Here is a 64,224-nt window from a genome sequence, read left to right on the forward strand (position 1 = left end):
TCTGGGTTTCCCAGGTGTGCCCCAGGAGCTGCTGTGGGGAGTGATGGGGCGATGGAATAGGGAGGGCCCCCCAACCTGCTGTAACTGGAACGTCTTCTCTGTTTTCCCTTTGGGGTTTATGGGGTTCCAGTTGAATAATGGGAGCCTACCTCGCCACGTCATGTCCGACTCTTTGTTGCCCCATGGACTGTAGCGCGTCAGGCTTCCCTGTCTCTCACCACCTCCCAGAGTTTGCCCAAGTTCATGGAAACCTGCAGATTTTTCTTTTTGGAGGTCTTTTTTTGGGGGGAGGGGGATAGGTTGGCCATACCATGCAGCATGAGTCCATGTAGCATGGAGGATCTTAGTTCCCCAACCAGGGATCGAACCTGTGTCCACTGCAGGGGAAGCATGGAGTCTTAACCAAATGGGCCAGAGAAGTAATGCTGGGATGTGAACGTGGCAATGGAGGGCGTCCCAGAAACAACACACAGCCAGGGACAACTCCGGCAGTGTGTCTTCCCGGGACCTCTGGGGCCTTATCTGCTGCTCCCCTGATCCCACTCGAGAGGGGCTGGGCCGTGACCGGTGTGACTGGGCCGCAGCTCACAGCTCCAGCCACCCATGCCTTCCTGACTCCTGTTCCTCCCCTTCCATACACAGACGTGCTCCCGGGTCCCCAGACCTTGCCGTGTGCACCCACGTCCAGGCCCAGGCTCCTGCCATTCTCACCACCTCAAATGTCCTTTCCTTTGGCCGCACGTGTTCAGCCCTACCCTCTCACAAGGCCCAGTCCCGCCTCCTCGGAACTTTCCTTAATGCACACCCCTCCTCCACTCCTGCCAGATCCAGGGGTCATCTCTCCTCTCGGACTCAGAATGGGGCCTGTGCTGTTCTCGTGGTCCTCATCAGGTGACACCTCGGATTCCTGTTTTTATGGAAGTGTCTTACCTCTCATACTGCTTCGTAGATTCGTATTCATTTCCCCGTCCCCTTCAGTACTCCTTGGCAAGAAAGTTATGACCAACCTAGACAGCATATTAAAAAGCAGAGACATTACTTTGCCAACAAAGGTCCATCTAGTCAAGGCTATGGTTTTTCCAGTGGTCATGTATGGATGTGAGAGTTGGACTATAAACAAAGCTGAGCACTGAAGAATTGATGCTTTTGAACTGTGGTGTTGGAGAAGACTCTTGAGAGTCCCTTGGACAGCAAGGAGATCCAAACAGTCCATCCTAAAGGAGATCAGTCCTGGGTGTTCATTGGAAGGACTGATGCTGAAGCTGAAGCTCCAATACTTTGGCCACCTGATGCAAAGAGCTGACTCATTTGAAAAGACCCTGATGCTGGGAAAGATTGAAGGCGGGAGGAGAAGGGCATGACAGAGGATGAAATGGTAGGATGGCATCACCAACTCAATGGACATGAGTTCGAGTAAACTCCAGGAGTTGGTGATGGACAGGGAGGCCTGGCGTGCTGCAGTCCATGGGGTCGCAAAGAGTCAGACACGACTGAGCGACTGAACTGAACTTCAATACCTTGACCACCGCAGAGCAGAGAGTGAGGCTCCATAGTAACTTGTTGAATGAATATGTGAATGAATGAGCCAGACGGAAGAGCCATCACGGGATAGGAAACCAAGTGGGTGGAGGAACGTTCCTTCTGCCAGGCTTCTGCCTGGGGATGCTGAAGGGGAGCTATCCTCAGATGTCCTGCTAAGGGGGAATGGCTCTTCTTGGGGAGGAAAACCGTGGCCCAAGAGATGAGGCCAGCGGAAGAGACCGCAGCCCCTGTCCCTGGGGTCCGCTCTGAGTGCCAAAGCCCCAGGTTGGGGCCTCCTCCCTCTCTGGTCTAGTCCAGCCCTGGCAGAGAGCTGCCACTCACAACACAGAGCAGCTCCTGGCAGACACCAGCCACCCTCCGGGTTCGCAGTCTGGGCAGCCGGAAGATCATCCAGACAGATGCCATCTCTAATTTAACACAGGCGGTCAGATCTTGGGCTTGGGCACAGGATGGACCTGACTGCCGGTCCCAGAGCTGCCACTTGATGACGGCTTTATAACTTGGAGAAGGTTTCTGAAAGCTTTCGGCGCCTTGATTTTCCATCTGTAAAAACAGGGGTGGGTGAGTTCTAGATTTTATACAGTGTTGGGAGAATGAAAGCTTTGCACATCTGAATAATTTAGCACAGTGCCCAATGCACACAATAAGTTGTAACTGCTGCTCTTGTGTTGCTTATTATCATTTTTACCTGGCACTCTCCTTACTGACAGCCCTGGGATGAGGAGATCAGGTCCCTGAAGCACTAAATATGCTGCTTGTTCATGCCCTGGGGTGGCATCATCTCTAAATCACTGTAGAAGATCCAGCTTCAGCTTGTCTTATTTTCATCTCCAGTTGTTCAGCCACGTGAGCGTGATTACCTTAACACTAGATTAGATCTAATATCTTATGCTTTTGCTTCTCCTTCTCCCCTGAGCACCCGGCACAATGCCAGGCGCACAGTGAGCATGTCAGAGGTCAGTGAATGAATGAATGATTAGCTGCTGCCTGCAGCAGTGTTGGCACATGGTCTTCCCAGCTAAGGTCTTCATAAAGCTGGGGTGCCAGTCCTTTGTGGTGATGGGCCATCTTCCCTCCAGCTCCTGTCTGCCCTTAGCTACGGGCTGTGGGGCAGAGGAGGGCTTCCCATGTGGCAGCTAGTGGTAAAGCAGGAGGCATAAGAGACGTGGGTTCAAACCATGGGTCAGGAAGATCCCCTGGAGGAAGGCACAGCAACCCACTCCAGTATTCTTGCCTAGAGAACCCCATGGACAGAGGAGCTTGGCGGGCTACAGTCCTCGGGGTCACAAAGAGTCGGACACGACTGAAGTGACTTCGCACGCCCACAAGCATGGAGCGGAGGAAGGTGCTGCTGGCTTAGAGACCAGTAAAGTTAGCTGAAAAGGATTGAGGGGGCTGACACATGGATCTGAGGGGTCTTGCAATCAAAACCGTTCTCTCTGTCCCTTTGTTCTACTGCCCGCCTGTCCGCAGAGCATCTATGGGCTTGGCAGCTGATTCAGGATAAAAAAGCCTCCTCATCACTCAATTTAAGAATGCGAAGGAGGTTAGGTAGGCAAGGGATGAAGGGGGCAGGTGGATCCAGACATCATAAAGGAGACTGCAGCTGGAAAGATTGGGCCAGTCCTGCTGCATGCCAGGGACAAAGGCTGAAGGACTTAAACTGTTCTAGAAAGCACAGATGGGTCTTGTTTTTGCCTGCCCGGGATTTACCCATCCCTCTTTTAAGGTACAGACTGCCTCCCCTTTCTCCCTGGCACTGAGATGTGGTTATGTGACTAAGCTGTGGCCAGTACAATAGATGAGTGCCTCTCCCGGGGCCTGGACCAAACAAAATGTAACCTTTGCTTTATTCTCCCGCCGACCTGTTGGACGTCATCAACCCAGGGTGTCCTTGGAAGCTAAGTGTTGAAGATGACAGAGCCTCCACCAGCCTGGCCCCTGGATGAGCATAAAAAGTAGAGCCCCAGCCCTGACACCAATGGGAGCAAGAAATGAAACTGTATTGTGTTAGCTGCTGACATATTGGGGTGTTTATTGCAGCATGTGGCTTACCTGGACTAACGCGCTCTTCTTGAGACCCACTGCCCTGATGCTCTTGGTAAAACCATCATTCTCTGCTTTTGGTCCCTGGGGCTTCAGGTGGAGCTTGACTTCACACACATGGGCTCCAGAAGAGGACATATGATTCAGGCCTGACCCATCAGAATTATCCCATATCCTTAGCCCTAGAGATCAGTTCTGGGATGAGCATGTGACATGGTCAGAGCCACTGGAACTTTGTCCTGGGACCTCCATTGGAAACTCTTGGGAAGAGAAACGCTCACTTTCTGCTGGAGTTGCTGAGAGGTAGGGAGAATGTCTGGTGGTGCTGGCAGCCACCTTGCCACCATGAGGAGAGAGAGAGAGCCAGAGAGCCAGCAGGGAAAAGAAGAGTGGGCCATCAGCCCCACGGCATTTGTTTGAGGCCCTGGATCTCACCAGGCCTGCCCAGGTCTGCCCCTGGAGTTTCAGTGCCTTGAGCCAATTGTTGTCGATGTTATTCAGTCACCAAGTCACGTCCGAGTCTTTGCGACCCCGTGGACTACAGCACTCCCGGTTCCCCTGTCTTTCACTCTCACTGGGAGTGTGCTCAGATTCATGTCCATTGAGTCAGTGATGCTATCCAGCCACCTCATCCTCTGTCACCCCCTTCTCCTTTTGCCTTCAGTCTTCCCCAGCATCAGGGTCTTTCCCAAACAGCCTGGAGCCAATGAGGTCTACTTTCCGCCTAAGCCAGTGTGAGCTGAGCTTTCAGCTGTTGCATCTAAGACGGCTCTGGCCCTGCCAGCTATTCCATGTTCTCATCAGCTCAGCAGCTCTGGAAACGGGGGATTGTTGAAGAGCTGCAGGGTCTGTCGTGAGGCCCGACTGTGCGACCTTCAGCCGGCTCACCGGATCCAAACGTTCCCGGCCCTCTCCCTCTCTGAGGTCACTGGATCTTCCATCCGGGCTGCCCCTCGCGCACCTTCCCAGGCCCCTCTCCCTGGAGCAGCCTCCTTCCCTGCTCACAGCACCTGCTCCTCCACGCCTCCAATCAGCATGTGTCCGACCCTGACTCCACGCGCCGCTGCACTCAGCCTCACCAGTCTCTGGCCTTCCTTCAAATGCTAGAGCTCGAGGCTGATCGGTGCAGCCCAGGATGGTCACCCCAGATCACGAACAAACCCTGGGCCGCTCTCTTGAGACTGGGGAGTCGGCTCATCAGATGTTAAGTGTGGCTGATTAAGCCAGTCTCCCAGGGGACCATCAATGGTGGAAGTTCCTTTCCTTTTTTTTTTTTTTTTGGCCACACTGCGCAGTTTGTGAGACTGTGAGATCTTAATCGCCCTACCAGAGATCGAACCTGCATTCCCTGCAGTGGAAGCTTGGAGCCTTAACCACTGGACCGCCAGAGACAGGGCATCTCTGATAATAGCACGAGGTCTCAACAGGTTGATCTTTGGAGTCAAAGGCCTGGAAATGCTTGTTACTCATTTTGGGACACAGACAAGTCACTTGACTGCTCTGTACCCCCATTTTCTCTGTAACACAGAGGCAACAATCCCAGCCATTCCTGCTGCAGAGGACTATTGTGTAAGGAGCTGTTCGAGTGGGATGGGGCGTGAGAGGGCTTTGAAAAGCATCAAACGCCCCACGAGGGGCAGGGTGCTTCCTTCCTGACGCCAGGACGAGCAAGTTGGAGGGAGGCCACCCCACAACATCCAGGCTGAAGGGCTCCTATGTGTGGAGAGAAGCCCACAGCCAAGGGGGTGAACACAGACCGCAGGGAGGGCGGTCTAAGGTAGACATCTGCAGGGGTTCCCAGAAGGAGAGAGTGACATGACCCGGAAGTGGCTTCCCAGCTCAGACAATAAGCTCACACGCACCTCCCCGCAGGGCAGCCTCGAGGGATGGCTGGTTTCAATCAGTCTGCAACCAGAGGGGTGGCAGGGGAGGCGCCGGAAGACCCTTGCAGCCCAAGCGGCCTCTGAAGCCCCAAAGCAGGGGCAGGAAGGAGCAGGAAAGAGCGGGCTGGAGCATCTGCTTCTCGTGGTGTCATCACACCTGTGGTCTCAGATCCCACAGGCCCTGGGCAGCTCCCGCACATCTCCGGGCACCAAAACCAGCCTCAGATCGTGAGCGATCGGCAGCCTTTGAAATAGAGGCCCAGATGCCAGGAGGGGAGAGGGACATCCCAAGGTCCAAGTGGATACCGCCCACACCTGCCCCTCCCTACGTCCCTCAGTCTCCAAAGGACATAAGCTCAGAGACTGGCATCACAGCGCCCCTCCGCCAGAATCTCAGTGATACACAGGTGCAGATGGTGAGCTGGGTCCTGGGAGGTGGGCTGCAGTCTTTAGGGAAAGTATGCACACACATGCGCACACACACACACTAGATAACTGATGTTACAGACTGCAGCTTATTCTCTCCCACCTCTCTCCCGACTTGTGAGCACAAACAAACCCACATATGTACATACAGAGATCTTTGTTGTTTGGTTTTCACAAAAACAGAGTCTTTCTCTAACACATCCTGCAGCTAGCTTTATCACTTACATCACGTGCCTCCCTCCAGCTCAGTGGCTCTCTGCCTAACTCATTCGTCTTTTAATAGCTGCAAATGTATCTGACCATCCCCTGCTAATGTCTGTGCAGGTTGTTTCCTGTTTTTAAAAACACCTAATACATGTCTGCTGTGTGCAGATCCTGGATGAAGGAGCAGACGTGTGCTGAGAAGATCCACATGTGGGCAGAAAACAGGATCAAGAAGAGTTAACACTAATTCCTGGAGCTGGGCTCTCTCAGCCAGAAAGGCCTTTAGAGCTTGTGGTCCAATCTCCTGGTTTAAAGATGAGAAAGGGGATTTGTCCAAGGTCATATCACTCACTACTGAAAAATCTGGGGCCACGATTTAGGTCTTTTGACTCCCAGACTAGTAATATCCTGTCTTCTATACAAAAGCCATTAAAATAAAAATTTGAAATAGGGCCAAGAAAGGTTTATTTAAGCTTGTTGTTGGACACTCTAAGTCATATCCTACTCTTTGTGACCCCCATGGACTATAGCCCACCAGGTCAACTCTCCATGGGATTTCCCAGGCGAGAATACTGAAGTGGGTTCCATTTCCTTCTCTAGGGGATCTTCCCGACCCAGGGATCAAACCCTCATATCCTGCATTGCCAGGCGGATTCTTTACCACTGAACCAAAAAGTTACAGATGCCTAAAATTTAGGGGTTGAATAAGGAGATAAGATGTACTCAAATCCCTTAGAGATAATGACAAAGGGACAGGGCCTCTTTTTATAGTCTTCCTCTTGCCCTTCTCACCAGGCAAATTTGCCCAAACACAAGCTCATATCTGCCTCAGGGCCTTTGCACTTGCCACTGCCCAGGGAGGGACCACACTTCCCTCAGATTTCTGCTTGGCTGCCGCCTTCTCACACACAGATCTCAGCTCCACCGTCCCCGCTTCAGAGAGGCCCTCCTTGTTTCCACCCTCCCCACAACTAACCAACCTGTTCAGCCCTCATGTATCCCATTATCCTGCTTGTTGTCATCATCTGTAAAGACCTCAGACATGTGTGTATCTGTCTGCTCATTAACAGTCTCTTCCATTAGAATAGAAGCCCCATGAGGCAGAGAACTTGCCTGTGGAGGACACTGCCTGGCGCGTGGTTTGTAATTAGTAATGATTTGAATTGACAGAGCCCATGTCTCCTGGTTGCTTGCCCAGGGATGCTCCCACTGCACCCAGAGGTATCTGGGTTACACTGGGGCTAGAGAGGCTACTGGCCCTGGCTCCTGGAGAGAGTGCTGGCTGCCAGCTTCCGTGAGGAAGGGGGCAGGGATCCTGCAAGGATTCAGTTCAGTCAGTTCAGTCACTCAGTCACATCCAACTCTTCGCAACCCCACGGACTGCAGCACACCAGGCCTCCCTGTCCATCACCAACTCCTGGAGTTTACCCAAACTCATGTCCATTGAGTCAGTGATGCCATACAACCATCTCATCCTCTGTCCTCCCCTTCTCCTCCCACCTTCAATCTTTCCCAGCATCAGGGTCTTTTCAAATGGGTCAGTACTTCACATCAGGTGGTCAGAGTATTGGAGTTTCAGCTTCAGCATCAGTCCTTCCAATGAATATTCAGGACTGATTTCCTTTAGGATGGACTGGTTGGATCTCCTTGCTGTCCAAGGGACTCTCAGAGTCTTACCCAACACCATAGTTCAAAAGCATCAATTCTTTGGCGCTTGGCTTTCTTTATAGTCCAACTCTCGCATCCATACATGACCACTGGAAAAACTATAGCCTTGACTAGATGGACATTTGTTGGCAAAGTAATGTCTCTGCTTTTTAATATGCTGTTTGGGTTGGTCATAAATTTTCTTCCAAGGAATAAGTGTCTTTTAATTTCATGGCTGCAGTCACCATCTGCAGTGATTTGGGAGACCCCCCAAATAAAGTCTGCCACTGTTTCCACTATTTCCCCATCTATTTGCCATGAAGTGATGGAACTGGATGCCGTGATCTTAGTTTTCTGAACGTTGAGCTTTAAGCCAACTTTTTCACTCACCTCTTTCACTTTCATCAAGAGGCTCTTTAGTTCTTCTTCACTTTCTGCCATAAGGGTGGTGTCATCTGCATATCTGAGGTTACTGATATTTCTCCCAGCAATCTTGATTCCAGCTTGTGCTTCCTCCAGCCCACCGTTTCTCATGATGTACTCTGCATATAAGTTAAACAAGCAGGGTGACAATATACAACCTTGATGTACTCCTTTTCCTATTTGAAACCAGTGTGCTGTTCCATGTCCAGTTCTAACTGTTGCTTCCTGACCTGCATACAAATTTCTCAAGAATCAGGTCAGGTGGTCTGGGTTTCCCATCTCTTTCAGAATTTTCCACAGTTTATTGTGATCCACACAGTCAAAGGCTTTGGCATAGACAATAAAGCAGAAGTAGATGTTTTTCTGGAACTCTCTTGCTTTTTCAATGATCTAGTGGATGTTGGTAATTTGATCTCTGGTTCCTCTGCCTTTTCTAAAACCAGCTTGAACATCTGGAATTTCACGGTTCACGTACTGTTGAAACCTGGCTTGGAGAATTTTGAGCATCACTTTGCTAGCATGTGAGATGAGTGCAATTGTGTGGTAATTTGAGCATTCTTTGGCATTGCCTTTCTTTGGGATTGGGATGAAAACTGACCTTTTCTAGTCCTGTGGCCACTGCTGAGTTTTCCATATTTGCTGGCAATACCTTAGGAAGCATCACTATGAACAAAGCTAGTGGAGGTGATGGAATTCCAGTTGAGCTATTTCAAATCCTAAAAGATGATGCTGTGAAAGTGCTGCACTCAATATGCCTGGAATACAGTGCGTGCTAAGTTGCTTCAGTTATGTCTGGCTCTTTGTGACCCCATGTACTGTAGCCCACCAGGCTTTTCTGTCCATGGGGATTCTCCAAGCAAGAATACTGGAGTGAATTGCCATGCCCTCCTCCAGGGGATCTTCCCAACCCAGGGATCAAAGTGGCATCTCTTAGGTCTCCTACATTGGCAGGTGGGTTCTTTACCAGTAGCACCACCTGGGAAGCCCTGGGATATAGTAGCTTCCCAATAAATCTTTGTTAAGCGAATAAGTGGATGGATGGATGAATGGGGGATTCAAAGAATAGGTTGGAGAATATGAGGAAAGAATAGAGCCACAGCTTTGAGAAGGCTTAAAAAAAAAAAAAAAAAAAGACTGAAAAGCCACTGTCTTCTCTTTGCCTGTAAGGTTTTGCAAACCACCTCCTTGGTCTCTAAGCCCTGTGGAGAAGCCCCTCATGGAAAGTCTAGCCAGGTGAGGCAAGGAGCCTGCCTCTCTTCCGGGATGCCCAGTTGTTTTGGCTCTGCCCTCCTCAGTGATCGGTGGCCTCTGCGTTCAGCTGGCAGATGGGGAAAGCAGAAACAGGGCTTGCTCAGAGCAGGAATGGTAAAGAGGCTCCCACGCCACTGGCTAGAACACAGTCACATGGCCGCACCCAGCAGCAAGGGGAGCTGGGAAAGGTGTGCCCCTTCCCTGCAGGGAGAGGTGACGGCTATGGGGAGCATCTTGCCAGTCTGCCAGGACCATTTCCAGCCCAGAGATTTTACAACCTCGGAATTTTCCACTTCACAGCACCCACTTTCCTTATACCACTCTACTTTTCCTTGACACAAATGTCTCCTTCTAACAGAGGTTTATTTATTTCCCGTGTTTCTTATTTCTTGTTGGTCTCTCCTCACTGGCACATGGAGACCACAAAGGCACAGAGCTTTGGTGTCCTGTTCACCACTGTCTCCTTGGGACCCTGGATGGGGCCAGGCATGCAGAAGGCACTTAACATTTGTCGGAAGAAGATTGGATGGTGCAGGTCCTTGGCTTGCAGCCTGATGGTGAGGGCACGGTCAGCCCTAGACCGACGGTCAGTTTCTCGTCTGCCTACTGGGAAGCCTGTACTGGGGGGTGGGGAATGGCCAGGCCTGGCTGGGAAAGGACGCTGTGTGTGAACTTTCCCAGGGCCACGGCGGTGAACTCGCCCTGTGCAGGCCAGAGGCCCTCTGCCCCGACACAGTCCACGCCCAGGATGCCCGGACCCCTGAGTCCATTCAGGCCCAGAGGCTTGTTTTACTGAAGAAGAGGCCGTGGCAGCCGAGTCCCTGGTCAGCCGTCCTATGCACAGGGAGGTCTGTACCAGTCCGTTTCCCCAGCCAGAACCTGGTTTTTAGAAAATCAATTTTATTTATTTGTTTTTGGCTGCCCTGGGTCTTGACTGCCGCGTGGGCTCTCCTCTGGTTGCTGTGAGTGGGGTCACTCTCAAGCTGCCGTGTGTGGGCTTCTCATCGTGGGGGCTTCTCTTGCCCCCTGGAGCACAGGCTCCAGGCACAGGGGCTCAGCAGTCGTGGCGTCCGGGCTTAGCTGCCCCTCGACACGTGGGATCTTCCCAGACCAAGGATCGAAGCCCTGTCTGCTGTATTTGGCAGGTGGATTCTTTACCACTGAGCCACCAGGGAAGGTTTGGGGTTTTTTTCTTAATTTAAAAAAATGTATTTTATTTTAAATTTTTTTGACCGTGCTGCATGGCTTGTGGGATGTTAGGTCCCCGACCAGGGATTGAACCTGCATCCTCTGCAGTGAAATTGCAGTGTCTTCACCACTGGACAGCCAGGGAATTCCCTAGAACCTGATTTTTAAAAATGTAAAACACAAAAGGGAGACTGGTTCTTCTTCTCCAAACATGTCCCTCAGGTGGTAACTTCAGGGCATCCGAGCGATAGAGCTGTCCAGCTTTGGGAGCCTTCCTGTGCCTCATTTTTGAGAGGAGGAGACAAAGCCCACAGAGGTGAAGAGATCTGGCCGAGGTTGCCCAGTGCTCCGGTGACTGAGGACTCCCAGAGGCCACGGCATCCAGGTCCCCCTTCTGACCTCTCCCCTTCCCTGGGCACAGCACCAGGAATGCCCATGAGCAGGAGAAGGGGGGCTGGGGCACAGGAGAAAAGGAGAGGTGGCTTGGGAAGGGGCCACTCCGAGCTCCTGCTGGAAGCACGTGGTGGGGTCAGCAACCAAGCAGAGAGGAGGGTGGAGGAAGCAGAGAGAGGGGCTCTGGTCCTGGATTGGAGGGGGAGAAGTCATCTGGATTTGTCACCTTTTAATCCTTGCAGGATTGAAGAAAGGCAATGCCAAAGAATGCTCAAACTACCGCACAATTGCACTCATCTCACACGCTAGTAAGGTAATGCTCCAAATTCTCCAATATGTGAACCGTGAACTTCCAGATGTTCAAGCTGGTTTTAGAAAAGGCACAGGAATGGGACATCAAATTGCCAACATCTGCTGGATCATCGAAAAAGCAAGAGAGTTCCAGAAAAACATCTACTTCTGCTTTATTGACTATGCCAAAGCCTTTGACTGTGTGGATCACAATAAACTGTGGAAAATTCTGAAAGAGATGGGAAAACCAGACCACCTGATCTGCCTCTTGAGAAATCTGTATGCAGGTCAGGAAGCAACAATTAGAACTGGACATGGAACAGCACACTGGTTCCAAATAGGAAAAGGAGTACGTCAAGGCTGTATATTGTTACCCTGCTTATTTAACTTATATGCAGAGTACATCATGAGAAATGCTGGACTGGATGAAGCACAAGCTGGAATCAAGATTGCTGGGAGAAGTATCAATAACCTCAGATATGCAGATGACACCACCCTTATGGCAGAAAGTGAAGAAGAACTAAAGAGCCTCTTGATTAAAGTGAAAGAGGTGAGTGAAAAAGTTGGCTTAAAGCTCAACATTCAGAAAACTAAGATCATAGCATCTGGTACCATAACTTCATGGCAAATAGATGGGGAAACAGTGGCAGACTTTATTTGGGGGGGGCTCCCAAATCACTGTAGATGGTGACTGCAGCCATGAAATTAAAAGACACTTATTCCTTGGAAGAAAAGTTATGACCAACCCAAACAGCATATTAAAAAGCAGAAACATTACTTTGCCAACAAATGTCCATCTAGTCAAGGCTATGGTTTTTCCAGTGGTCATGTATGGATGTGAGAGTTGGACTGTGAAGAAAGCTGAGCACTGAAGAATTGATGCTTTTGAACTGTAGTGTTGGAGAAGACTCTTGAGAGTCCCTTGGACAGCAAGGAGATCCAACCAGTCCATCCTAAAGGAAATCAGTCCTGAATATTCATTGGAAGGACTGATGCTGAAGCTGAAATTCCAATATTTTGGCCACCTGATGTGAAGAACTGACTCATCTGAAAAGACCCTGATGCTAGGAGAGATTGAAGGTGGGAGAAGGGGATGACAGAAGATGAGATGGTTAGAAGGCATCTCCGACTCATTGTACATGAGTTTGAGTAAGTTCCAGGAGTTGGTTATGGACAGGGAGGCCTGGCATGCTGCAGTCCATGGGGTCACAAAGAGTTGGACATGACTGAGCGACTGAAATGAACTGAACTGAACTGAATATTCCAGGCACTGTTCTAGGCGCTGGGGCTAGAGCAGTGAACACAGACAAAAATCCCACCCCTCTGGCCTCTCTCGCTTTCTGAGATGGCCAAACTGTGAAATGTGTTTCTTTCTAAATAAATCCACTTCTTACCTATCAAACAACAACAACAACAACCCCACCCCTCAAGGGGCTTACATTCTAGCATGGCCAAAACAGACAATAAACAAAACAGTAAGAAAAGGGAGTTCTGTTACTAGACCCGTTTTACACCTGAGCAGCCTGAAGTTAAATAACTTAAGCTGGTTTGATTCTGACTGACGATAATAAAAAGAGTATATCTGGGAGCCTGGTGAAGAGGAACTTGACATCATTTTCCTTTGTGGGGACTTGGTTCCTCACGGTGGGGACTTAATTGGCTTTGCAAAAAAACTCTGAGACGTAAGAGCCAAGGATTCGTGTTCCACTCTGCCTTTTTGTATCTGTGTGATCTGGAGCATGTTTCTTATCCTTTCTGATTCTTGGTCTCCTCACCTGAAAAACATGGATAAGAACAGAGTAACCTGTCTGACGGATGATTCAGTAACGGCCTCTGATGAGTCCTCTCTCCCGTGTAAGTCCCCTCTCACCCTGACTCTGGGCTTGGCTGTGACTTCCTCTGGCAATGGCAAACGTGACTCAAACAAAGGCCCGAAACATGCTGCACTCTGGGGCTTGGTGTCCTGGAACTCCGCCAGCCCCCGAAAGAAGCCCAAGCTGGGCTGCCGGAGACACGTGGCCCGGCCGACCGTTCAGCCTTTAGACATGTGAGCGAGGCCACTGTGATCCTCTTGAACCCATCTGTTCCCTTGGATGAGTGCACGTGAGTGACCCCAGGCAAGACCAGCAAGTCCAGTTCAACTTGCTGGCCTGCAGAATTGTGAGCAAATAGAATGGTTGTTCCCTTAAACCACTCCGTGTTAAGGTGGATTGTTACACGGCAATAGATAACTACTGATGCAACGGCCTCAAACTGTGTCTCTGAGGATTGAATGAGAAAATGTCTGAAAAGCATGTGAAAGTGTGTTTGGCATGAAATGATAGCTCCGTCAAATATAGTCCTTGTTAGTATCAAATGACGGAGCCAAGTTTCCTGGTTTGTGGAACCCTCTCTGTTGGCCTTTCTAGTTACCTAAGTGGAGAGTGCTGACACTGGACAATTCCGTGAGGTCACCTTAAACCTGCCTGTGGTGGCGGCAGACCACGAGGTTAAGGGCTGCCTTGGGTGGACTTCAGCCTGACCACTCTTGAATGGGGAGAGAAAGGGATTTCAGACAGAGACCGGGTGGCCCCAACCGGCAGTTATTTAAGGTTAAGCAACCAAGACTGACAAATCGTCTATGGACTCTGGGGTCTTTTCTGGAGCTCCGGAGTCTGCCTTGACCTGTACTTTGCGCAGGGGCAGGGTGGTGATGCCCAGCTGGCTCAGTGGTAGAGAATCCACCAGCCAATGCAGGAACCACAGGAGATGTGGGTTCAACCCCTGGGTCCAGAAGATCCCCTGGAGGAGGAAAAGGCAATCCACCTGAGTATCCTTGCTGGGATCATCCCACAGATAGAGGAGCCTGGCAGGCTACAGTCCATGGGGCTGCAAAGAGTCGGACGCAAATGAGCGACTGACCACACATGCACCTACTTTGGGGGCTACCTCCCTCCCTTTCACGTTAAACCTCTCCTGTGCACCAGGCACTGGGTGCTCAGGAGGCAAGATAGACATTCATCTGTCATTCTAGACAGACGGACAATCAACTCATAACTGATGCTATCAGATAGCGATAGGCCTTCTGAAGGGAAGGAGGGTAACAAGAGAGTGAAGGGGAGATGCAGTCAGGACACGCTCTCAAAGCAGATGCTGTTTGAAGACCCCCAGGAAGAGACATCGAGGAGAGAGGACAACCTGGGCAAAGGTCTTATGATGAGAACATGGTTTTTGTGTTGGATATGACAAGCCCATGATAGACTCGCTGGGCAGGGGGCCAAAGAGGTGGGTGGGACTGCCTAAGTCGTGGCGAAGGCTTTGGGTTCTGTTCCAAGCCGTGGAAACTTGTGGGTGGTTTGTGTTTTCAAAAGCTCACTCGGACCACTCTTTAAAGGATGGAATTGGGAGAGGGAGTCAGAGAGGAAGCAGGAGAACTGATCAGAGGTCTAGCTGTGAACAGGTGCTGCCTTAGACCATGGCTGCAGAGGCGAAGACGGGGAGGAGTGGCTGGATTCAAAACAGATTTTGAAGATAGAGCCAGAGCCGGGGGTGTGAATGGGGATGAAGGAAAGCGAGGCATCGAGGGCTGCTTCTAGGTTTGTGATCTGAGTCACTGATCAGACCTTTAACTGAGGCACCGACCAGGGCCAAGGCAGGGACAGGTTGGGGGTCGGTTGAGGACAGATGTTTTATTTCAGATCTCTTCAAATCACGAGGCTAATAAACATCCAAGTGGAGAGGCTACGTGGGTAGCTGAAGTGCAAGACTATTTCCAAGAGCAAGGCAGGGAAGTCTGGAAGTGATGACTCTCATGGGAATTTCAAGCCATAATCCTGGGTGCATGACCTGGGAGAGGAGAGGAGTAAATGCAGGCAGGCGGAGACCACCATGCTAAGGTAGACAAGCAGGAAAGAAGCCGAGGATGGAGACAGCAAAGTGGGGGGGAACCAGGAGAATGTGGGCTCCCTGAGCGTGGAGGCTGCAGGCAGCTTGTGTCCGGGGCCCCTTAGCTGGTGTAACACCAGGACCCTCTGCACCCCAGAGCCCACCCCAGGGAAAGCAGGAGGCCCCTCCCTTTGAAGAATCAGCCCTGCTGTGGAAACGGCCCAAGTTCCACTGAGCTGCCCAGGAGCAGGAGAAAAACGCAGCTGCATTTTTGCCAAATGTTTTGTTGAACCTGTTTTCCTCTCCCTGAATGGCATTTAGAGCCATAAAAATCTTGGGTCAAACCTTGGTTCTGCCACTGACTTGCTCGTTGAAGGACCCCGCACCACAGATTTCACCTCTCAGAGCCTCAGTGTCCTCGTCTGTACAATGGGCCGCCGTCCTTCCTTGCAGGATGGCTGTGAAGATGGTAGATGGTCACAGCAGGCAGAGGAGGACCTCACACTTGACGGGCATCCATCAAACTTGGAGGCCCCCCTTTCACAGGTGCCGAATCCAATCAATCATTTGGGGTGTGTTTGATCTTCAGCTGGCCAGGGCTTAGAATACCCTCCCCAGCATCCTCTTCTGCTCTCCCCAGAACAAACCCACACACATGACACTTTAAAGATTTTACCATTAAGGAATTCCCTAGCAGTCCAGTGGTTAGGGCTCCGAGGTTTCACTGCAGGAGACACAGTTTCCATCCCTGGTCAAGGAACTAAGATCCCACATGCCCGGCAGCATTGCCAAAAACAAAAACAAAATATTTTACCATTAACCGCTATAGGGAAATGGAAGTGAACAGCATCTTTGAGCCATTGTTCAAACCGTTCTCTCTTCTCAGGGACAGAATTTTGAGTAAAGTAGAAAAATACAGTTTTATTGCTTTGCCAAGCAAAGGAAGACACAGCAGGCTAAAACCCTCAAAACCATGGCCCAACTTGGGGACGATAGTGACAAGTTTTATTATAAAGGAGGGTGTGATCAGCTCATGGACAGTCTTCTGATGGGTTGGCAGTGAGGTTAGTAGGAGTTAACCTCAAGATTAACTGGTCTGAGGTCTACATGCTTGCGGGCAGCAGACCACAACTTCTGCCATGGGGACGGGCTTTCAGTATCTGAAAAGCAACTCAAAGATGTTGTGTGTATCCATTGGTGGGGAAACAGGGCCTTGTCCCAAGGCTGCTCTTGACTCTCCCTGGTCTCGCATCCCCTTCCTTCCCTAATTAACAGTTGCTTGCATCTGCCCATCGGAACTCGGGGAAGTTCACAAAGGCTGAATGAAGGCTGTTTCCTATAATCAAAGAAATGGGGGCTCAGCAGCCTTGAACTCAGGGCCCTGCAGTGTTAGGCTCCTACAAGTTCCGGCTGCGGTGTCGGGTCCTCTCTGGGGCTTTACCCGGGGCCCCTCCCGGGGCAGACAGACTCCTCCTCCCCACGGCCTGGTGGCTGTGACTGGTGAGGGCAGGCAGATGCCGCAGACGCCGCCTGGCACATCTTGGTCAGAGGTGCCCCAAGGGGCCCCACAGAGGGTGCACCTGGGGGTCCTGCCCTCCTGCCGCCTCCCCCACAGGCCAGCCTCTGCCCCTCCCAGAGACCCCTGAAGGATCTCATGATCTCAGGGGCGGGAACTCAGCCCTTTGGACTCCCCTGGGTCACGTTAAAAATTAATCTGTAAGTGCCTGGTGCTACCCGGAGTAGGCCGCTGTGCAGAGTGTTCCAGAAGGAGTTGTCCCTCCTCCACCAGCTCTGCCCTCCACCCCCCTGTCCCTGGGCTCCCAGTAGGGAAAGGACTGGCCCGGGAGCTCCCCTGGGATGTTTGGAGCTTGGGGTCTGTTGTCCCTGGGCCCCAGGCTAGGAAGGATAGGAACTCAAGAAAGGATTAGATGGGGGCTTCCCTGGTGGCTCAGTGATAAAGAATCCACCTGCCAATGCAGGAGACACGAGTTCAACCCCTGACCCAGGAAGATCCCACATGCCAAGTCCACATACTGCAAATACTGAGCATGAGCTCTAGGGCCCGGGCTCTGCAACAAGAGAAGCACTGAACTGTAAGCTTTACCACCAACAACCACACTTTCCAAAATGGGACAACTGCACTTCCCTGATGGTACAGAGGTAAGAGTCCACCCGCCAATGCAGGGGACACAGGTTCAATCCCTGGAAGATCCCACATGCCTCGGGGCTACTAAGCCCATGCACCCCAACTACTGAAGCCTGCATGCCTAAAGCCTGTGCTCCCCAACAAGAGAAGCCACGTCAGTGAGAAGTCTGCACACCGCAGTGAAGTAGAAGAGTAGACTAACCCACTCACCGCAAGTAGGGAAAGCCTGTGTTCAGCAACAAAGACTCAGCACAGCCAACAATAAACAAACTAAACAGTGGGAGAAGAAAGACAATGAGCACCATCCCTAGCTATATGCATGGCATAGCAAGGAAGGAAGAATATATAGATAAGCGATATCCTTCTCATCTCTGCTATGGGTCATGAGACAATTATAACATTCTTCCTCTGCTATCCATTCCATTTTTCCTTTGCCTTCAGCATGCACCTCATGTGGTTGAAGGCCTTTATCTGGTGGGATCACTAGAGCTTCATCCAGGAGGAAACAGCCCACGTTGTCCTACTCATCCTGAGTTGCCGTCTTCCGTCAATTTTGACCACTGACCATGGAATTAGAAGGCAGCCCCAGAGGGTTTCATGGGACCCAGGGACACACTTCTCCCTGTTCCCACTGTGCAGCGAATGTATTTGCCCCTTGATGACTAGAATCAACCACTCCAGTCAACACGAATCCTCACCCACCCACCTTTTTCTCCCTGCTCATCCAGGGCATGAGGAATCTGAAATTGCCAGATGTCAGTCTCAATTTCTGGGCTTCCCAGGTGTTGCTAGTGGTAAAGAACTTACCTGCCAATGCAGGAGACATAAGAGACACTGGTTCGATCCCTGGGTTGGAAAGATCCCCTGGAGGGAGGCATAGCAACCCACTCCAGTATTCTTGTCTGGAGAATTCCATGGACAGAGGAGCCTGGTGGGCTGCAGTCCATGGGATTACAAAGAGTCGGACACAGCAGAAGTGACTTAGCCCTCACAGTCTCAATTTCCAAATCAATGGGACTTCTGTGATATCCTGATAGAAACATTCTTCCTTTGCATACCAAGACCTCTAAACTGGCAGAGTCCACGCTCTAGGGAAAGGGGAGCGAAATTTTTTTAAGTCATCCAGCCCAAGATTCCCTGACCCATGGATTTTGGGAAAGAAAGAAACATCAGCTTACATTGGCTGCTGAATCAGAGCATGTGCCAACCTGGGCCAGCACTTCAGATTCACATAAGGTTGTCTTCTGGTCAGTACCAACCTTGTTCTGGGAGGCCATGCAACCCACTCATAAAGCCAGATGATTCTGGTGATAGGGGTGTGTGGCAACACCAGCGAATCTCATATTCATTTGCCAATTTCTTTATTTCTCTTGAAGAATGAGGTCTCTGGTCAAAAGCAATGCTATTTGGACTACCGTGGTTATTTTTTTGTATTAATTTAGTTATTTTAATTGGAGGCTAGTTACTTTACAATATTGTAATGGTTTTTGCCACACAGTGACATGAATCAGCTATGGGTGTACATGTGTCCCCCGTCCTGACCTTCCCTCCCACCTCCCTCCCCATCCCATCCCTCGGGGTCATCCCAGTGGACCAGCCCTGAGCGCTCTGTCTCATGCATCAACCTGGATTGGTGATCTGTTTCACATATGGTAATATACATGTTTCAATGCTATTCTCTCAAATCATCCCACCCTCGCCTTCTCCCACAGAGTCCAAAAGTCTGTTCTTTACATCTGTGTCTCTTTTGCTGTCTCACATATAGGGTCATCGTTACCATCTTTCTAAAGTCCGTATATATACATTAATATACTGTACTGGTGTTTCTCTTTCTGACTTACTTCACTCTGTATAATAGTACTGTAGTAACTAATGAGACATTCTGTAAATCTACTAATGAAGTTGCTGGCAGACGTATGGCCAGCAGAGAATGTAAAACCTCAGCTGGAATAAATGTCTGTTGTACTGAGGGCAAGTCTAAGCTACTTGAATGATGAAAGGAATCCAGTGTAACCAACCTGCCACCAGATGGCAGGCCGGGCGTCTATGGGTCAGTTACCATATATGAAGGTTCAGAGCCACCGCTGTTGACAGCTGGACACACCTGTGGTTGGGAGGCTAAAGTAGAGACTGCTAATAGTTGCTCAGTGTCCACCATCCTCTTCTTCCTTAGTATTAATAAAATAATCCTAATGCCGTTTGGGTCATCAATGCGCCCAGCCGAATGAAAGCATTTCATAGTTTCCTTCGCTACTAGGTGAGACCAAATAACTAAGTTCTGGCTAATGAAGTATAAAGTGGAGGTGCACCTCTTTTCATTCTTCCACCATCCTTCTTTCCTGCTGCTTGGAATGAGTTTGTGAAGGCTAAAGCTCCAGCAGCAATCTTGAGTCACGAGATAAACTTGAAGATGGAAGTTACAACTAAGAAGGTGGAAACTGAATCCCTGATGACTGTGGAGTCCTAGACTAAAAGAGAGATAAAATTATATCTTAATTAAAGTATTATCATTTGGAGTTTTCTATAAGTCAAACTTCATTTTAATTGATATTTATAGTAAATAAGATGGCAGGGAAAATCGAAGATATAACAATAATTACAGTAGGTATAAATGGATTGAAGTATCTGATCAAGAGATAGAGACTTATAGAAGAGATATTTATAACAGACACACAACAAGGGCCAAAATATTAAAAGACAAAGCAAGAGTTCTTATTGTGAGACACATGGACCCCACCCCTCCCGTCCGCTGAGTCACTGGATAGAATTCAGGGAGTCCACAAACTAGGAAGAAAAAATTATGCCTTTAATTTTACTAAGTTATAACTATTAATAAAATGTAGCATTCCCGTCATTTATAAAGGTAGAGAACAAATCACGGAAGTATTACAGTACCTGTAACTTTGTCATCAATATAAACCATATATATTTTCACATCATTTATTACAATATTCCCAAATACATTTTATTTCTAGCATGACTTGAAAAGTGACAGTAGTTATTAGGTTTACTGCTAGAACTTGCTATTTAATCTATTAATTTAAAAGTAAACAAATATTTTAACTATTCTGGTAACTGTATTTCTGGTACCTATATTTCACAACTAGCTTGCTTTTGGGCTTCCCTGGTGGCTCAGATGGTAAAGAATCTGCCTGCAACACAGGAGACCTGAGTTCAATCCCTGGGTCAGGAAGATTCCCTGGAGAAGGAAACGGCAACCCAATTCAGTATCCTTGCCTGGGAAATCCCACGGACAGAGGAGCCTGGTGGGCTACAGTCCACTCTCACTTTTCAGCTTGCTTTATAATTCTAAGCATTTAAAACATTTTGAGGGACTTTCCTGGTGGTCCAGTGGCTAAGACTCCATGCTCCCAATGCAGGGGGCTCAGGTTTTAGCCCTGGTCAGGGAACTAGATCCCCCACGCAACAACCAAAAGGATCTCACATGCCAAAACTAAAGATCCTGAGCAGCCAAATAAATAAACAAATAAATAAATAAATACATTTTTTTTTAAGTTTTTGAAAAGAGATTTATGTGGAGTCCTGCCTTGCAAGTCCTGCAAGGCCTTGCACCAAAGCCATGGACAAGGAGCCCAGAAACAAAGTCGCCTCTGAAGCTGACTGAGCTCCTATGTCACCTCTGCCAAAAGCCTCCCTGATCATCACCCACAGGCTTCCTGACCCCATACTGGGCAAAAATGCCCACCCAAGTACTCACCCTATAGCTCCCTAACCAATCACCTAATGCCAGTCTTCCAGCAAGAATTTTCCAGATCTTGAGGCTATAAAAATTGGCTACTAATCCATGAAAAGTGTCGACTCTCCCTGGTCCAGCAGGAGGTCGGGCTGCTGCATTTGCAGCGCCTTGGTTGTCTTTGCTCCTTGCTCTTAATAAGCTCACTCCCTTCTAAAATACTCTGTGTCAGGAAATTCTTTGCCAACTTGGGTTTGGATTGCCATAACAGTTTGTAGGGGAATTCCCTGGTTGACTAGTGGTTAGAATACTAGGCTTTCACTGCCATCACTGCCACGGCCCGGGTTCAGTCTCTGGTCAGGGAACAGAGATCCCGTAAGCTGTGCAACATGATCAAACAAGGGAAAAAAAAAAAAAAAAAGAGGTTTATAGACCCACCAGGCTGCCAAAGGCATCTATGGCACAGTAAACCCCTAAAATAAAAAGGATTTCTAGAATATTAACATTAATATCAGGAGAAATGATATAGGGTATTTTTTTAATCATGAGAAATACAAGGGGACATTATACATAAATATACAATAAATCAAAAAGACATAATGATCACAAATATATACCACCAAAAGATGCAGCTTCAAAAATATATAAAGCAAAAACTGATAGGAATATATGGAAAGTATATATAATAAACACATACATAATGAATAGTTGTAGTCAGACCTCTCCCCCAAACTGATAAATCAATTAGACACAAATAAGAAAGACATAATTTTTTTTAAGAGCGTGATTAATAAGTCCCAAACATCATATAGAACTTTATGTCCAACAAACCTAAAATACACAAACTTTCCTGTACCTATGGGACATTCACAAAGATCAACTATGTGCTAAATCACAGACAAAGACTGACAATATCAAAAATGTCAAAGATAGTAAGAATATCATGTATAACTTGATGCCAACACTTTTTTTTTGATGCCAACACTTTTGAAAATATAGATGAAATTGACAAAAACTTAAAAAACACACACACACAGTTTCCTAAAATTGACTCAAGAAGCAATAGGAAACCCAGATAGCTCTATAATATTTAAAGAAATTCAGTTAATGGTTTAATTTTTTTTCTTAAAAGAAAACATGAGCCTTAGTATGGTTTTACAGGAAAATTCTTCCCAAAAGTCAAAGAATACATTACTCCAACTTTTTAGAAATTCCTTCAGAGGCTAGAGTTTTCAGCAGATATTGAAAAATTAATCATAAAATGTATAGAGAAGAGCAAAGGCCCAAGTGGCAGGCGTGTGGAGGAAATTGAGGGTATTTGAACTCCAGAAATCTGCTGCTGCTGCTGCTAAGTCGCTTCAGTCGGGTCTGACACTGAGCGACCCCATAGACAGCAGCCCACCAGGCTCCTCCGTCCTTGGGATTCTCCAGGCAAGAATACTGGAGTGGGTTGCCATTTCCTCCTCCAGAAATCAACCTTTATTATAAAGTTATAGTAAAGACAGGTGTGATGGAACTTCCCTGGTGGTCCAGTGGATAAGACTCCACACTCCCAATGCAGGGGGCCAGGTTCAATCCCTGATTGAGGAACTACATCCCACATGCTACAACTAAGAGCTCGACTGCCTCAACTAAATGATCCTGTATGTCACAACGAAGATGGAAGATCCTGCAATGAAGACCCAGTGCAATCAAACAAATACATACAGAGAAAGGTATGGTATGGGAGTCGGAGTGGAAAAATTCACCAGTGGAACATAACAGAGAGTCCAAAGCCGTTCCTACTCACATATAGAATTGAAATTTGACATGGCTGTCCTTGTGGCTCTTTGGGAAAAGGAAGTGCTTAGTCGCTCAGTTCTGTCCGACTCTTTGTGACCCCATGGACTGTAGCCCACCAGGCTCCTCTGTCCATGGGGACTCTCCAGGCAAGAATCTGGAGTGGGCTGCCATGTCCTCCTCCAGGGGATCTGCCCAACCCAGAGATCAAACCCAGGTCTCCCACACTGCAGGCGGATCCTTTACTATCTGAACCACCAGGGGAGCCCAGGAGTACTGGAGTGGGTAGCCCATCCCTTCTCCAGGGGAACTTTGCGACCCGGGAATCAAACCTGGAGTATTCAATTAGCAGTACTGGCATCACTGGGTATCCATATGGCAAAAAGTTAAATTGGATCTCTACCTCACAACAGAACTAATAACAATTTTAATCCCAGATGAATGAAAGACTTGAAAGTGAAAAGTAACACTTTATAACTTTTCAGAAAATACCCTAATACATATTCCTTTACGGATACATGTGAGAGTGTCTCAGTTTACCTAGGGGTGAGATCAATGAATCTCAAGGTTAAACTCACACATAATTTCATTAAGTCCTGCTAGATTGCTCTCCAGAAGTATCCACAGTTTGAAATTCCAGCAGCAGTACCAGAGAGGTCCAGTCTCACCCTGTCTTTACCAATACTTCTCCTTCTACTACTTTATTTTTTCTTTTTGCCATTTTGATGGATGTAAAGTAACATCTCGTTACGTCAATTTCATTTTTGAGACTCTAAGAAGGTTGAGCAACACTTCCTGGCCATGTGCATTTTCCTTCCTGTAAATTGCCTAGTCATAATTTTTGTCCATCTTTCCACAGAATTTCCCATCTTTTTCTTGTTAATTTGCCATGATTTTGTCATACAGTCAGTGTTATTCATTTGTTACCATCTAGCCATGGAAAGTTATGACCAACCTAGATTGCATATTAAAAAGCAGAGACATTACTTTGCCAACAAAGATCCATCTCGTCAAGGCTATGGTTTTTCCAGTGGTCATGTATGGATGTGAGAATTGGACTGTGAAGAAAGCTGAATGCCAAAAAATTGATGCTTTTGAACTGTGGTGTTGGAGAAGACTCTTGAGAGTCCCTTGGACTGCAAGGAGATCCAATCAGTCCATCCTGAAGGAGATTAGTCCTGGGTGTTCATTGGAAGGACTGATGCTGAAGAGGAAACTCCATTACTTTGGCCACCTCATTTGAAGAGTTGACTCATTGGAAAAGACCCTGATGCTGGGAGGGATTGAGGGCAGGAGGAGAAGAGGACGACAGAGGATGAGATGGCTGGATGGCTTCACCGACTCGATGGACAGAAGTCTGAGTAAACTCCGGGAGTTTGTGATAGACAGGGAGGCCTGGCATGCTGCGGTTCATGGGTCTCAAAGAGTCAGACACGACTGGGCGACTGAACTGAACTGAACTGAACCATGGAAAAGATAATTATTTCCCAGTTTTTTTCTTTTTTTTCTTTCCCAGTTTTTTAACCTTCTGATAGCCTTGTCTATGAAATTAATTGAATAAAACTCCTTAATTTCTTAAAAAAGATTTAATTATTTTTTCTGTGCTAAAAAAAGTTAAATAAAAAAATCTTTAAAAAAAAAAATAAGGAGTTTTGTTCAATTAACTTCATAGAAGAGACTATCAGAAGGCTTTTGGCGGTGCTGGGCGTCCCTGTTGGCTCAGATGGTAAAGCGTCTGCCAGCAATGCGGGAGACCCCAGTTCAATCCCTGCGTCGGGAAGATCCCCTGGAGAAGGAAATGGCAACCCACTTCAGTATTCATGCCTGGAAAATTCCATGGACGGAGGAGCCTGGTGGGCTACAGTCCATGGGGTCGCAAAGAGTCGGACACGACTGAGCGACTTCACTTTCTTTGGCCATGCTGGGTCTTTGCTGTTGCTCACAGGCTTTCTCTAAACTCGGTGAGCAAAGGGCTACTCTGTCACAGCAGAAGGGCTTCCCATTGCAGTGGCTTCTCTTGCTGTGGAGCACGGGCTCTAGGCATGCAGCCTCAGTAGCTACGGTGTGCTGGCTTCGATGCCCTGCCGCAGGTGGAATCTTCCCGGACCAGGAATCGACCTGCACCTCCTGCACTGGCAGGCAGATCCTTAACCTCTAGACCACCAGGGAAGCCCCCAATTAATTTGGACAATGATGAAGCTGAAGCTCCAATATTTTGGCCACCTGATGAGAAGAGCCTACTCATTAGAAAAGACACTGATGCTGGGAAAGATTGAAGGCAGGAAGAGAAGGGGACGACAGAGGATGAGATGGTTGGATGGCATCACCTTCTCGATGGACAGGAGTTTGAGTAAGCTCCAGGAGTTGGTGATAGACAGGAAGGCCTGGTGTGCTGCAGTCCATGGGGTTGCAAAGAGTTGGACATGACTGGGCAACTGAACTGAACGGAACTGAACTGAAATCTTAGAAACTTACAGACTTCTTTTCACCCCCATTTCTTCTGTAAAATTGTTCAAGTCTTCTGCCTACTATCCTACTATCCTGAAATGTTCATCTTTTTCTTACTGATTTTAGGGATCCCTGATAAATTATGGATCCTAATCCCTCTAAGGGTGTTAATTCCCTAACATTTCTTAAGGTATTTAGTATAGACTGAGCCCAGGGTATGCTTAAGGTTGGAAGCCAGGATCTCTCCACTAAAGCTGGAAGTGACCTCTGGGGTGGCTAAAGGTATAGGGAAAGCACTGGCAGCATTTACTGTACCCACTGATTAGTTTCCTAGGGCCACCACAACAAAGTACCAGAAACTGAGTGGCTTAAGACAATGGACATGCATCCCTTCACACTGCTGGAGGCTAGAAGTCCAAACACAAGGTGCCAGCAGTGTTGGTTCCTTTGAGGGCTGGGAGGAAGAATCTGTTCCATGCCTCTCTCACACCTTCTGGTGATGGCCAGCAATCCCTAGCTTGTAGGAGCATTACCCCAATCTCTGTCTCCATCGATATGTAGTACTCTCCATGTGTCTCTGTATCTTCACATGATCAGCTTCTCACAAGAAGAGCAGTCATTTTAGGACTTCCCTAAAATGGTCCAGCGATTTATGAATACAGCACTCAATGAAGGGGATTCATGGGTTCGATCCCCAGTCCAGGAAGATTCCACCTGCCAGAGAGCAACTAGGCCTCTGCAGCAGAACCACTGAGCCTGCACTCCCGAGCCTGTGACCTGCGACAGGAGAAGCCACCGCAGTGAGAAGCCTTCGAACCACAACTAGGGGAGTAGCCCCCGCTATCCACAACTAGAGAGAGCTTGCTCACAGCAGCAAAGACCCAGCACAGCCAAAAACAAATAAATAAACACAATTTGAAAAAAAGAATGTCAGTCATTTTGGATAAGGAGCCTACCCTACTCCGGGACGGCCTTGTTGTGGTTTAGTTGCTAAGTCGTGTCCAACTCATTGCAACCCCATGGACTGCAGCACGCCAGGCCTCCCTGTCCATCACCAAGTTCCGGACTTTAACCCAGACTCATGTCCATTGAGTCGTGATGCCATCCAACCATCTCATCTTCTGTCGTCCCCCTCTCCTCCCACCTTCAATCTTTCCCAGCATCGGGGTCTTTTCAAATGAGTCGGCTCTTCACATCAGGTGGCCAAAGTATTGGAGTTTCAGCTTCAGCATCAGTCCTTCCAATGAATATTCAGGACTGATTTCCTTTAGGATGGACTGGTTGGATCTCCTTGCTGTCCAAGGGACTCTCCAGAGTCTTCTCCAACACCACAGTTCAAAAGCATCAATTCTTCAGCACTCAGCTTTCTTTATAGTCCAACTCTCACATCCATACATGACTACTGGAAAAATCATAGCTTTGACTAGACGAACCTTTGTTGGCAAAGTAATGTCTCTACTTTTTAATATGCTGTCTAGTTTGGTCATAGCTTTTCTTCTAAGTACAGTGGTTAGAACTCAGCATTTTCATTGCCAGGGCCCTGGGTTCGATCTCTGGTTGGGGAGCTAAGGTCCTGCAACCCACATGGCACAGTCAAAAATATATATTGTTTATCTATAACTTAACTCTAAGCACATTTCCAATCCTACTCTCCCCCTCTATCTAGTTGATCATCCCAAGCCCCTTCTATAAGGAATTCTAGAACCACTGTTGACTCTCAAGCTCCACACAGCTGGGTATGCAACGGTCACTGTCCCCGTTTATGACCATGGGTAGGTAATGAGCTTTGAAGGCGCCAAGGGCCATAAGTAACCTGGAGGTCATCCATGTTCTCTCGGAACTGTGGAGGCTAGTAGTCTAGCCCCTGGCCTGGGTAGGGCCAAAAAGCTGAGCTGGGGTGAGCTGGGGTGAGTTAAGACAGGGCAGGGGACAGGAACAGGACTGCTCAGCGAGGTCTCTGACAGGCCTGGCAGGCCAGTAGGGCACATGACTCTTTTTCCCAATTGGGATTCTACTTGGCCACCAAAAGCTTTAGAATTATTCCCATGTCAAGTGGGTGCACACTGTCCCAGAACAGCCTTTGCTTTCTTCCCTCGAGCCTTGAGGGAAGGCCCTTGGGAGTGCCTGGGCTGCACAGGGCTAGAGGATAGGGGAGCCCTCCTGCTGCTCTCTCTGGGCCAGCCCTGCCTCAGACCTAGAAACCACTCTAGATGCAAAGGTGGATGTGTGGAAAGGGGGTGGGGGATCAGAGGAAGGGGAGGGAGGGGGAGGGAAGAGGAATCTTTGCAGCTGGGGGTCCTGAGTGTTCATGAGGCTGGGCACTCCAGACCCAGGACACAGAGATGCTGGGCCACAGAACCAGAGAGCGTGAAGATGCTGCCTCATTCCCCCCCCTCCACTCCCCTCCGCTTCCCCTTTCCTTTCCCCACACCACCCGTCTAAGCTGAGAGAAGATGCAGATTCACTCCTGTTTGCTGGGGCTGTGGGGACACGTGATGCCTCTGGATGCCCCAACTGCATTCTGCCCCTCCTGTGTCATCTTGATCAAATCACTTAAGGACAGAAACCCACTTTGCATGGGTGTTCACATCATGACCTCATGGGATCCTCCAACCATGCTCACCGTAACACATTATATCTCATTCAATCCTCATTACAACTCTACAAGATTCTGTTAAGCACCCACTTTACAGAGGAGAAAACGGAGACTTAGGGAGGTGGTGTTAACTTCTCAAGGTCACATGGCTAATAAGTAGCAGAACTGGAATTCAACTCAACTCCAAAGTGTGAGCTCTTCTATAATCCCAGAATGGAGAAAAGAGATGATCACTAACTATCCTCACCGTACAGATGAGGAAACTAATTCAGGGAAGTCAAGTCACTGCCAATGATTGTACAAATGGGAAGTGGTGATGTCAGGGTGCAAACTCATTTCTTTTACCAGCAGCCCAATGTCTATGTTGCCAACAACAACAAAGTGAGGCATCCTAAGTAGATGATTTCAGAGTCTCTCTCCAGCTGAGATCTTTTTACATTCTGGGTTGAGACAAACAGGAATTGGAAGGAGGATGAGTGTAAAGAAGCAACTTGGTCTTATGGCTGTGCCTCACACTCCCTGACTCAGGAAGCCAGTGGGGCTGCCCCAGCCCTGCCCTTTCAATCTCACCACACCCCTCATTGAAGGAGTCATTCAACAAACAGGGCCGTCAACACTTGGAGCTTGGATTTCCCAGACCACAAGCTGACCACTCCGCAGCCTCTTCCCTGAAGCCGGTGTGTCCACAGTCACGTCCTACACAGTGGCACCCATCCCCTGACCTTCTCACTCATCAGGGCGTGCCGGCAGTGGGAGTGGTCCCCAAAGGAGCGTATAAAGCACCCGTGGACCCTGGGCATCCACGCTGGGACGAGCACACACGCACACCCCTCTGTCCCCAGACCTCTCCCTCACCCGCCCGGCCCAGCACCTCCAGGGGCGCGCACCTGGCCGCCTCCCGCAAGGACACACCCCGGGGGGAGGAGCTGCCGTCGCGGTGGGGCCCAGCCCACACCGGCTGCGAGCTCCCTTTCCGCTTCTCCGCCGGCCCCGGGGGATCGACATGGCCCAGGAGCGTCCCAGCACCGCCCTGGAGCCCCAGCACGTCCAGCGGTTGCTGCTGTCCTGCCAAGAGGCCAAGAAGTCCGCCTACTGCCCCTACAGCCGCTTCCCGGTGGGGGCCGCTCTCCTCACCGAGGACGGCAGGATCTTCTCGGGTAAGGGCGGCGCCTGAGGGTCCCCTCCGCGGCAGCCTGGGCGGGAGGTCAGAGGAGGACGCAGACGGGCGACAGGGGTGCTCTGTCTCCCCTCTCCGCGGGGCAAGGCCGCCACACCCCCCGGCCCTGCCTGCTGTTCCAGACGGCCGGGATGAATATACTGCTCAAGCCCCATGGCTTTCCATTCCTGGGGGGCCCGGGAAGAGGAGACCAGATGGGGAAGGAAGGGGGGAAGGGAAGGCCACAAATGCAGAGCCTCGGGCAGCTCCCGCTGGAGCCAGGAGGGAGAGGGTTAACACATCCTGAGCCCCGCCTCTATGTCTGGCACCCGCTAAGACTTCACGGCTACATCAGCAAGTCCTCGCCACCCCACCCCCCCACCCATCAACCTAGGAGTTATGCCCATTTTTTCTAGTGAAGAACCTGAGGTCCAGAGAGGTGACATGGCTTGCCCGAGGTCTCATGGGTTTCGGTGACCAGAGCTAAGGTCGCCCCAAACCCTCCTTTCTTCCTGTCACCCACCACCCAGGGGGCTGGCTGGGCGTGAGATAGAGGAATCCAGGGCTGACTCCTTAGTCCAGCGTGGGCCTTGCAGAAAAGGAGCCAGGTGGGGTTTGGGTGGCCAGTATTGAGTGCCTGCCTGGGGAGAGAGAGACAGGAATCTGAGCCGGCACTAATCTGTTCCTAAGCGACTTTTCTTTGGTTTGCTGGCTTCATAGAATAGCTCACTTGAACAATAATTTAGACTTGTTTTTGCTAAGCTTAGAGACAATCCCCTTTAATGACAGTGGGGAACAGGGTGTGGAGGTGGTGGGTAAGCAGAAAGGCCAATTGCCCCTTCCCCCCACATTCCCACCGCTGCCCCACGCAGATGAGAACTGGTCCAGATGGATAGATGCGAATCCCCAGTCCTGCCCAGTCCTGCCGCCCAGAATCCCCCTTCCACCTGGCCGCAGCCATTTGAAGGACCAGAGGCTCACATGTGTACATCTCATTGGTAGCCCACACCCACCCCAAGCATCCCCAGGTCAAATGTGAGCCCCTTCCCCCCACCACCACTATTCAGCTGGGAGTCTGGCTGGAGACCCACACCTCCCCCTCTATGGTGGCCCTTCTGGGCTGTCCTTGATGTTCATCTCATCCCTTGTCTTTTGCGATTGGAACTTAGAGTTTCTCTGACTCCCAAGTTTGCTTTCCTGTGGGGGATACAAAAATCTCTGTGAGTATCATGTGGAAATTCAGGCCTGGCCCAGTGGCTCAGATGCACATTAAACATTAACCAATACCTCAAACAACACTGCAACCCACAGGTTCAGGGCCTTGAACACACAATCCACTATTGATTCCTCTAGCACCTCCATATCCCCTCCGGATGGTGTACAGAGAGGGGCCCTCCCCATCCTTGCATTGATCTATTCATTCAACACATGTTTGCCAAGCACCAATTATGTGCTAGGTAATGTATCAGGTGCTGGAGATGCCGCTGGGAGCAGAAATGACAGTCCCTGGCCCCCACGGAGGTCTCCGCTCCTCTTGCACAGGCCACGGCTCCAAGTGGGAGCCTCAGCCAATGATTGTAGGAGAGAACTGATGAAGTGAGCAGAGGTGTGACCTGTTTAAATGGCAGGGAAGGACCTGGCGTCACCAGGAAAAGGGTTGTGGAGGCATTATGGGATGGGGTACAGGCCCTGGAGGAGTTAGAGTCTCCCGGGTTTGCATCCCGGCACTGCTGTTTCTTGGCTGTTTGTGACCCTGGGCTAACCCTCCTGAGTCTCAGCTTACACATCTGTAAATGGAGATCACACTGCCTGCCTTCCAGAATGTCTGTGAGCAGAGCTGGTGTTCCTGGCCCAGAGTCCTCCCTGATGGGTGGTGCCCCTGCTGCCTCAGTCATGAAAGATGTCAAATGTCACCCCTGAGTGTGAAGCTTTCCATGAGCGTATGCCTTTAAAGGGGCAAAAGTGCTTAGCACACAGTTTCTGGCCCACAATAGGACTGTCACCACTAGTGACTGCTTCTACTACTGCTAATTATTGTCATGATGATGATGGTTTAGAGGCAGATTGTGGAGGACTTTTGAAGGCCAAGTGGAGACAGTGAGATTTGATGAGGTAGAAAGTAGGGAGCCAAGAAAAGTAACATGAAAGTGGTGTTTGAGGACAGTGCGTCTGACAAGTACTCAAGCAGGACCGGAGCAGAGGAAAGAGCATCAAGGGGGTGATGTCTGTCTTGCTCACTGACCACATGTTGCCTGGCCTATAGTTCAGGTTCGCTGAATGTATGAAAGAGTGGTTTGGCCTACGTCACTGGCAAGTGGGGTGAAGAGGAAGGAATTATCTGGGAGGGTTATATGGGACAGATGGACTAGACCTTTTATATGAGAATAAAAGGAAAGAATATCATTCTAGGGTTTCTAGCCAGGGAGACCAGGGGAAGGATGAGACAGAGTTGGATGGTGCTGGGGACATCATGGGCAGGGACCAACAGTCATATTAATAATCACAATGGATTAAGCCTTCTCTAATCACTTCTATGGGGCTTCCCAGGTGACTTAGGGGTAAAGAATCTGCCTGCCAACGCAGGAGATGCAGGAGAGATAGGTTCGATCCCTGGGTCAGGAAGATCCCTAGAGAAGGAAATGGCAACCCACTCCAGTATTCTTGCCTGGAAAATCCCATGGACAGAGGAGCCTGGTGGGCTACAGTCCGTGGGGTCGCAAAAAGTCAGACACAACTAAGTGACTGAGCGCGCACACACACACACTCACACACAAACACTTCTATGAAAGATCTTTTTAAATTTCATAGCCACCACATGAGAGGAGACAGTGAATGTCACATGCATTAGAGCACTTTGTGTTGCAAATGCCAGAAACCAACCAGAACCATAATAGGCAAAAGTAGATCTTGCCTCAGGGACAGCTGGATCCAGGAACTCCAACTGGCCACCATGTTCTTCTTTATCCTGGATGCTGATTCCTTTCTCTTATCTAAAGGTGGGCTTTCTCCAGGCATCAGGGAGCATGAGCGCAGGTATCCCTAGTTTACATTCTTCCAGCCTTAAAAGCAGAGAGGGAAGAACGCTTTCCCACTAGCTCAAGATGGAAAAATTCCAGGGAAAGGCTCTGATTGGTCCCTCTCCAGTCACATGCACATCCCTGGGCCAATCACTGTTGTCACAGTGGGGTAGTATGATGGGTCCAGCTGATTCATACACACGTTCCTCCTCGATGAAGAGAGGGTGGTCTGTTACCACGAGAAGGAGTGCAGAGGTAACAAGCAGACCTAACCAAGAGCCAAACACACATTTACAAATGGGATCACTGAGGATCAGTTTTATCTGCTTCCAAATTCCTTGCTCTTTCTGCTGCCCCTCACTGCAGCATGGATGTGCAGGAGGAGGCAGAGAGAACTGTGCTGACGAGAGGGGACCGATGGAGGCCCTTTACCAGAACCCCTGGGTCTCCTTACTTAGAAGGAAAGGGAGGGCAGATGGCAGGAAGGCCGGGCTTGGAGAGGAGGGGGCCTTGAACAACCAGAGGAAACCTGATAGGGCATCAGAGGGTGAATCAGAGATGATTAGGAGACAGATGTTGAAGATGAAGCTCCAATACTTTGGCCCCCTGATGCGAAGAGCTGACTCTTTGGAAAAGACCCTGATGCTGGGAAAGATTGAGGGCAGGAGGAGAAGGGGAGGACAGAAGATGAGATGGTTGGATGGCATCACCAACTCGATGGACACGAATTTGAGGAAGCTCTGGGAGTTGGTGATGGACAGGGAAGCCTGGTGTGCTGTAGTCCATGGGGTCATAAAGAGTCGGACAGGGCTGAACGACTGAACTGATAAGACAGGGCACAGCTGAACTCAGACACTGAGTTTATAGCTCAAAGCGTGATGGGTCGGCCCAGTTCTGTGACTCTCTCCAGCCTCACAAAAGACTAGCCCTCCATGGAGTTACCACCCTCAGGGGCAGCTGGTGTCTTGGCCAACTCAAAAGCAAATCTGATAGCCTTGCCGTCATGATCTCGTCATAATGGTTTTATTTCCTCTGTCACCCCTGACGCCGGCCAGGGCCTTGTGCCCCTTGCAGCTGGACCACCAGGGTGGTAATTAGTAACTCCAACAACTACCTTCTGTGGTTGCTGTGGGGCGAGGAGAAGGGGAGGTGATCGTGGGGGAGAGAGAGCTGCTGGGGGACTGGGGCAGCGAGGACCCCGAGAAGAGTTAGGATGGGACACAAGGGGTTGAGGGTGGAGTCAGCCAGGGCCGCCCAGGAGTTGGTGCTCAGCAGGCATTTGTGGCTGGCCAAGTGGGAGGGGCTGGGGGAGACCCACAGAGGACCACCCTGCGGGCACCACCCAAGAGATGGGGGTTTCCTCTTCTTCAGCTCATGCTCTTGGAATGATGGCCTGCCCCTCCCTGTCCTCCTCTCTCAGAGCGATTGTAGCACTCTATATATTTCATTGCCATGGATGGTGTGGGGGGAGGTCATGGAGTCACTGTACTGGATCAGCTGTAATTAATTTGGGAGGGAAAAACCATATTTAAAAAAGAAAAAAAAAACGTAAGGACATTCTGGTTAACTGCTGAATGCAGCCTGTCTTGACTTAACCTTTAAACCTGACCCTTCATCTGTCTTCCCCCATCCAGTCCCTGCCCTCCGGATTCCCTCTCGGGGCTCCCCTTCTCCCTCAGGACCACTCTTTATGCTTGCTTTATACAGCCCTGCTCCGCAGGCCTCCGGGTTCCCTAACCTGCTTTCTCTCCGGATAGCCCCGCCCCCATCCGAGCTTCATCACTGGTCCTCTCCACTGTCGCTCAAAAGCGGCTTATCGCAAAGACGGGCTTCGGAACACCCCTCAGCTCTCCGGGTGAGTCAGGGTAGAATTCATTAGCGAAACTGCCGCGTTGCATTTGCAGTGGGCAGGGAGGCGGGAACACGGAGAGAGGGGAGTGTTCACACACATGGCCGTGGCATTTCTCTTGTCCCGTGGTTCTTACGCGTGGTCCCAGACTCACAGCCTCCGGCACCTCCTGGGAACCTGTTAGAAGTTTCAGTTCATGGGCTCTGTCCAGAACTGCTAAAGCAGAAACTCAAGGAGTAGGACTCAGAAATCTTCTTGTTGTTTTTTTAATTTAAAAAAAAAATGTGGGAACTTCCCTGGTGGTCCAGTGGCTGAGACTCTGAGCTACCAATGCAGGCGGCCTGGGTTCGATCCCTGGTCAGGCAACTAGATCCCACATGCTGCAACCAGGAGCCGGTATAGCCAAGTAAATAAATATATTAAAAAAAAAAAATGTTTATTGGTTTGGCTGTGCAGGGTCTCAGTCGCAGCTCGTGGAATCTTTGCTCTTCCTCGCGACGTGTGGGATCTCGTTCCCTGACCAGAGATTGAATGGGGGTCCCCTGCATTGGGAGCGCAGAGTCAGCCACCAGACTACCACAGGGAAGTCCCTCAGAAATCTTTTAAGAAGCCCTCCAGGAGATGCCCACTTGCTTGAATGTGGAAGCCCTGCTCTAATCTTAAGATCCGTCAGAAGGCAGAGTGGATGCAGACGGCAGACAGTGCTCGCTTCTCTGGGGGACTGGTCCCAGTCACGTCCCTGTGAATTCCTTTCCCTGCTGTTGTCTTGATGATATCCAACCCCAGCTCTGCCTTAAGTACCAAAAACCTCAAAACCCAGCCTCACTGAAATTCCACGAGGGAAAAGAACACTCTCTGTGTCTGTCAGGCCAGGATGTGAGTTGGCTTCCTGCCCCTAGTCTCAGCTTTTGCCTTCTGTAAAATGGGGTTATAATAGCATTTGCCCTACAGAACTGTTAAAAATTCCATGGAGTGCCTAGCAGATAAAGTGAAAGTGAAAGTCGCTCAGTCGTGTCTGACTCTTTGCAACCCCATGGACTACACAGTCTATGGCATTCTCCAGGCCAGAATACTGGAGTGGGTAGCCTTTCCCTTCTCCAGGGGATCTTCCCAACCCAGGGATCGAATCCAGGTCCCCAGCATGGCAGGCGGATTCTTCACCAGCTGAGCCACCGGGGAAGCCCAAAGGAAGGCAGTAAAAGAAAAGATTAAAAGAAAATGATTAATAGTAATAGCACTATCTTCATAGTATTATTTTTGGTACAATCTTTTCTAATTATGGATTTCTAACTTGGAACCATCCCAGGCCGTCTCTCCTGTATGTTTGAGTCAGTGAGGCGAACACCAGGAATGGAGTTGGTTTGCCTGGATAGATGATGTTTTTGTTCTTTGGGCTCAGGGAAGCAAAATAAAATTGTCTGGCCTTTCAGGATTGCAGTTCACGGCCAAGGATTTCCTTCCTCCCTTCCTCCTCTTTCTATTTTTTAAAGCAAGACTGGGAAATTACACTTGAACTTGCTAGGGGCCCAAAATACACTTATTTCTTTGCACCTCAGAAATTTGGCGTCAAAGTGTGAAAATCCAGTCGTTTGATAAGTAACTGAGCGCATCACTGTTTTAGGCTCTGGGCCCAGTGACTGTTCCAGGGCCTGAGCATACTGTAATGCACTATACAGACCAAGTCCCTACCCTCAGGAATGTATACTTGGGGAATAATGGGAAAATTAGATAATAGAGACATTTATTCCAGGAAAGTGTTAAGTGTTAAACTTAACACTTAACATGGAGATGGATTGGGAGAGTTGGAGGTGGTAGAGGGAGGAAGCAATTTTAGATAGAGTAATCAGGGAAGGCTTCTCTGAGGAGGTGACATTTAAGCAAAGACCTAGGTAGAGTGAGCCATGTGCTTAGAGGGGGGAAGAGAGTCCCAGGCAGTTAGAACAGCCAGTGCAAAGGCCCTGTAGCAGGAGTATACTTGGGGAACAGCTGGAAAGCAAAAGGAGATGAAGTCCAAGAGGTAGGCAGGTTGGCACCAGATGACAAGGGACTTTTTGTAATCATGGAAAGGATTTCAAAGTGGCCTGAAGGGCAGAGGCACCGGGTACAGAAGCAGCAGAAACTCAGCCCCACCACCACCAAAGCCTTGACGCTCATGGGTTAGGAATAGCCGCTCCAGCTGCTGTGCATTTACTCTGTGCCAGAGTTGTGCTCGTTGCTTTACATGCATGGACTCAGCTCGTTCCCACTAGAGGCCTGCGAGGAAGGTGCTGTCATCTTCGTTTTACAAACTGAAAATGAGACATTCAAGGAGGTTCAGTCCCTTTCCCAAATTCTCAGAACCCATGGACTCTTTCTACAAAATCCTATTTGAACAGTAGGGTATGTGAGCGCGCTCGCTTCTAAAACGCTCTCTCCCTCTCCTTAACTGATCATTGACGTTTTCACACACAGCAAAGGAAGAGTTCTCTATAAAAGGTCATTCTGAACTTCAAAAGCAGACACAGGCAATTGTCTTGAGAGTCCAGACCTCCGGCAGTCTGGCGATTTGCTTTAAGAGCACCTCAGCAAAACCCAAGATTTATGTGAATCACGTCTAATGGGAAGAGTGTCCCTGAATCAGGGACAAGGCAAGGGCTGGGAGGGTTGCTAGACCAAAGTGGAGTGGGGAGCAGTTCTTCCAGGAGCAGCAGAAGTCAAATGCAAGGGAGCCAACTCTCGTCCCGGCCTGACAGACACAAGGAGTGGTTCTTTTTTTGTGTGGCATTTCAGTGAGGCTGTGTTTTGAGATGAGTTGGTGCTTAAACAAGGTCACAGGTCAGCAAAGGTGGGAGGGGCAGGCAGGTGCGAGCAGGCAAGGATATGTTTAAAAGAAGTCATTTCCAACAGGCATCAGAAACCTGGCTGGGGAGACTAGGTAGGGAACAAGAAAGACTCGTTCATTTATTCACTGACCTAGCAGAGCAGCTGAGCTTTCAGGGCCAGCTTTCCAGGCTGCAGTAACTCACATGTGAATATGCTTTGCCAAAGTAGGCAGTCCATAAATATCAACCAGTCCTTTCACGATTACAACTCCCTGATTGCACGCTGTCCTGTATCCCAACTGTATTCATTGATTTCTGTAGGGTTGCAAATGATACAAAGGCATGCAAACTGTTTTAGGCAAAAGGAGGCTACACTGGTTCCTATAATTAAATGGTGGCAGGGCTGGCGTGTTTCTATACTTCGGGGGCAACCGGTAGCAGAAGGCCACACTCTGTCCCCACCATCTCTCATCTGAGTTGATTATCATTTCACTGTCTCCTATTGGTCTCCTTTGTAAAGAACAGAAACTAGGATGCCAGCAGGATCCAGGCCCAACTCACAATGTTAGAGAACAACTGAAATTCCCTCACAGAGGGGTAGTCTGATTGGCGCAGGGGGTCAGGTGCTCAGCTCTGATTGGCCCAGGGGGTTAGGTGCTCAGCTCTGATTGGCCCAGGGTAGGTCAGGTGCTCAGCTCTGATTGGCCCAGTGTGGGTCAGGTGCTCAGCTCTGATTGGCCCAGTGTGGGTCAGGTGCTCAGCTCTGATTGGCCCAGTGTGGGTCAATTGCTCTGCTCTGATTGATCCAATGAGGTCAGGTTTCATCCAACACTTGCACTCACATCCCATTGGCCAAACCTATAGGACTCTACGAAGCTTCCAGGGAGGCTGGGAAAGCAGTTTCTAGTTAGGTAGGGATGTGCCCAACTAAACTCCAGTGGATTTTTTTTTTTTTTTTTTGGCCGCACCTCCTGGCCTGTGGGATCTTAGTTTCCCAGCCAGGGATCGAATCTATGCCCCCTGCATTGGAAATGCAGAATCTTAACCACTGGACTGTCAGAGAGAAATCCCTAAACTTCAGTGGGTTCTACTGGGAGTGTGAACACTGAGAACAATTAAATCTTTGCCGTTATAAAACCCCCCATGTGGCCTGTGAGTATCTGTGTACGTCTTTCTTCACACACATTGGACCCACTTACAACTTCCTGAGGGTGACAACCCAAAGTTCACGCAGTCACTGCGTCCAGCCCTAACAGCAGGATCCCTTGGTGGTGCACAGTCCCCCTTCTCAGGTTGAGATGTGGTCCTGATCATCCAGGGTCTGAAAACTAAAAAAATAATCATCTGCCCCTCACTTTATACCTGCTCGGGCATTACACAATGTGGAGTAGGAAAGACTAACCATCATCAAATCTCCGGTTAGGCAAAGGGAACACCAGTCCATGCAGTCACCAAGTCTGTGGGGCAAGAAGTGTGAAGACTCTGGTGCACTGGAGTACACCTAGCCTCCCTTTTCTGCCCTGAGGGTAACCCCCTTGTCCACTGAGGCCACTGGCTTTGCCCTCTGGGAGTTTCTTCCTTGGCCATACAGCCAAAGTGGGTGTCCAAGAGAATGCCCTCCTGGAGGGCACACAGCTCTCTGAGCTTACTTCTGATAGTAGGGTCTGGGGGGCCCCAGATTTCTTTAGGGATTGAACAATTGCAGGCTTTTATAGATGAGACCTTTGGCTTTGTTGGCTATCCAATTTTGTCACACCCAAAGAATCCTTTCTGCGCAATAGTTCTTCAACCTGCCAACTCCCATGTTTTACTAACTGGCTTCCCTGCCCAACCGTGCCCTGCTGCCTCATTTGATCAGTGGCTACCTTGAAGCACCCGAAACAATGGCTAGGTGGAAATGACAGCCTTAATCAGATCTTTGCCACAGGGCTGTCTCACGTTGCCAGGTAGAAAAATCCTCTGAGTCGGTAATTTGGTTTGCCTTCCAGTTTATTACAGGTTGCTGCTGCTGCTGCTGCTGCTGCTGCTAAGTCGCTTCAGTCGTGTCCAACTCTGTGCGACCCCATAGACGGCAGCCCACCAGGCTCCCCCATCCCTGGGATTCTCCAGGCATTATTACAAGTTGGGGCTTTATCAAGTAATCTGCCAGGAGTATCAAGGGCCTTCAGCTTTCCTTCTTGCCATATCTTTGTTTTCTTTCACATTGGTTTAAATCATGTCCGACTCTCGTGACCCCATGGACTGTAACCTGGCAGGCTCCTCTGTCCATGGGATTCTCCAGGCAAGAATACTGGAGTGGGTTGCCATTTCCTTCTCCAGGGGATTGTCCCAACCCAGGGATCGAACCCGGGCCTTCCGCATTACAGGCAGATTCTTTACCAACTGAGCTACAAGGGGAGTCCCATTCCCAACTGGTAAGCCATGGCCACTTGGTTTTGGGTTGTTTTGTTTTTTTTTTTTTTTTTTTTTTGTCACAGTTACATCTTATTTTTACTGCCAATTTCTGTTTTAGTTGGATATAGGTTACGTTACTGTAACCAAAAGATCCCAAAATTCAGAGACTCAAATTCTTTTTCTCTCCCATAATAATTCAGAGTAGGCAGCTGGTCCAGGGCAAGTTAGGGCTTCCCAACGGGGCTAGTAGTAAAGAACCCGCCAGCCAATGCAGGAGACATAAGAGACGTGGGTTTGATCCCTAGGTCTGGACGATCCCCCTGAAAGAAGGCATGGCAACCCACTCCAGTATTCTTGCCTGGAGAATCCCCATGGACAGAGGAGCCTAGCGGGCTGCAGTCCATGGGGTCGCAAGGAGTCGGACACGACCTGAGTAACAGCACACGCACCAGGGCAACAAGGCAGCGCAACCCTGCCCCAGGAGTTGACCGGGGCTCCAAGTTCCTCCTGTTTTGTTGCCTCTCCATCCTTATGAGCATAAAGCACAGGGTCAAAGCTGTCCCGACCCCGCCCCAGTCTCTGCAGGAGAGAAGAGAGGAAGAGGCAAGCAGTCTCTTTACAAAAGATGTGATCCAGGAGTTTCCCCCATCACTTTGTGCCACATCCCATTAGGTGAAATGCTGCAAGGGAGGCTGGGAAATGTAGTCTCTGAGCGGCCATGGGAGTCAGCCATATTGGAATGGGAATCACCTGTATTACTTAAAGAAGGAGAAAATGAATACTGGGGAATAACGAATATTCTGCCTCAGGGAGAAGGGCAAGCTGTGAAGAGTGACATACTGTCTATCACACCCTGATGGTCCAGGGAGAGTCCAGCTCCTGTGGCCATAGGTTCATGGCCTCATCTGCCTGAAAATGGGGAGTCTGCTGGTCAGCCAATCTGGCTATGCCAGTAGCTTCGTCTCCTGGGAAGAGCCCTTGCCCAGTTATCCCCAGGGACACTCCACAGAGGGCCACCCGGGAAGACTCCCTTACTGCGGGCTGTGCCGCCTTGGCAGCCCACCTTTCACTGGAGGAAATCGACGGCCTTAAGGCTGGTGTAATCACAGACACCCTTTGCAAAACCTGGGAACTTTTTGTTCCTTACTTTGTTGCTTTTGACACTTCACTTTGCAAATCAACTCACAGAGAATCCTGGTTAAACTCTGACAGTTGGTATCCACATAAAAAATTTGACCCAGGCCCGATCTTTGAATCAGCATCCACCATGCCACACCCTCCCTGTGGTCTCTGTCTCTGAGACCCAGGCAGGGGCTCTGCTCACCTTCTTAGCCCTTGGCATCTCCTGTGGCCCTGACCTCTCCTGGGAAAATGAGGGTGGGCTCATCAGCCCTGTGAGTATCAGGCACTGCTGGGAGTGCCTGCTCCCAGGTTCTGCTTTAAGACGCCAGCACTGGGTAAGTGATGAGAGTGGGAATTCCTTGGAAAAACCACACCACGCTTGTGACTGTGAGTCACAAGCCTCCCAGTGCTTCTGTTCAAATTGCCCTCTCCTTCCCCTACTTGTTCTGAGTAGCGGGTCCCTCCCAGCTCTGCAATGGGGCAAGTGTCTTACTCAACACATGTAACAGGAAGTGGTTCTGCTGGTAACACAACTGGACTCTCCTCTCTTCTCAGGGTGCAACATAGAAAATGCCTGCTACCCGCTGGGTGTCTGTGCTGAACGAACTGCCATCCAGAAGGCCATCTCGGAAGGGTACAAAGAGTTCAGGGCAATCGCTATTGCCAGGTGAGTGAGAAAGGCTGGTCGTAGCAATATTCGTTCATCTATTCAGCCAACGTCCACCACACACCTGTTACTCATTCATTCATTCATCTGCGGTGTTTATTCTGAACTTCCTATGTGCCAGGCACTCTAGGGGCTGGGCTGAGGGCTAAAAGTAGAAGATAAATAACCAACAGACTCTGCCCTTGGTAAGCCTAAAGAGCAGATAAACAATCAGGACAACTCTAAGACAAAGGGAGGTGTGTTCTTGTTCTGATAATAGTGCAAAGTACAATAACATCCCTACAAGATACAATAGAAAGGCCACAAAGAAACCTAAAGTGAGAAGGACCTAAAAGTCACCTGATTAGACTTCCTGGCCACTGTACCCATTTTACAGTTGAAGAAACTGAGACCCAGAGAGGAGGAGGAGCTTTCCTAAGAATTAGTGGCGAAGCTGGGACAGACAGATCTCTAGAGTCCGACTCCAGAGCTCATTCCACTGTGCTGTGCTGTGACGGGAAATGAAACCCTCTTCCCTGCTCTCCTTGAGCCGATCCTGGGATCCTGTCTTCACTGTACAAGCTGACACCTTTGCTTGGCATCAGTCACCCCTAGGTGCAAGAACCAGAATAAAAGGACAGGCTGGTGGGGTGACGGCCAGGCAACCCAGGTTATGGTCTAAACTGATCAGATTCCAGTCTGAGTCCTGGCTGAACAGGAGCACTTATCAACTCTTTCTACATGCCCCAAACATAAATATCCAAGTTCCCACGTGTGCTCTCAAAGGGAATTCTTTGAGTTCTTGCTGGTCATGGACCCAGACTTCAGGATTCAAGGGATATGAATGGGCTGTTTTATTAATTCAGACCCCATTACACTTCTGATTTAATGATAAATTGCTTTTGTGTGTACCATTGCATTGTCTATGAGAGAGAGTTCTCTTAGCAAGATAACGGCACAGGGAAAATAGGTAGGAAATGTTGAATCTACCCAGAAAGAGACTACAGGGCTGACCCAGTGTTGGTGTTTAGAGACAACTGGGTGTATGGGTCATGGACTAGGAGTAGATGATCTCTCCATTGTCGGGGAGATGCAGGCCTTTTCTGGCAGAAATAGGAGGACCAGGAGCAAGGCTGATGGGGTCTGTATGACAGAAACCAGCCTCCATTTCTTTGATAAGATCCTCAATTTGGCTCGGTCTGGCCCCTGAGGTGATCCACATTATTCAAGGTTTTTTCCTCTGAGTGACTGGAGCCAAGGATGCGCTTCTGGAGGAGGGCCTCAGCTTCTGAGAGCTCTGCCTGGGACCAAGGTCTGTCCTGGCTTCCCTCCGGCTTTGGGAGGAATAAATGAGGCCACCCTGGGAACATTCTGTGCGGATGAGCGGAGATCAGGATGTGAATTACACTTCAGGGAAAAAAAAAAGAGGTGGGGGGGATAACTCAATTTCAAAGCTGATCCAAGAAAATAATGATATTCTGGGGAAAAGGAGGCCAAAGTCAACAAAAGGAGAATGGCGAGGTGGCCCTGCTTTGTTTAGAATGTTCCAGTTGAAAGACTTTTTCTCTTGTCTACTCTTCAACATGACAGGGTTTTGTTTGTGATGATTAGTCAATGTCCTTGTTTACACCAAAACTGCATTTTTTCCAGCGCCCAACTGCTCCTCTCTGGGTGCTCAGCCGGCACTGGCATCCACCAGCCGGAAAAGCAGTCATTACTGCGCTAATGATTTGTTAAATTGAGGGTGTGGGTTTAGAGGGCGAATGGGAAGTGCCAGCTCCCTTGTTAGCCCTGGTGGGCGTGCACCATCTCAGAGAGCCCCCTCGAGATCTGTGAAATGGAGTGTGTGCAGCTCAGAGGGGATTTGGCTAACGAGGAGATGAGCTGGCCCCACCGGGGTCCCTGCTGTCATCATCAAAGTCAATAGGTTTCCAGCCCGTCAAGTCTGATAAGCTGGCCTCAGTGTGTGCCCAAGGTCAGCACAAACCACAGGAAACTGTCAATACCCAGCACGAGGCAGGGGAAGCGGAGGGTAGAGGGAAGGGAGGGTAGGGATGAGAGGAGGGAAGGTCCCTGTGCGCCCAGCACCTTCTGTGATGCTTCTTGTCCCACCTCTCCCCTGAGCCTAATCACTGTCTGCCTGTAGCTATGACATTCACACACAGATCTGATCTCCCTGCAGGTCCCTGCAGGCGGGGATTCTCTGACGGGTCTTTGTTGCTCCCTCCCAGGCTTGCCTAGCGTAGAGCAAGCTCTCAGCCAACATGCATGCAATGAAATAAAAAACAGAGACTTTCCTGGTTGTCCAGTAACTAAGACTCTGTGCTCCCAATGCAGGGGGCCTGGATTCGATCCCTGGTCAGGGAACTTCTGGTGGCTCAGACTGTAAAGCGTCTGCCTACAATGCGGGAGACCCGGGTTCAATCCCTGGGTCAGGAAGATCTCCTGGAGGAGGAAATGGCAGCCCACTCCAGTGTTCTTGCCTGGAAAATCCCATGGACGGAGGAGCCTGGTTACAGTCTACAGACTACAGTCCATGGGGTTGCAAAGAGTCAGGAAGATCTCCTGGAGGAGGAAATGGCAGCCCACTCCAGTGTTCTTACCTGGAAAATCCCATGGACAGAGGAGCCTGGTAGGCTACAGTCCATGGGATTTCCCAGGCAAGAGTACTGGAGGGGGTTGCCATTTCCTTCTCCAGGGGATCTTCCCGACCCAGGGATCGAACCCAGGTCTCCCGCATTGCAGGCAGACACTTTACCGTCTGAATCACCAGGGAAGCCCACCCCAAAACTAGAGAAAAGCCCATGCAGCAACAAAGACCCAGCACAGCCAAAACTAAATAATTTTCTAAACTTGGTTAAAATAAATAAATACAAAATAACAGAGTCCAGGACTTCCCTGGCAGTCCAGTGGTTAAAATTCTGTGCTTCTAATGCAGGGGGCATGGGTTTGATCACTGGTCAGGGGAAGATCCCAAATGCTGTATGGTGTAACCAAAAAAAACCCAAGTCCAGCCTCCAAAGAGCTAATGAGAGGCTCTGGCTGCAACATCAGCCACTTGGTAACCAGAAGGGTTCTTCTGGCTCAGTGTGCATCCTGGGCAGGGGTCCCCACCCTCTCAGGTCCCCAAGGGATCCCTCTGAAGCTAGGAGTGGGAGTGTGCTCAGTGAGGACCCACCTTCCCATGAGCAGAAGCTTTCTTTGACTGGACCCCCACAGGTAAAAGAGAGTTGTCATGAGGGTTAAATAAAGCAGCAGCTCTCCACTCTCTCTCCCCTCAGCTGCTTTATTCAATTCACAGCATCTGTCTCTAGCTGTAATTGATATGTGGTTGGCTGATAGGCTGATGGTTTGCCAGTTGTCTGGTTCACCTGATTAGTCAAAAACTCCTGAATGCAGTGAATTTCACCTGTTTTGTTCACTGCTCTATCCCCAGCACAGACAGTGCCTGACATATAGTACGTGTTCAATAAATAACTATTTGTCAATTAACATGAGATAAACACTATAAAATACTTTGGAAGGTGTCTGGCACATTCTAGGCATCTATTAAACAATATGATAATTACTGTTAATACAAAATAGGTAAATTAATTACATAATATTATACCATGTAAAGCACATAGTATATAATAAAGCTGTATATGACAAGGTATGAAAATTATGACAGAGCTTATCTATCTAAAGGAGTAATGCCCAGTGACTGGTATAGGCAGTAATAATGTGTGTATAGCATTCTAAAGTTTAGGAAATGCTTTGCACATCTTAGTTATTTTATCCTAGCATTTCTACAATGTGGATGACATTATTCCCCACATTTTAAAGGCAAAGATAGAACCCTTGCACGGGTTAAAATGACTTGGTCAAAATCACACGTAATTAATGAAAGGAGGAACTGATCAAGAATTGAATTTTAAATCCTGTGATCTTCCAGAAACATCAGAGAACTATGGGTGTTAGGAGCACAAAGATGATGGTGACTGCTGGCTTAACCTCTGATGCTTCATCAGACTTGGAGGTTCTTATAGTTTCCTCTTTCTTTAAACACCATCCTTTGTCCTGCTCAGAACTGGAAGGCTGCCTGCAGGTGCCTTCATTCTCAGAGACAACCCCTTGGCTGTAAGCTTCTCTTCTCCAACTTTCTCAGATGCAAGGTGCCCAGTTTTCTCAAGGACTCACGTGTGTCTTATTCTTTTATGCCTCAGGACCTTTGCACATACTATATCCCTTGTCTGCAACAGAGAAAAACCCGGAGCTTCAGAATAGCACTCTGTTACTTCATCTCAGTGAACCTGTGTCCTTGACGATAAAATGGTCATCTGGATGCTCAGGTTATACTGAGAATTACATGAGATAAGGTCTACCACTGCCTGGTCCAGAGCTTGGAGCAGAGCAGGTGCTCACTAATGATGACTTATGAACTCTACACTTCCTCAAAGGACCAGGTCAATGCCACCTCCTCCATGAAATACTCTCCCTCCCTAGTCGAGGATCATCTCCTGCTTACCGTGTGTTCTTACTGCATTTTGTTTGAAATGATAACTCATCTAGTTTTCTTTGTCACCCACTGGGCTGAAGGCCAGAGACAAATTCTCCTTAACCTTTGTCCCTGGGTTGTGGGTGATAGTAAGTGTTCACTAAACATTCAGTGAACACACTAATGAAAAGAATGGTCCTACCCATGGTCTTGCCCTTTGCAAGCGTGGAAAGTTCTGTCCACTTCTTCTCAGCCTCTAGGACGCGTCTCATCTGTAAACCAGGAACTGCCTGGAGGGATTTGACTTAATCTGCAGGCAGGCAGGACTCCTGAATTTAAGCAGTCATTCTCATGTTTCCAAAGAGACTGATCCATGTTTTTGTGTCTCTGCTTCCCCAGTGACTTGCAAGACGATTTTATCTCACCCTGTGGGGCTTGCAGGCAGGTCATGAGAGAGGTAAGCAACTTCCCTTTCTTTCTGGAATGGATTTCCCCCTGCTCTTCCCTGCTCTTCCAGGCCCTGGCACCCAAGCCAGGCCAAGCGAAGAGACACAACGACTGTCCTGTTAGCTGGGTTGGCTGACTCCTAACACCTTCCCAAACTTGCATGAATCACTGGAAATTATTCTTTCATTCAGCAAATACTTACTGAGTGTCTGCCCTGCGCTAGGCATTGACCTTGCTCTGGCGAGACAGTGGTAAAAAGACAGGCCAGGCCCTACACTCACAGACATTATAGTCTAGTGTAGAAGTCAGACAAATAAGGAGCAAAATAAATCAACAGTCAGAGTTGCTGAGAGTGATGAGGGCTACAGAGAAAAAAAATGCAGAAGAAAGGAGTTGAGAGTGACCGAGGTGGAGCTGACTCTAGGTCAGAGTCAAAGGTCAGCAAACAACAGCCCGCAGGGGAATCCAGACTTCTGCTTGTTGTGGTAAATAGTGTTACTGGCATGCATCCACACCCACCAATTCACACGTTCCCTCTGGCTGCTCAGGTCCTACCAGGGAGAGAGAGGAATTACAACATGGACCTAATGGTCCGCAAGGCCTAAAATATTTACTATCTGGCCCTTTATGGGAAAAAGTTTGCCAACCCCTGCTTTTAGATGGCCGGGAAGGGCCTCTCTTTGAAGATAACATTTGAGCAGAGATATAAATAATGAGAAAAGATGAGACAGACCAAGGTCTCGAGATTTGCAGGTGGAGGAAGCAGCAAGTTTTAATGCTTACACACTTGGTGAGTTGCATGAACAGTATGAAAGTCAAAGAGGCTAGAACACCGGGGCAGGGCTTGGGGGTAGTAGTTGGTGAAGACTGAGAGGTGGTCAGGGGCCCATCACACAGGGTCTAGTAGGCCGTGGATAGAGGGTATATTTCACTCCAGGAGTAAAGGGAACTGAATTGTACACTTAAAAATGGTTAAAATGATAAATTGAATGTATATTTTATGATATTAAAACTAAAGTTGGGGGAAGAAAAGAATAAAGGGAATTCAGTGGCTGTTTTTAGGGAGGGATTCAAAGGATCTGATGTACTTTTTACAAAGATCTTGGTTGGAAGGCTTCACTTTCTTCAATTCTAAAAACCAAGGGGCTGGATTCGGTCCTTTCTTCTGAATCTGGGCTCAGTGAGGTTCATGATGTGTATAGGTACATTTAAGGAAGAGGGATGTCAGTGGCTCTGGTGGACCCTCAAAGGGGCCTGTGCCCACCAGAGCCCCCAAAGGCTAGAGCCACCAATTTGAAGAGTCCCCAGGCCTTGAGCTCTGATGAGACATCCTCGACCCCTCTGAATACAGCATCTCATTTAATCCCCACGCCCCGCATGGAGGGAATTGTGGGTCGTTATCCCCATTCGTCACAGAAGCAAGTGACCTGCTGAAGGACACACAGCCAGCCGGTCAGTGGCAAGCTGGCACTCACTATAGCCATTCCGGCCGACAACAAAGCCCACACTCCCCGCCAGCCCCCTTGCTCCCTTTAAGGCCCTACAAAAGAGACAAATTATTTTTAGCCACAGTGGAGATAAAGTGATGCTGTGCAGAATCGGAGTAGCTTGTTCCAAGGGGGCTTCTGCTTTGGAAGCTGCTGGAATTTGGGGGGAGGTGGGGGGTGTTTCGGCTTTGCTGTTGCACTTTGAGGGGTTCCTAGCATCTCTGGAACACACAGACATCTTCATCCTCCTGCTGCTCGCCAGGCCTGCAAATCAGGCACAGTTAGCAGGACTCATTTCCCAAATCTAGATGAAAAATGCCACCAGGAAGGCTCTGAATTCACATTAGGGACTTCATTCACCACCCCCGTTAGAGGGGCGCAAATGGCCGCCCAGCACCACAGCGTGTCCCAGGCCACAGACAGCAAGCACATGAGGATGCCAGCTCCCTGACTCCCCAGACCCTGCCGGCGTCTAATTGCTCAAGGCTGTTTTCTCCACGCAGATCAGATGTTGGCAAATGAGAGACAGCAAATGGAAAAGCTGAAGGAGAGAGAAGCAAAACGGAAACCAAAATGCAAATAATAAGATCTGAAGCTTGGGGGCTGAAGGCCTGGCGCTTAAACTTGCCTCTGCTCAACTTTCACCCACACCCTCAGGCAGAGGCCGCCAAGCAGAAAAATTTCCTTCCTTAAAACATTAGCTTTAAAAAGACGGATTGTGCCTGGTAATAATTTGGTGATTCAGGCCGAAGTATCAACAGCAGGCTGCAGGCCTGAGCCATCACCAGGAACCTCTAGTTGTCGCTAAAAATGGCTTCCACTGGGTATTTACTACGTGCAGGCCCTTTCCACCCATTGCCTCCAGTGCTCATGGCATCTGGCCAGGTAGAGCCTCAGGCTGTTGACTCCAGCTCCCCAGGATACTCTCCATTACACTGCTGATTTAACTCTCCACCCAGGACACCTATCTTCCTGCCTGATAAGTCTTTTGTCTCTAAAATCATTTCACAGCTCAAGACACCAAAGAGTTTCATCATTTGCCCCCATGTTACTCTGCAAAGCCTCAGTCTCCTTATCAGTAAAATGGGAATAATATCCCCCTACCTCAAAGGGCAGATGATGAAATCCTGCATGTCCATTGTACAGTGTGTGATGAGGCAGGCATGCAACCTCTCCAGGTTCTCAGGAGTTATCGAGAGGCCCCAGGGGAAGAAGATATGGGTTGTTATTTGTCACAACAGGAGGGGATCTGGCCCCAGGGGTTAGATATTGTTCTTATAAAGTCCTACTGTTGTTCAGTTGCTAAATCACATCAGCCTTTTTGTGACCCCATGGACTGCAGCACGCCAGGCTTCCCTGTCCTTCACTATCTCCCAGAGTTTGCTCAAACTCATGTCCATTGAGTTGGAGATGCTATCTAGCCATTTCATCCTCTGCCACCCTCTTCACCTTTTGCCTTCAACCTTTGCCAGCTTCAGTGTCTTTTCCAGTGAGTCAGATCTTCATATCAGGTGGCCAAAGTGTTGGTGAGTCCTAATCACAGAACAGAGCATTTACTGTCCCTTAGCAATATGCCAAGCTCTATGCTAACTGCTTATGCCATCTTTCACTGGCTCCTCCCTCAGGCCCTATGAACCAGGTATGATTATTATCATTCCCATTTTACAGGTGAGAAAACTGAGACACGGGGAGGCACATTAGACAGTAGGAGGCACTCAACCCAGGCCAGACTCAAACCAGGGCCGCCTTCCCCCCTCAGCCCCACTGCCTCCCTCACGCTGGCTTTGCCTCTCTTCCAGTTTGGCACCGACTGGGCTGTCTACATGACCAAACTGGACGGCACGTATGTTGTCCGGACGGTCCAGGAGCTGCTGCCTGACTCTTTCGGGCCCGAGGACCTGCAGAAAATCCAGTGAGGGGTGGAGAGCACCCTCCGCCCGGGAGCCCCTGCGTTCCTACACGGGCTAAGGGGACAACCACCCGGAGGACTTCATGAAGACATTCTCACAGACCTGGGGACACCTGCTGAACGGGCCCCAACCCGCCGGGCACTGGGCAGAGACGATTTTTCCAATTAACTCTCGAGCACCAGGTTTCTACGAAGTGATACCGGGTTGCCCTTCCGGCCTCTCCTTGCAACCCGTCTCGTCCTCCCCGGAACTCAGGGCACCCTGTCCCTCTCTCTCCTTCCCGTGGGCCTTCTTTCAAATTCCAACCTAGTCTGGACTGCTTCCCCATCTGTCTTCCCAAGGTTCTGTCCTGCTCTGGGTGACTTTTCTAATGATAAACATCACAAAACTTTTGAGAGAGGCTTTTCGCTCCATCTCAATCCTTGCTGTAGCTCTCAGGAAGGGTAGTCTTTATATTAAATAGAAAGACCTGGACTCTCCCTGCCAGGAACAGAACCAGACATCTTGGATCTGTGTAGCTGGTGTGGAGAGCTGAGTTTTTAGATCTCTTGTCCCTGCCTTCTTCCAATGGGGTTCTGCTGGGCTGGGTCTTACTGCGAACGGCCATTTCTAGAGTCTGTTCTGGGCTAAGTCAGACCCGGGCCCTGGATGCTGTCACCCCCCAAGTATAAAGGTAGGGAAGGGCTGTTTGTTTAGATGGCAGAGCAAACATCTCTTTGAGAACCTGCTGTGTGTCCAGTGATTTTACCTGGATTATTTTGTATTTAAAGTACTCAACAACTCAGTAAAGTAGCTATCTCCCCCTTCTTACAGTTGGGGGCCCTGGGCCTCAGCGAGGTTGAGTAACTTGCTTTCAGACCACAGCAAAGTTTAAACCAAAATCCAGGTCCCATCACTCCCCCTTGTAAGGTATAGTTCGGGCCGAGGCAGAAAAGGAAAGACGACCTCAACGGAAGTAGGTTACCTTTATTCAGGCAAGGAGGGGCGACAGTCGACCAGGCTGAGTGCCGAGAGGGATCAGGGAGACTCCATATTTATAGAGAGGTTTGCGGAAGCGATAAGGGAAACGTTAATCAGGCGGGATGTTTTGGGTATTCTCTAGTTGAGATGGCATTTGTAGTTGGGCAGGGGGTGATAAGTCTTCTGGGCAGGTGTAGGGGGTGGAAGGTTTCTGTGTAGGGGGTGATAAGTCCCAGATAGTTTAAAAAAAAAAAAAAAGTCCCAGATAGATGCAACCGGCCTGGAGCTTCAGGGCGGAACCTAAAGTTCTGTTTTGTTCTCTCCGAAGTTAGATGATTCAGCAAGGGCCTTTGAGACTGTTGTTTTCTTTTCTAGGCCCGAAGACTCCTTCACCCCTAGGATCTAGAAACAGTGCCTGCTCTTTGCCATGTGCTGTGATATAGCAGACCTGGAATCTGAACCAGGTCTGACTCTGAGTCTTTTTCCACTTTTTCCGCAGCTGATGTCTGGCTGCCTTTATTTACTGAGTCTTTTCTATATGCCGAATACTGCAGAGAAAGATGTATAAGAAACAGTCTTTGCCTCTGAGGAATTTGCAATCTGATAGAGAGGTGTAAACAGGACTCGGGCTCAGAAATATACACTGCGATCTAAGCTGGTAGCAAGCGCAGGGGGCAGCACGCTGCCTTCTGGGGAGTGAAGAGGGTCAGATAGGGAACTGTCTGTTTCCTTGGTGCAATTAGGAAGGTGAGGGCTGAAAAGGGAAGGAGCTGAGCTGGCTCTGTAAAGGGGGCTGGCAGCTCTAGGTGTCCTCCCTGGAGGAGCTGGCCTCGGGGCCAGTCTTTGTGGCTGGGGTAACAGTAGAGCATGGGTTTCCTCTTTCTCCCCTTCCCTGGGAGTCCTTTCTTTTGAGATCAGAGCATCTGCAGGGATTACTGGTGCGTGCGTGCTAAGTCATTTCCACTGTGTCCGACTCTTTGTGACCCCATGGACTGTAGCCCACCAGGCTCCTCTGTCTGTGGGATTCTCCAGGCAAGAATACTGGAGTGGGCTGCCATGCCCTCCTCCAGGGGATCTTCCTGATTCAGGGATCAAACCTGTGTCTCATACACCTGCCTATATTGACAAGCTAGTTCTTTACCACTAGCGCCACCTAGGAAGCCCTACTGTCTGATAAGACTGGCTTTTCCATTACCCACCCAGACTTACCTGCTGCCATCTCAAGAGACAGAAAAGTAGTATTTCCAACATTCTATGTGATGCAAAACTGCACCCTGCCTTTCTCTAGAAATGGTTGCTGAGAACTTCAGCACACTCTTCTGGATGTTCTCAACCAGGAGAAGTGAAGAAAGAAAAAGCAGGAAGAAAACGGGCCAAGACATTAACATCAGTTAAAATTCTGATCAGTGGGAGTCTAGAGTAGTGGGTTATTTTCCGTTGTACATATCTGGATTTTTTAAATTCCCAAAGTATTTCTTTTTCGTTTAACAACAACAACAAAAAAGATGGTATGGCATAATGGAGTTAAACAGCCTCCGAACCATGTGGCGGCCAAACTGTGTGATTTCATTACCCTGAGTCTCAATTTCCTCATCTGTAAATCAGCGGTGACAGTTCCCAGGGAACAGCATTGTCTATGGATCAAAGGAAAGAGGCCTTATTGAGAGCCCAGTGCTGGGTCCGCAATAAGCTCTTGATACATGCCAGCTATTCCTCTTGTGAAGAGTGACAAATCTGGGTCCTTTGCAGATGGATGTGATTTTTGCAAACAGGCTTTTACACTTGTTTAATAATTTTTTAATTGAGTTCCTACTGTGTTGTAGGGCTGGGGCCACACCCTGGGGTTGCAGCAGTAAAGATATAAAATCGCTGTCCTCACAGGGCTCTGTCTGCCTGTGGGAAAGACATCTAAGTCAGCGGTTCCCAACCTTTCAGGCACCAGGGACCGGTTTCGTGGAAGACAGTTTTTTGGGGATGGCACTTTGCAAAGAAGGATTCCAAAAATGATTCGAACAATGTCCCCTTGGAAGAATGACACTCATTTGGCTGCAGAGAGGCTGGGATGTTTGTTTTAAATAAAAGCACTTGCATTTTGTAGTCCTGCTGTTCTGGGGGCTGTGATTTCAGAGCAGCACGTGTTCCATTGTTTAAGGCTGTCTGTGTTTTTTAGGACCCTAAAGCTAAGTCCCAGATTCCCATGGACATAAATAGAAGCATGTATATCTCTGCTGCTCTTGCCAGCTGCTGCTAACTGCTTATGTAAACTACAAGATTCTTTTGGATTTCCTTTTGGCAGGGAGGAGGGAACAAATATGATTCACAGATGCCAGGGGCACTTTGGGTGCCTGTGTCTGAAATGAAGCCAGAAAATGCTGTTCAAGAATAAATAATGGAATGGCCTAATAAGTCTCACATGCGTGAGTGCATGGGAGAAGGCAATGGCACCCCACTCTAGTACTCTTGCCTGGAAAATCCCATGGACAGAGGAGCCTGGTAGGCTGCGGTCCATGGGGTCGCTAAGAGTCAGAGCAACTTCACTTTCACTTTTCACTTTCACCCGTTGGAGAAGGAAATGGCAACCCACTCGTGTTCTTGCCTGGAGAATCCCAGGGACGGGGGAGCTGGTGGGCTGATGTCTATGGGGTCGCAGAGTCAGACACGACTGAAGTGACTTAGCAGCAGCAGCAGCAGCATGGGTGCATGCTAAGCACTTCAGTTGTGTCTCTGCGTGACCCTATGGACTGCAGCCCGCCAGGCTCCACTGTCCATGGGATTGTCCAGGCAAGAAGGTAGGTTGCTGTGCCCTCCTCCAGAGAATCTTCCTGACCCAGGGATCAAATCCACATCTCTTACATCTAACCTGCATTGGCAGGTGGGTTCTTTACTGCTAGCACTACCTGGGAAGTCCAGTAAGTCTCACACATATATAATATTTTTTATTGGATTATATGAACACAGAAAATACTTGGAAGGAATGCTTAGTCTGTTGATAGTTGTTGAGGGGTATGGGAAGGGGACGTTAAGGGAGGACAAATTAAAAGCTCTACAACTAAACAGAAAAGAAAATGTCATAATTATTGTGCTAGCTACCTATGGCTGTGTAACAAATTATGCCAAAATTTAGCAGCTTGGGACAACAGAAATTTATTATCACACAGTTCCTGCAGGTCAGGAGTCTGGGGTGAACTGGGTCATCTCAAAGTCTCATACAAGACTGCAGTTAAGGCATCACTGGGGCTGCAGGCTCATCTGAAGGCTCCACTGGGGAAGGATCAGCTTCAAAGCTAACATGTGTGGCTGTTGGCAGGACTCCTACAGGCTGTTGCTGTTACTATTTATTTCCTTGTGACATGAGCTGCTCGACAGGGCAAGTCACAGCACGGCAACTGGCTTCCCCCAGAAGAAGCATGAGGGGGAGCCAGAGAGAAGCCAGAGTTTTTCAGTAGCCTGATTGCAAAGGTAATATCCCATCACTTTGCCAAATTCTATGCCTTAGAAGATGTCCCTGAAGTCCAGCCCACAGTCAAGAGGAGGGGATTCCACAAAGGCATGGATACTGGCATGGGGTGGGTGTCACTCTAAAGATGTAAAATTTGGGGCTTAGAGTCTACACATGGACATCACCAGATGGTCGACACCAAAATCAGATTGATTATATTCTTTGCAGCCAAAGATGGGGAAGCTTTATACAGTCAGCAAGAACAAGACTGGGAGCTGACTGTGGCTCACATCATGAACTCCTTATTGCCAAATTCAGACTGAAATTGAAGAAAGTGGAGAAAACCATGAGACCATTCAGGTATGACCTGAATCAATATGACTGTGACTATGACTATACAGTGGAAGTGAGAAGTAGATTTAAGGGACTAGACCTGATAGACAGAGTGCCTGATGAACTATGGACACAGGTTCGTGACATTGTACAGGAGACAGGGATCAAGACCATCCCCAAGAAGAAGAAATGCAAAAAAGCAAAATGGCTGTCTGAGGAGGCCTTACAAATAGCTGTGAAAAGAAGGGAAGTGAAAAGCAAAGGAGAGAAGGAAAGATATATCCATTTGAATGCAGAGTTCCAAAGAATAGCAAGGAGAGATAAGAAAGCCTTCCTCAGCGATCAATGCAAAGAAATAGAGGAAAACAATAGAATGGGAAAAACTAGAGATCTCTTCAAGAAAATTAGAGATAGCAAGGGAACATTTCATGCAAAGATGGGCTCAATAAAGGACAGAAACGGTGTGGACCTAACAGAAGCAAATGATATTAAGAAGAGGTGGCAAGAATACACAGAAGAGCTATACAAAAAAGAGCTTCATGAACCAGATAATCAGCCAGACATCCTGGAATGTGAAGTCAAGTGGTTAGGATGCCTCACTACGAACAAAGCTAGTGGAGGTGATGGAATTCCAGTTGAGCTATTTCAAATCCTGAAAGATGATGTTGTTAAAGTGCTGCACTCAATATGCCAGTAAATTTGGAAAACTCAGCAGTGGCCACAGGACTAGAAAAGGTCAGTTTTCATTCCAATCCCAAAGAAAGGCAATGCCAAAGAATGCTCAAACTACCACACAATTGTACTCATCTCACACGCTAGTAAAGTAATGCTCAAAATTCTCCAAGCCAGGCTTCAGCAATACGTGAACCGTGAACTTCCAGATGTTCAAGCTGGTTTTAGAAAAGGCAGAGGAACCAGAGATCAAATTGCCGACATCCGCTGGATCATTGAAAAAGCAAGAGAGTTCCAGAAAAACATCTACTTCTGCTTTATTGACTATGCCAAAGCCATTGACTGTGTGGATCACAATAAACTGTGGAAAATTCTTCAAGAGATAGGAATACCAGACCACCTGACCTGCCTCTTGAGAAACCTGTATGCAGGTCAGGAAGCAATAGTTAGAACTGGACATGGAGCAACAGACTGGTTTCAAATAGGAAAAGGAGTATGTTAAGGCTGTATATTGTCACCCTGCTTATTTAACTTCTATGCAGAGTACATCATGAGAAACACTGGGCTGGAGGAAGCACAAACTGGAATCAAGATTGCCAGGAGAAATATCAATAACCTCAGATATGCAGATGACACCACCCTTATGGCAGAAAGTGAAGAAGAACTAAAGAGTCTCTTGATGAAAGTGAAAGAGGAGAGTGAAAAAGTTGGCTTAAAGCTCAGCATTCAGAAAACTAAGATCATGGCATCCGTCCCATCACTTCATGGCAAATAGATGGGGAAACAGTGGCTTACTTTATTTTTCTTGGCTCCAAAATCACTGCAGATGGTGACTGCAGCCATGAAATTAAAAGACTCCTTGGAAGGAAAGTTATGACCAACCTAGACAGCATATTAAAAAGCAGAGACATTACTTTGCCAACAAAGTAATGACTTTGACTGTGGTCAAAGGTCTGTCTAGTCAATGCTATGGTTTTTCCAGTGGTCATGTATGGATGTGAGAGTTGGACAATAAAGAAAGCTGAGTGCCAAAGAATTGATGCTTTTGTTTTTTTTTTGTTTTGTTTTGTTTTGTTTTGTTTGTTTGTTTTGTTTTTTTAATTTTTATTATTATTTTTTTTTTCCAGTGGGTTTTGTCATACATTGATATGAATCAGCCATGGATTTACATGTATTCCCAATCCCGATCCCCCCTCCCACCTCCCTCTCCACCCGATTCCTCTGGGTCTTCCCAGTGCACCAGGCCGGAGCACTTGTCTCGTGCATCCCACCTGGGCTGGTGATCTGTTTCACCATAGATAGTATACATGCTGTTCTTTTGAAATATCCCACCCTCACATTCTCCCACAAAGTTCAAAAGTCTGTTCTGTATTTCTGTGTCTCTTTTTCTGTTCTGCATATAGGGTTATCGTTATCACCTTTCTAAATTCCATATACATGTGTCAGTATGCTGTAATGTTCTTTATCTTTCTGGCTTAGAATTGATGCTTTTGAACTGTGGTATTGGAGAAGACTTTGAGAGTCCCTTGGACTGCAAGGAGATCCAACCAGTACATGCTAAAGGAGATCAGTTCTGGGTGTTCATTGGAAGGACTGATGCTGAAACTGAAACTCCAGTACTTTGGCCACCTCATGCGAAGAGCTAACTCATTTGAAAAGACCCTGATGCTGGGAAAGATTGAGGTCAGGAGGAGAAGGGGACGACAGAGATGAGATGGTTGGATGGCATCACCAACTCAATGGACATGGGTTTGGGTAGACTCCAGGAGTTGGTGATGGACAGGGAGGCCTGGCGTGCTGCGGTTCATGGTGTCACATAGAGTCGGACACGACTGAACGACTGAACTGAACTGAACTGGTGGCTCAGTAGTAAAGCATCGGCCTGCCAATGCAGGAGACAGGTTTGATAGAGTCAGGGAAGATCCCATACGCAGCGGAGCAACTAAGTCTATGTCACAACTATTGAGCCTGTGCTCTGGAGTCCAGGAACCGCAACTCCAGAAGACTGCATCCTGGAGCCCGCGCCCCACAACCAGAACCACCACCACCATGAAAAGCCCAAGTGCCGCAGCCGGAGAGCACTCACAGCAACACAGACCCAGTAGAGCCAAAAACAAATAAATAAAGTCATTTTTTTAAAAGGTGTAAAAATTGAAAAGGCACGTGGACAAAGAAAAGAAAAGAAAAGAGAAAAGCAGACAAAGGCAGCAGGAGGGCCTGGTTCACCCCGTTAAGGAGTTGACCTTGTTCCAAAAGGCAGCTCTCAGTTTCAGATGGGTGTGTAGGGGTGTGTGTTTATGTGCATGTGTGTGACATGATCAGCTTTGAGCCTTAAATAGCTCAGTCTGTCAAATCAGGAGATGTTAGAGCTCTGAAGGAAGACAAGAAATAGCCATACGGGCAAAATAGCATGCTTCTGGGCTTAGGGGGAGTTGGAACAGCAGATTGTTTGCTTGTCCTGATGAGTGTATCTCTATATACTGGTAGTCTTTTTCAAACCATGTGTGTATATTACTTTAAATTAAAAGACTTTAATTTTATGTGTTTATTTAATTTAATTTTGGCTGTGCTGGATCTTCGTTGCCTTGCTCAGGCTTTCTCTAGTTGAGGCAAACGGGGGCCGCTTTCTAGTTGCAGTGCTCGAGCTTCTCACGGCGGTGACTTTTCTTATTCCGGAGCATAGGCTCTGGACACTTGGGCTTCAGCAGTTGCAACTTGTGGGCCCTAGAGCACGGGCTCAGCAGTGGTGGCCCGCCGGGTTAGTTGCTCTGTGGCATGCGGAATCTTCCCAAACCGGGGATCAAACCCATGTCCCCTGCAATGGCAGGTGGAGTCTTATGCACTGCACCACCATGAAAGTCCTTAAAAGAGTTTTTAATAATAAAAAAAAAAGAATGAAAAGACAGAAGCTTGTAGAACGGAGGTTCATTTAGCAATTATCTAGTGTATTAGAGAGCAAATGCAGTAGTTAATTCTGTTGGGGCCGGGGGTGAGCTATTTAACATTCCTGATATTGCTGGACCACTCAGGGCAGGGAAGAGGGACAGCAAGAAAGGCTAGCGCCAAAGAGCGAAGAACATTCTCTGGCAGACTAAGGAGCTTAGGCTTTATCCTGAGATCAATGGGCAAAGTCAAAGAGCCTGTGAAGGACTTTAAGCAGCAGGTGACACAGCCGTATTTGTATTTTGAATAACCACTGCAGGGCAGCGACTTTATTGGACTGAAGAAGCCACGGACTGTCTGGATGTCTCCACAACACTGCATCTCCACAATCCGCCACATCACACTTCTTTCCAGTGAAGTCTCATTCTCTGCCCACAGTTGTCTGATCCTAACCTCCAAAAACTACAGCCCAGGAGTTCTAAGTAGCTGGATTTTGATCTGGCAGCAGCTTTGCTCTGTCAACAGTTTTAGCAAAAACTCCTTCCACCTCCACTGGCAATTTACAGATAGCATTTCTGAGACGGTCTGTGGATAAAGGACGTGGCTGCCCTGGGAAAACGTGTCTGTCTCCTGCTGGAGGAGACAAAGATCTTTGAAATGCTGCCAAAGGACATCGTCCACAAGGGAAGGTCAAACAGCCCTCAACAGTTCTCTTTTTGCAAGTCTTGTCTTTTTCCATTTTCACATTAGCGTCAGCCTTCCTCCCCAATACACATCCCCCCGCCCCCTGCCATGTCCTTTGGGGAAAGGTTAAATGATGCTTCTTAGGAATATTATGCACTTTATCAAAACTATGCAGTCTTGAGCTGCCTGGAGGGAAAAGGGTACAATGAACACACGCGGGGCCCCCAGAGCAGAGCATATACCAGAAAAGAGTCCTGTGGCCTCTCGAGCAACCCCCTCCATTCCCCGCTAATTCTCATGGCGGAGCAGATCAAAGCCGGCCTTTGATGTTTAATAAATATGCTCTGAATGAATGAGACTCTCAGACAGAATATTAAATCTGCAGTATAAACAGATATGTTCGCAGAAAACCACATGCCAATTCGTCCACGTCACCTGTGTGGGATACCACTACAGAGACAGAATATGTTATGGGAGAACCTCAGGATGAGACCCCTGAGACCCGAAACATGGCACCTCTGTGGAAGACTTCCTTCTCAGGAGAGCAAATGGGAACAAGGGAAGCAGGGCCGTGATCCCAACGAAAGACAGCCCCTGTGCCCCAAACAGTAAGGCTGCATCTCTGCCCTGAGAAGGGAGAACACAGAACCCCATGAACCCTGATGGCAGCTTCTCTGTGTAGAAATCTCCCCGTTTGCCCTTTCTATAGTTAGGCCTGCTGAAGAATTGAACTTCATGACATGCTTGCTTCAGACCTGTCGCAAGCAACTTAAATTTTTCTACAGAAGGAGAACCCATCTAGTGCTGTTGGGCAAAAAACTTCACAGTCTACAATGAAGGGTTAATTAACATCAGCCTGGCGTTTTCATTTCTGCAGGTGGGTAGCTTAAGCATCACAAGTCTGGCAAGTTTATTTGTGGCTGAGAGGAACAAATCCGGAAGCTGATAACAACCACCCTCTTTAACTCAGAAACACCAACACAGTGTCTCTTTGGTGAATACACGTTACAGGCTGCATAGTCATCACAAGCCTTGTGGTAAAAGGTTACATTCCTAGTGGAGTAAAGAAAATCCTTTTAGTTAAAATATTAAACATCTCAGAGAAACTCTTGCTCCTTTTCAGTAAATATTAACAAGAAGAGCTGTAATGACAAGAACACACATCGGATGGGCAGACTTAAACTTTAAAGGAGGTCTTTGCCGCAACTGACTGAGTTTCCATGGGTGAGCCTGTGGTCACTTGCATGAAGTTTGTGAAGTTTCTCCAACCTTCTCTTCCTTACCTTTCTCCAAAGTTTCAACGGAGCACTTTAAAATTGTAATTTAAAACTCTCTGAGATCAAGCCAAAAACTTAAAGATAATATCTGACTTCCATGCACCTCCATAAATAAATTGGAAAGAAATTCATCTGTTTATCTACTTATGTCTCTCCCAAATAAACATGACTGCATATGACATGGGCCCTGCTGTTTCTCCCCATAGGAGAGATCAGAACACCCATACTGCTGAAACAGTTAGCCACCTGTCTCTAGCCAGGGATCCACCCCATGGCCAAACAAGCCTGGAGCTAGAGCTCTCCAGAGGACTGAAGATCCTTCCAGCAACAGCTGCTATGTACCTGTCCCTTAATTTCATATATAAGCAGGAAGGAGGGGATGTGGAGCCTTTTGCATGCTCTCTCTTGGTGTCTTGACTTCCATCACACCCTCATCAGAACAATCAGAGTGAAGATGCTCCCCAGTGTTGGCTGGCCCTGAACAGTGGAGAGTCCCATCCTCTCTTCATTCAGGAAAAGGCAGTTGAGGTGTACAACATAGTGATTCACAATTTTTAAAGATTATACTATGCTTATAGTTATTATAGAATATTGCCTGTATCCCCTGTGTTTCACAATATACTCTTTTGCTCATTTATTTTATACATAATGGTTTGTACCTCTTAATCCCCTACCCCTAAGTGTCCATCAACAGATGAATGGATAAAGAATATGTGATACGTTTATACAATGGAATACTATTCTGCCATAAAAAAAGAAAAAATTCTGCCATCTGCAACAACAATGGATGGACTTGGAGGGTATTAAGCTAAAGTGAAATAAGTCAGACAGAGAAAGACAAATACAGTATGATGTCACATATGGAATCTAAAAAATAAAACAAACTAGTGAAAGTGAAAGTCGTTCAGTCGTGTCTGACTCTTTGCAACCCCATGAGTATAGTCCACGGAATTCTCTAGGCCAGAATACTGGAGTGGGTAGCCTTTCCTTTCTCCAGGGGATCTTCCCAACCCAGGGATGGAACCCAGGTCTCCTGCGTTGCAGGTGGAAACAAACTAGTGGATATAACAAATAGAGAACAAATTAGTGGTTACCAGTGGGAAGAGGAAAGGGGAGAAGGGCAAGATAAACTGAATTTTTCAAAAAAGCTTTCATTATATCAAGAAGCAAAAGTAAAATGTTTACTAAATCACCACACAGAGAAAATTGCACAAATCGACTGTACATCTAGGTGAATTTTCATCACATGAACATACCCAAATCAGGAAACAGCATGTCCTCAGCACCTCAAAAACCTGGCCCCTAACACTGTAGATTAATTTTTTCTGCCTTAGAACTTTGTATAAATTGAATCCCATAGAATTTATCACTTTTTTTTTTTTACTGCCCCCCCATGGCATGTGGAATCTTAGTTTCCCAACCAGGGATCGAACCCAAGCCCCTTGCATTGGAAACACAGATTCTTAACCACTGGACTGTCAGAGAAGTACCTATTTATTGCTTTTTATGTTTGCCTTTTTTTTTTTCACAGTGTCTTTAAAAAAGTATTTATTTTGGGCCATGGTGGGTCTTCATTGCTGTGTGGGCTTTTCTCTAGTTGTGGTGAGTAGGGGCTACGCTCTAGTTGTGGTGGCTTCTCTTGTTGCAGAGCACCGGCTCTAGAGTGTGAGGGCTTCAGTAGTTGCAGCACCTGGGCTCTAGAGCACAGGCTCAATAATTGTGGTGCGTGGGCTTAGTTGCTCTGTGGCATATGGGATCTTCCTGGATCAGGGATCGGACCCATGTCTCCTTATGTTTGCCTTTTTTAACTGATCAGTGTATTTATAAAATATACCCATATTGTTGCCTATAGTTGTAGACACTCTTTTGGCTGAATATACCACAATTTATCCAGTCTACTAAAGATGGTCATTTGAGTTGTTTCCAGTTTTACACTATGTAGAATAGCATTTCTATAAACATTCTTGGGGAAATTATGTTTGCATTTCTATGGGTCTATGCTTAGTAAAATTACCAGCTTCTCATTACATGTGTGTGTGTGTGTGTGTGTTTAAATTCACCAATTCAAAGATGTATCTTTTTGCAGTTGCCTTATTTTTACTCCTATTTACTTCTATTTTTCCTTACTACTCTACAGCACAGAACCAGGGCTGTGCTGAAGGTCACAAATGAGCCCCAAAATAAATGGATTAGGTTGCGCCTTTCTACCCAAGCAATGCTGAGATGGTTCTCTCACGAGACAAATGTCTCCTTGCCCTGAAGCTAACCTGTCACACACAGATATTCATGGCTGTTCATTGTTTAGTTAATAAGTCCTGTCTGACTCTTTGTAACCCCATGGACTGCAGCAGGACTGGCTTCCCTGACCTTCACTATCTCCCGGAGTTTGCTCAGACTCCTATCCATTGAGTCAGTGATGCCATACATACATGGCTACACCTACAAAAACATTTTATATCTTTTCCAGGGTCTCTGATCCACAACTAGCCTTAGGGGTAAGGAGAATGTTACTGAATCCAAGCTCAGTCGGCTTGTTGAAGACTGATTGACCGAGAGACTAGGAGTTGAGGCAAGGAATACAACCTTATTCAGAAAGCCAACTGACCAAGAAAAAGGCAGACTAATGTCTCAAAATAACTGTCTTGTCAGGGTTTAGATGCCAGGTTTTTTTACAGGACAGAGATGGGGAGGAGTTGAGGAAATAAACCAGTCCATCCTAAAGGAAATCAGTCTTGAATATTCATTGGAAGCACTGATGCTGAAGCTGAAACTCCAATACTTTGGCCACCTGATACGAAGAACTGACTCATTGGAAAAGACCCTGATGCTGGGAAAGATTGAAGGTAGGAGGAGAAGGGGACGACAGAGGATGAGATGGTTGGATGGCATCACCGACTCAATGGACATGAGTTTGGGAAAACTCTCAGAATTGGTGATGGACAGGGAGGCCTAGCGTACTGCAGTCCATGGGGTGGCAGAGTCAGACACAACTGAGAGACTGAACTGAACTGAACTGAGGAAATAAAGGTAACTATCTTGCAAATATCTCCTGGAATGGACAATCTCAGGGAGGAGAAGTGATAATCTCTTCAGGCAGAGATTCCTGCTTCAGGCAGGGTTCCCTGAGGCAGGTCATTATATACAATTACAATAACAAAAGCAATGAAAAAAAAAGGTTAAAGTCAAAGAAACAGATTCATCTTGGAGTCAGAATTGGCTCTTGCCTGCAATAAATAGAGGTACCTATTATCACAGCAACCCTTTTTTAACGGAAGCACAATAAAACATACCTCCTTAGTTTAGGGAAGGCACAGGATTTTTTCCAAGTGGCTCAGACGGTAAAGAATCTGCCTGTAATGCAGATTTGAATCTGGGTTCGACCCCTGCATTGGGAAGATCCCCTGGAGAAGGGAACCACAACCCACTCCACTACTCTTGCCTGAAGAATTCCATGGACAAAGGAGCCTGGCAGGTTACAGTCCATGGGGTCACAGAGTTGGACACGACTGAGCGACTTTCACACTTCCAATATTCTTGCCTGGGAAATCCCAAGGACAGAGGAGCCTGGCGGGCTACAGTCCATAGGGTCTCAAAGAACTGGACACAACTGAGTGACTGAGAGAGAGCAAGAGAGATGGAAACCTTGTCTGGATCCCAATTTGAGTAACTGTAAAATAAGACAGCACAACAGGGAAATTTTATATTGACTGAATAATAAATGATAATATGGAGTTAATGGGAATATTTTTAGTGGTGGTGATTCAGCCACTCAGTCTTGTCTGACTCTTTGCGATCCCTTGGACTGTAGCCTGCCAGGCTCCTCTGTCCATGGGATTCTCCAGGCAAGAATACTGGAGTGGGTTGTCATTTCCTTCTCCAGGGGATCTTCCCTACCCAGGAATTGAACCCAGATCTCCTGCTTTGCAGGCAGATTGTTTACCAACTGAGCTACAAGGGAAGCTCGATGATTTTAGAGCTGATAATAATATTTTTGCTTTAAAGTTGGGGGAATGGGGAGTATGAAGATCTGCATAGGTGAATAAAATAACGACTATTTGTTGATAACTGTTGAAGCTGCATGATGGGTACATGGGGTTCACTATATTATTTCATTATTATGTTTTTGAAAATTCCCATGTTTAAAAAAAAAAGACAAGAAAAAAGAAATCAACAGGAATTCCTTTAACAACCATTCCTAACAGTAGGAATGGGTAACAGGGCCCTGCCACTGACCAGCTGTGCAACTCTGGGCGAGTCACTCCACTTCTCTGAGGCTCAGTTCCCTCTCCTTCAGGTGTGATTTCTCCTGGGGTCCTGAGAAACCAGCAGGCACTGGAGAGGAGCCTCCGGGCACTGAGGGACAAGGACTCCGCCACCAGGCCAACGTGAACTTTAACCTCGGTTCTGACACTGATGCTTTTCAACTGTGGTGTTGGAGAAGACTCTTGAGAGTCCCTTGGACAGCAAGGAGATCCAACCAGTCCATTCTAAAGGAAATAAGTTCTGAATATTCATTGGAAGGACTGATGCTGAAGCTGAAACTCCAATACTTTGGCCACGTGATGAGAAGAACTGACTCCTTGGAGAAGACCCTGATGCTGGGAAGGATTGAAGGCAGGGGGAGAAGGGGACGACAGAGGATGAGATGGTTGGATGGCATCACCAACTCAATGGACAAGAGTTTGGGTAAACTCCAGGAGGTGGTGATGGACAGGGAGGCCTGACGTGCTGCGGTCCATGGGGTGGCAAAGGGTGGGACACGACCGAGCGACTGGACTGAACTGGCACCGCATATGACCTGGGACCCTCGCAGCCCTTCCGTTGCTCAGTATTTTTATCTATAAAAATG

General features: G+C 48.3%; 1 protein-coding gene across 1 annotated transcript; it reads left to right on the forward strand.

Annotated features, from left to right (window-relative positions):
* Window positions 1–28,638: 28,638 nt before the first annotated feature.
* CDA (cytidine deaminase) lies at window positions 28,639–57,071 on the forward strand. The gene is made up of 4 exons (XM_061148079.1): window positions 28,639–28,978; window positions 40,716–40,827; window positions 45,683–45,740; window positions 49,017–57,071. The coding sequence occupies exons 1-4, from the start codon at window positions 28,825–28,827 to the stop codon at window positions 49,131–49,133; spliced, it is 441 nt and encodes a 146-aa protein (XP_061004062.1). The 5' UTR covers window positions 28,639–28,824; the 3' UTR covers window positions 49,134–57,071.
* Window positions 57,072–64,224: the final 7,153 nt, after the last annotated feature.

The sequence above is a fragment of the Dama dama genome, chromosome 8 (assembly GCF_033118175.1).
Source record: "Dama dama isolate Ldn47 chromosome 8, ASM3311817v1, whole genome shotgun sequence".
Lineage (NCBI taxonomy): Eukaryota > Metazoa > Chordata > Mammalia > Artiodactyla > Cervidae > Dama > Dama dama.

Excerpts from the sequence above, each read along its gene's own strand:
- CDA (XM_061148079.1), top strand. The coding sequence starts at position 28,825 with ATGGCCCAGGAGCGTCCCAGCACCGCCCTGGAGCCCCAGCACGTCCAG. Across the intron at positions 40,828-45,682 it reads AGGGCAATCGCTATTGCCAG|TGACTTGCAAGACGATTTTA; the intron begins GTGAGTGAGAAA and ends CTGCTTCCCCAG. Across the intron at positions 45,741-49,016 it reads GCAGGCAGGTCATGAGAGAG|TTTGGCACCGACTGGGCTGT; the intron begins GTAAGCAACTTC and ends CCTCTCTTCCAG.